General features: G+C 43.9%; 2 protein-coding genes across 2 annotated transcripts; both read left to right on the top strand.

Moving 5' to 3' along the window:
- Positions 1-16,845: 16,845 nt before the first annotated feature.
- Positions 16,846-53,051, top strand: LOC141273155 (uncharacterized). The gene is made up of 7 exons (XM_073684644.1): positions 16,846-16,914; positions 49,053-49,202; positions 49,460-49,639; positions 49,723-49,846; positions 49,928-49,992; positions 50,207-50,309; positions 52,972-53,051. Exons 2-7 carry the CDS (start codon positions 49,125-49,127, stop codon positions 53,049-53,051), a joined length of 630 nt encoding a protein of 209 aa, XP_073540745.1. The 5' UTR covers positions 16,846-16,914; positions 49,053-49,124.
- Positions 50,209-70,573, top strand: LOC141272098 (uncharacterized). Its single transcript, XM_073682414.1, has 2 exons — positions 50,209-50,309; positions 65,463-70,573. The coding sequence occupies exon 2, from the start codon at positions 65,744-65,746 to the stop codon at positions 67,907-67,909; it is 2,166 nt and encodes a 721-aa protein (XP_073538515.1). The 5' UTR covers positions 50,209-50,309; positions 65,463-65,743; the 3' UTR covers positions 67,910-70,573.
- The last annotated feature ends 1,516 nt before the right edge of the window (positions 70,574-72,089 follow it).

Here is a 72,089-nt window from a genome sequence, read left to right as displayed (position 1 = left end):
TGGCGCAGCCTGGGGGTGGAGGGCCAACCCCCAGGAAAAAGATCACCAGGCCCATCGAACTGGCGCGACAAATATGTCGGAGGACGTCCAGTCTTGCCTGTGGTACTGGATGGCATCCCTATGAGTGCCCTACTGGACACCGGGTCACAGGTCACCACCATCCCGTACGTGCTCTTCAAGCAGTACTGGAATGACTCGGATATAACCCGCTACCCTGACGATGACTTGAGTATCATCGCCAGCAATGGTCAGCCCGTGCCACAGATCGGATTTAAAGAGGCGACCATTAAAATTGGTAGAGTCGAACTAGCAGCACAGGGACTGATTATTGTAGACATTGACAAACACGAGAGTCACCCAAAGATAACGCTAGGAACTAATGTAATTGAAAATTGTCTTGCAGAGGTGATTTTCCTTTTACAACAGGTTGCCAAGAACGCCAGCTCCAGCGAGCAGCGGGTGCTCCAGAAAGAGATCCGGGCACTGATGCGACGGCAACAGGTGGAACTCTCCGGCGGTGAGATTGGTAGCGTAAGAATGTGTGACCCTTTTCCTATTGCCATGCCCCCAAAAAGTGAAATGATGATTTGGTGCCGGGCAGCTATTGGTCTGAGAGGTAGAGATTACCAGGCAATGGTAGAACCAGTTTACTCAGACAGTAGGCCCACCATCTTGACAGCACGGGGGGTGGTTAATGTACGCCATGGGAGGGTGCCCGTTCGCATAATCAATATCGGGAAGAGGGAAGTGTACCTGCCCCGGTATGCTACGCTAGCCAAATTATATACCATTAACCAAAATGCTATACAATCTGTAGAACCCTTGCCTCCATCTCACCCGGAGGAAGGTAATGGCTGTAAGAAAACAATGGAGGACTGGTGTCAGCAACTACATTTGGGTACTGACTCCACTCCCTCACATCAGAAACAGGGAGTCTATCGGGTGGTTCAAGAGTACGAGAGAGTGTTTAGTAAACACCCGTTAGACTTCGGGCGAGTCAAGGGGGTAGAACACCACATCCCCACGGGAGACCATCCTCCCATAAAAGAGAGGTATCGACCCGTACCCCCTGCACACTACCAACACGCCAAGGGGATGCTTAGAGACATGAAGGAGGCTGGGGTGATCAGGGATAGCTGTAGCCCCTGGGCAGCTCCACTAGTCTTAGTCAGAAAAAAAGACAACACCATGAGGATGTGTGTAGATTACCGGAAAATCAACCGTATCACACACAAGGATGCGTACCCCTTACCAAGGATAGAGGAGTCATTGGCTGCTTTAAGATCTGCTAACTTCTTCTCTACCTTGGATCTCACTAGCGGGTACTGGCAGGTTCCTGTAGCAGAGGCGGACCGGGAGAAGACCGCATTCACCACCCCGATGGGACTTAGCGAGTTCACCTGCATGCCGTTCGGACTCTGCAACGCACCAGGAACCTTCCAACGACTAATGGAGTGTTGTCTGGGCCACAGAAACTTCGAGACGGTCCTGTTGTACCTGGACGATGTCATCGTATATTCCAAGACGTATGAGGACCACCTGAAACACCTGGCGGAAGTGTTCGAAGCTCTGGCGAGTTACGGCCTAAAGGTGAAACCCTCCAAGTGTCACCTCCTGAAACCAAAGGTGCAGTACCTGGGACACGTGGTGAGCGCTGACGGAGTGGCTCCCGACCCTGATAAGATCACCGCAATTAAGGAATGGCCAAGCCCCTCCAGCGTAAAAGAAGTGCGGCAGTTCCTCGGGTTGGTAGGCTACTACCGAAGGTTTATTCCCGGTTTCACCAAAAAGGCAGCACCTATGCAGGACCTCCTGATAGGCCAGTCCAGGAAGGCCAAGAACCAGAAGCCGCCCTTCAAATGGGAGGAGCTGGAAGAAGAGTCCTTCCGCCAGCTGAAGATGGCCCTCACGGGGGACGAAATCCTGGCGTACCCGGATTATAGCCAGCCCTTTATCCTCTACACCGACGCCAGTAACATCGGGCTAGGAGCCGTACTGTCCCAGATCCAGCAGGGGAAGGAACGAGTAATCGCCTACGCCAGCCGAAAGCTGCGACCCACCGAAAGGAACCCCGAGAATTACAGCTCATTTAAGCTAGAGTTCCTGGCCGTAGTATGGGCAGTCACCGAGCGCTTTAAGCATTACCTCGCTTCTTCCCGGTTCACCGTGTACACGGATAACAACCCGTTGACACACCTGGACACGGCAAGACTCGGTGCCCTGGAGCAGAGGTGGATGGCCCGTCTGTCCAACTACGAGTTCACAATCAAATACCGGGCCGGACGCTCCAATACCAACGCGGACGCCCTGTCCAGGATGCCCAACCTGCCGGACGAAGGAGAAGATCCGGAGGGACTGGAAGAAGTTGAACTCCCTGCGTTCCACCGTCATGGGACTATCCAGTATTCCCACCGGGTAAGGAGTAAGCAGGCTGCTATGTTGAACCCCTTACCTCACTACAACTGGGCGGAAACGCAAGACAGCGACCCTGCCGTCCGACTGGTGAAGGAGATGCTGACTCGCCCGGAGGCTTGCCTTGAACCAGACGCTCCGGAGGAAGCCAAACAACTATGGGCAGAGAGGAGTCGACTGTTCCTTTACAAGGGGAAGTTGTGCCGCAGAATGGTTAACTCCCGGACGCATGAACTACTCTGGCAAGTAGTGGTGCCACGAAGAGACGCAGCCATGGTGATGGAGGCATACCACGACGGAGCTGGACACTTCGGGTGGAAGAAGCTGGAGTTCCTGCTGCGCGAGCGATTCCACTGGGTAGGCATGAGGGGAACCATTGAGAAGTGGTGCAGAGACTGTGGCCCGTGCAACCTAAGAAGGAAGGACCGTGCCAGCCAGAAGACTCCCCTGCAGTCCATCGTCACCAAGCAGCCGTTGGAACTGGTAGCCTTGGATCATGTTAAACTGACCCCAAGCAGAAGTGGCTACGTCTACGCACTAACCATCGTGGATCACTACTCCCGGTTCTTGGTTGTCGTCCCCGTCAAGGACTTAACAGCTCGGACAGCAGCGAGAGCCTTCCAGCAGCATTTCTGCCGTCCACACGGGTACCCGGACCAAGTGTTGACAGACCAGGGACCTGCCTTTGAAGCGGAGGTCTTCCAAGAATTCTGCACTCTGTATGGCTGCCGGAAGATAAGGACGACACCCTATCATCCGCAAACTAATGGACTTTGTGAGAAAATGAACCAGGTGGTAATGGATCTTCTGAAAACGTTGCCCCTGGAAGAACGCAGTCTGTGGCCTGAGAAGCTGCCCGATCTGGTGGACCTATACAACCACATCCCGGTAGGTTCCACCAACTGTACCCCGGCTTACCTAATGAGGGCAAGACCTGGTAAGTTACCTGTTGACCTGGAAATGGGAGTCCTGACACCCGAGGACACTTCACCAGAAGCAGACTGGGACACAGAGAGGCAGCAGCAGTACCGGAGAGTACAGGAGAGCGTGGAGCGAAGTCTCTGTCAGGCTAGGGAAAGACAAGAGAAAACTTACAACCAGTATGCTCCCGCTGTTCCCCTGGTACCCGGAGAGCAGGTCTTGAAGAGGAAGAGACGGCTCCACAAGTTGGACGACCAGTGGGAGAAGGACCCATACACCGTACTGCCCTCAAGCCACGAGAACCCGAAGGTTTGTACCATCAGTAAAGACGGAGGGGAAACCACAGCCATTGTATCCCGGGACCACCTGAAGAAGTGTCCCGAACAACTGAGGAACCCTGAAGAGGAACCAGAAGACCATCGACCCGTAGAGGAAAGGGAAGATATGGTTAGTACTGTGCTCGGGGACTTCCCTCGGTCTTGGACTCAAGTCAATGGTGCAGTTGTGGTACCCGTACTCACCTTCCTCCAACCAGCATCCCAAGCACCTACGGAGCAACAGGTAGAGCTGGAAGAACAGCCGGTCCAGGAGGCAGAAGACCCCACACCCGCAGACCAGGAGGATCAACCCTCTGCTTGCAGTGAGCCTGCCATATCCCTAGTGAGCCAAAGAGCCGGTAGACAGCTGCCCAGTTTACCCTTGACAGCTCCTACACCCTGTAGTTCAGGGCTAGACAGTCAGCTCCGTAGGTCCACTAGGGCCTCTAGAGGCCAGTTACCCGCACGTTGGAGGATTTGAAGTGTATAAATTGTTTTATTTATGTTTACCTGTGTATTGTTGCTTGTGTATAATTTTGTGTTTCTAGTTATTTGTAGGAGTCCTTGGTGGATTTACCGGGAATCCCTTGTACACAGTTGGAGCGTAACCCAGGATGGACTAAAGACTGTTAAGGACTCGGGGCAGGACAAACCCCTACCTGGTTACGTCTCCCTGTTTTGGTGAAATGGACACCTTGCTTTTCTTCAAAGACTGCACCCGGTTACGGACATGCCGTGACCACCTTTATGTGTTTCTTCTTATTGTACTATTATTGTTGTTATATCTTGTTATGTTTTTCTAAAATATGTTTAGTCCCGGAGTACTAAATTTCACTAGGGGGGAATGTGGCACCCCAGGGGTCTGGTTTCCCACAGTAATGTAATGTTATGTCTGAGAGCAGGTGGGAGGTCCTTTGGTCAGGGATCCTGTGCATGCCACACCTCCTGCCCAGTCTTGGGAGGGGAAGAACTTCCCCTATATAAACCCGGGGCTGAGGCAGGGTGAGGAGTCAAGGAGAGTAGAGACAAGAAACAGTCATAGGAAGAAACAGCAGAAGCTCAGTGGGAGCAATACTACTACGAGTCAGGGGCTGGCAGCTGCAGAGCTCGCCCTGACTGAGAAGCTTTCTTACCGGACCCGGCGTCCGAGGCTGTGGGGACTAACTCTTACCCAGCAGCAGAAGCCGACCGGCAGGGGATTTCAGGTCCTCAGGCCCAGAAACCCGAAGGCAAGGTCACACGCGTGGGACCAGCACCGCCATCGTGGAGCGGAAGCCATTAGAAGGCCCCGAGTCACCGGCCATACGGGTGAGCACCACACGGCACACTCAGGGACGTGGGCTACTTATATCCGCTTCTAGCAAGGTAGCCAGAAGAGTACAGTCAGTTTGGGAGGCCTACAACTCCGCCTGGCCATGGGAGATCCCATCTGCTCAAAGACTGACCAGGCCCCGTTCGCTAGCAAGTACTCCGGGAGGGTCTGTCGTTGTTACCAGTAAAGACCCTGAATTACACCGCACCGTCTCTGAGTGGTTCCTGCTACCCCCATCTTCCACGTCGGCTGCCCTGAGGCCATACCCCTCCCGTTGGGGGTTATACTATCACGCTGCACAATTCTACACCGGCCTCAGCGGTCTGCCCTGCAGCGGCAGCTCCATAGCTGCAAATCAACGGGTGGCGTAGTCGACACTCAAATAACACCTATCAAGACTGCCACACACTGAGTTTGACACCCTGGGCACGGACCGGGTCACCGCCACAAGGACTACTACCCCTATCCAAATCCGGCTCCGGGTTTTCCCTCAACACGGCCCAGGGGGCGCGTCATTTGTATCACTGGAGCAAACAATCTTAGTGTTACACATCTTCTCTCCAGTACTTTTCCAGTGACCTTGTCACAATAGATAAGCAATATAATACTGATACATTTTTGAACAAATATTTAAAGGGTTATATACCACCAAAATGTTCCCAAGAAAACGTTATACTGTATGGATGAGCAACATAATACCGATACATTTTTGATCAATTTTTTTGAGGGTTATATATCAACAAAATGTACCCAAGAACACATAATACTCTATGGGTGAGCAATATAATACTGATAAATTTTTGAACAATTTTTTAGAGGGTTATATACCACCGAAATGTACCCCAGAACACGTTATACTGTATGAATGAGCAATATAATACCAATAAATTTAGGATTCATTTTTTTGAGGGTTATACACCAACAAAATGTACCCAAGAACACGTAATACAATACTGATAAATTTTTGATACATTTTTTTAAGGGTTATATACCAACGAAAAGTACCCAAGAACACGTTGCACTGTATGGATGAGCAATATAATACCGGTACATTTTTTATACATTTTTTTGAGGGTTATATACTAACAAAATGTACCCAAGAACATGTAATACTCTATAGGGGAGCAATATAATAACGACAAATTTTTGAACAATTTTTTATAGGGTTATATACCACCGTAATATACCCAAGAACACGTTATACTGTATGGATGAGCAATATAATAACGATACATTTTTGATCAATTTTTTTGAGGGTTATATATCAACGACATGTACCCAAGAACATGTTATACTGTATAGATAAGTAATATAATACCGATAAATTTTTTAATAATTTTTTAGAGGTTTATATACTATCGAAATGTACCCAAGAACACATTATACTATATGGATGAGCAACATAATACTGATACATTTTTGATCAACTTTTTGGAGTGTTATATACCAAGGAAATGTACCCAAGAACACGTTATACTCTATGGATGAGCAATATTATACAGATACATTTTTTAACAATTTATTAAAGGGTAATATACCACCATAATGTACCCAAGAACACGTTATACTGTATGAATGAGCAATATAATAACGGTACATTTTTTATCAATTTTTTTGAGGGTTATATATCAACGACATGTACCCAAGAACATGTTATACTGCATAGATGAGCAATATAATACCGATACATTTTTGAACAATTTTTTAGAGGTTTATATACTATCGAAATGTACCCAAGAACACATTATACTGTATGGATGAGCAACATAATACTGATACATTTTTGATCAACTTTTTGGAGTGTTATATACCAAGGAAATGTACCCAAGAACACGTTATACTCTATGGATGAGCAATATTATACAGATACATTTTTGAACAATTTATTAAAGGGTTATATACCACCGAAATGTACCCAAGAACACGTTATACTGTATGGATTAGCAATATAATACCGATAAATTTATGAACAATTTTTTATAGGGTTATATACCACCGAAATGTACCCAAGAACACGTTATACTGTATGTATGAGCAATATAATACCAATCAATTTTGGATTCATTTTTTTGAGGGTTATATAACACTGATATAGTTTTGATAATTTTATTTGGCAGTTATATACTAACAAAATGTACCCAAGAACATGTAACACTCTGTGGGTGAGCAATATAATACCTATACATTTTTGAACAATTTTTTAGAGTTTTATATACCACCGAAATGTACCCACAAACACATTATACTCTATAGTTTAGCAGTGTAATACCGATAAATTTTTCATCAATTTTCTGGAGGGTTATAGACAAACAAAATGCACCCAAGAACATGTAATACTCTATGGGTGAGCAATATGACACCGATAAAATTTTGAACAATTTTTTAGAGGGTTACATACCACCGAAATGTACCCAAGAAAACGTTATACTGTATGGATGAGCAATATAATACCGATACATTTTTTATAAAAATTTTTATGGTTATATACCAACGAAATGTACTCCAGACCATGGAATAGTGTATGGGTGAGAAATTCAACTCATCAAAAAATTGTAATGCTTTTTTGTGGAATGTTAGATATCAGATAAATGTACCCCAGACCACGGAATACTATATAGATGAGTAATTTAATCCATAAACAAATTTCAACTCTTTTTGGAAGTGTTACTTTATGTGGCATAGAAATGTACCCTAGAGCACGGACTACTGTATGGATGAGTAATTTAATCCAGCTCAAAGTTTTCAACACTCTTTTGGAGTGTTTTATAACAAAAAATGTACCACAAAGCGCGTAAGGCTATGTGCACACGATGCAGAAATGAAGCAGAAAATTTCTGCATCATTTCTGCATCTCCCTGGCAGAAAAAACGCATGCAGATTGTGCATGCGTTTTTCCTGCAGAATACATGCGGATCCACATGCAGATTCACATGCGTTTCCGCATGCAGATTGACAAGCGCTTTCCAGGCGATTTTAGCATCACTTGGAAAGTGCTTGACAACTAGGTCACACTATATAAATCCATGCAAACAGCAAACAGCATGGATTTATATAGTGTGACCCGAGAGAGTGTATATACTTACCTCCGATGGCCCGCGCTGTCCTTACACTCCGTTCTCCCGGCTGCCGGTAACTTTGAATTGAAAGACCTGCCGACGTCAGCGTCACGTGACCCGTCACATGACTCTGACGTCACCGCAGGTCCTACAACTCACTGCAAGTGCCGGGAAGCAAGCAGGAGCGCTGCGCGGGCCGACAGATGGTAAGTATATATATATTTTTTATTTTATTCTTGTTTTACAGCTTTTTTAATGGTACCTAGGTGTGGAGGAGACTCTCCTCTCCTGCACACCCGGGTACCATCCGCACATTAGAACGCACCAATTACGCAAGTACAGATGCAGTCTTGCGGTATTGGCGCGTTCTAATGCAAGTCAATGGCGGCGAAAACGCCGCGTTTACGCAAGATTAAATGACATGCTGCGGATTTTTGAGCGCAGCGTTTACGCTGCGGAAAAATCCGCATCATGGGCACAGCACATGCGGATTTCCATTGGGGAACATTGCTTCCCTTCTACCATGCGTTTTTCATGCGTTTCCGCGGCGTTTACGCAACTGCAAAAACGCCGCGGAAACGCATGAAATACGCATCGTGTGAACTCAGCCTAATACTGTAAATTTAACCCAGGACATTTGCTAACACTTTTTTGAGTGTTAAATATCACCATAATGTACCAATAACTGCGCTAAACTGTATAGATAACTAATTGAATCCAGAAAATTTTTGAATGTAAATATTATAAAAGTGTAGTCTATGTACTTCTACACTCATAAAGGCATTGAAGGAAGTGCAAAGCCAAGAAAAAACTATAAGGAGGGTCAGTCATAGACCCCTGAAAGGCAACAACTAGCGGGCCTCATTTAAATATTTTTAAAGTGTAGTTGCTGTACTCGTACACTCATAATGGCTTTGCACAAAGTACAAAGCCAGTAAAAAATTATAAGGAGGTGTCAGGTGTCTGCTTCTTCTTCTCTTGCCTCGGATCTCTGGAGAGACTGCCTCCACCAGCTTCCTGGAACCCAATTCCCAGTAACCTGGCCTGTAAGTGACGCGGCTTTTGGTAGTGCCAGAGCCCTTGACATATAGAAATGGGCAAAAGTCCCCTGTATCACCTGAACCATCGGCTGCTCTCGCATAGGAGGTGGGGAACCCCAAGCACAGTACGCTTTCTCGGAGGTGGTAGTAGCTCTGTCTTGCGCCGCCTCAAGGAGCCTCTCCCAGGCGCAGTCATTCTTCAAGAAGGGTTCATCCTGCTTTCTTCCTTCTGGGATCACACCCACCACATACCAGCGATGTTGCCACTCCATTTTGAGGAACGTGACCTTGGTCCAGCCGTCAGCTCTTGCGGCCTTTGAGGCAAGTGTTCCATCACTACTGCCCAATGGTTGAATCAGATGCGATGACAAGTCCCAAACTCTTCAATGGACCCCTTCTCCGCTGATGTGCATACGTAACAACCACCCCCTGGGATGCCAACTCTCAGTACCTTGCAGCTAGCGGGGCCGATAACATTTCTCCAAACCTCGCCTTGGCTCACCTCCTTGTCTCTTCTGACCAGCCTAGACCCCCCAGTCTGCTTATCAGTTTCTGGATCCTGGCTCTCCTTTCCACAGTCCGCAAGAACCCCAATGGTAAAGGATGCGGCCTGGGTTCGGTCTTCTTGATTCCGGACCACAGGCTCCTGTCACCTCTGTTGTTGTGCCAGCTTCCTCTGACTACATTATTTCTCAGGTCACTCCCTCGCGTGGTTCTGCCACCTTTGTCACCCTGTCAGGGAAATATTGAGGAATATTGAAAATATTCTTTCTTTCTTCCTCTGAAGCCCCTCTCACCCCTCCCTTCTCCACCTTTTGTCACAAGACAAAAGCTATCAATTGACCACTTGTGAGTAGAAGAGCTGTCTCCATGTAAATCTCAGCACAAAAACCCAATTAACACACTCATGAGTAAGGTCCTGTAAACAAATGCTGGCAAGATAGGTGCCACCAACCTACTTAACCCCTTAAGCCCCGAAGCATTTTCCGTTTTTGCATTTTCGTTTTTGCTCCCCTTGTTCCCAGAGCCATAGCGTTTTTATTTTTTGGTCAATATGGCCATGTGAGGGCTTATTTTTTGCGGGACGAGTTGTACTTTTCAACGCCATTACTAGTTTTACCATATCCTGTACGGTAAAACGGGAAAAAAATTCCAAGTGCGGTAAAATTGCAAAAAAAGTGCAATACCACAGTTGTTTTTTATTTATTTTTTTTACCACGTTCACTGAATGCTAAAACTGACCTGCCCTTCTTATTCTACAGGTCATTACGAGTTCATAGACACCAAACATGTATAGGTTCTTTTATATTTAAGTGGTGAAAAAAAATTCCAAAATTTGTTAAAAAAAAAATTAAAAAATAGCGCCATTTTCTAAGACCCGTAGCGTCTCCATTTTTCGTGATCTGGGGCTGGTTGATGGCTTATTTTTTGCGCACCGGGCAAACGTTTTTATTGATAACATTTGGGGTAGATCCGATGTTTTGATCGCCCGTTATTGCATTTTATTGCAATTTTGCGGCGACCAAAATACGTAATTCTGGCGTTTAGAATTTTTTTCTCGTTACGCCGTTTACCGATCGGATTAATTCTTTTTTTATATTGATAGATCGGGCGATTCTGAACGCGGCGATACCAAATATGTGTATGTGGGTTTTTTTTTTATATATATTTTATTTTGAATGGGGCGAAAGGGGGGTGATTTAAACTTTTAGATTTTTTTTATATTTTTAAAAACTTTTTTTTTTTACTTTTTGCATGCTTCTATAGTCTCCATAGGAGACTAAAAGCAGCAACTATCCGATCGCCTCTGCTACATACAGGGGACGAGCAGGTCCCCTGCATGCAGCAGAAATGGTCCTGTGCTATGAGCGCCGACCACTAGGTGGCGCTCATAGCGACAAGATCATGACAACCACAGGCGTCTGCTGCAGACCCTGGGTTGTCATGCACGCCCATCGGCGACCCGCGATCACGTGACGGGGTCGCCGGTGGGCGGGGCTTGTGACGCGCTACCCGGAAGCGCGCGTTAAATGCTGCTGTCAGAGATTGACAGCGGCATTTAACATGTTAACAGCCGCGGGTGGATCGCGATTCCACCCGCGGCTGTTGCGGGCACATGTCAGCTGTAAGAATCAGCTGACATGTGCTCCGTTCAGTGAGGGCTCAGCGCAGCAGCCCTCACTGAACCCGGGGCACGCAAATATGCGTACTAATACGTCCCCGGTAAGTAAGGGGGTAAGATACAAGTAGATTTCCCCTGGCAAAGGCAGAGGACAATTAGACGCAGGCTTGCGATAAATCTACAGATACCTGTTGAAATCTCCTTCTCAGGACTTCAAAGAGAGTTTAACAAAAGTCTCCAGGCCCTTCGGAGCCAAAACGAAATATGGAATAACTAAAGTTCCATACATCCGATAATGATGGGACCCATATTTTTCGTGACAGGGTCAGCTAGGGAATGATTGGGATATTTTCCTGTCACTGTAAACCCCTCCGTGGAGATGTAGCGCAAAAGCACCAGAATAACGGATTGCAGGTACGCCATGCGTGGTTTCTAAATAAAGGTAAAATCATAAAGGAAAAAATGGCATCGTTTGCAAGCTTCTGCGATCAACGAGCGATGAGTTATCCCATAAGTTAGTTATTTTAATAAAAACATGAAGGGTGGAGCCCGAGCCCACATGATGCCACCACAGAGGTGTGTGGGCAAATCACCCCTTAGGCATAAAAGAGCCAACTGAAGATTGATCTATACTCATTGGGGGTATAGATAATATAAGCAACGGGTCACATTTGATAACGTTCTAATCAAATCGGGGAGCCCCTCCACCTATGCTGATTCGTCCTTGCGAACTGTATAGAGTAAGTTTCTTCTTTAATCCTTATTATTTTGTGTAACTGCTTATGTATTGTATTGTATCCTTTTGTAAAATCTTTTGTATATTTTTCCTAAACACTGCCTCCCTTTTGCATTAAATATAAAATTTAATAGTTCTGTTTCTTTTGCTCTGTAATCATTCCCTTCCCTGAAGCCAACGCTATCAGAACGCAGGCGTCCGGTCAGGCCTGTATTATATTTCAAACTCGGCCGGTGATGGCAGAGAATAATATTAATAATTGGGCTTTCGTGAAGCTGACAGTGACTGTACGGAGGGCGTAAACACGTATTCCATGCATTGGAATCCAGAGGTGTGATGCTATACGCTAACGGGTTGTTTGCCGATACCTACGTAGAGAGTAGTGGGGACTGTGTGCTCCCGAATCCCTGACAAAATCTGTGACAGCAATGGTGAGATATTGTGTGGTCTCCCCGGTGTCATCACTGTGGAATCCCTGACACACCCACTAAGAACCTTGCACTGTATGGATGACTAATTGAATACAGCAAAAAATTGTAACACTTTTTGGAGTTGTAAATATCACAAAAATGTGCCAAAAAAAATGTAATACTGTATGAGTGAGAAATTTAGCCCAGCAAAAATTTTTAACGGTTTTTGGAGTGCTACAACCCCTGGCAAAAATTATGGAATCACTGGGCTCGGAGGATCTTCATTCAGTTGTTTAATGTTGTTGAAAAAAAGCAGATCACAGACATGGCACAAAACTAAAGTAATTTCAAATGGCAACTTTAGGGCTTTAAGAAACACTAAAAGAAATCAAGATTAAAAATGTGGTACTCAGTAAGGGTAATTTTTTTCAGACCAAGCAGAGGGAAAAAATTATGGAATCACTCAATTCTGAGGAAAAAATTATGGAATCACCCTATAAATTTTATTTGCAAAGCTAACACCTGCATAAAATTAGATCTGTTTGTTAGTCTGCATCTAAAAAGGAGTGATCACACCTTGGAGAGCTGTTGCACCAAGTGGACTGACATGAATCATGGCTCCAACACGAGAGATGTCAATTGAAACAAAGGAGAGGATTATCAAACTCTTAAAAGAAGGTAAATCATCACGCAATGTTGCAAAAGATGTTGGTTGTTCACAATCAGCTGTGTCTAAAATCTGGACCAAATGCAAACAACATGGGAAGGTTGTTAAAGGCAAACATACTGGTAGACCAAGGAAGACATCAAAGCATCAAGACCGGAAACTTAAAGCAATATGTCTGCAAAACAGGAAATGCACAACAAAACAAATGAGGAACGAATGGGAGGAAACTGGAGTCAATGTCTGTGACCGAACTGTAAGAAACCGCCTAAAGGAAATGGGATTTACATACAGAAAAACTAAACATAAGCCATCATTAACACCTAAACAGAAAAAAACAAGGTTACAATGGGCTAAGGAAAAGCAATCGTGGACTGTGGATGACTGGATAAAAGTCATATTCAGTGATGAATCGAGAATCTGCATTGGGCAAGGAGATGATGCTGGAACTTTTGTTTGGTGCCGTTCCAATGAGATTTATAAAGATGACTGCATGAAGAGAACATGCAAATTTCCACAGTCATTGATGATATGGGGCTGCATGTCAGGTAAAGGCACTGGGGAGATGGCTGTCATTACATCTTCAATAAATGCCCAAGTTTACATTGATATTTTGGACAGTTTTCTTATCCCATCAATTGAAAGGATGTTTGGGGATGATGACATCATTTTTCAAGATGATAATGCATCCTGCCATAGAGCAAAAACTGTGAAAACATTCCTTAAAAGAAGACACATAAGGTCAATGTCATGGGGTGCAAATAGTCCAGATCTCAATCCAATTGGAAATCTTTGATGGAAGTTGAAGAAAATTGTCCATGACAAGGCTCCAACCTGCAAAGCTGATCTGGCAGCAGCAATCAGAGAAAGTTGGAGCCAGATTGATGAAGAGTACTGTTTGTCACTCATTAAGTCCATGCCTCAGAGACTGCAAGCTGTTATTAAAGCCAGAGGTGGTGCAACAAAATACTAGCGATGTATTGGAGTGTTCTTTTGTGTGTTTGTTTTTCATGATTCCATATTTTTTTCCTCAGAATTGAGTGATTCCATATTTTTTTCCTCAGAATTGAGTGATTCCATAATTTTTTCCCTCTGCTTGGTCTGAAAAAAATTATCCTTACTGAATACCACATTTTTTATCTTGATTTCTTTTAGTGTTTCTTAAAGCCCTAAAGTTGCCATTTGAAATGACTTTAGTTTTGTGCCATGTCTGTGATCTGCTTTTTTTCAACAACATTAAACAACTGAATGAACATACTCCGAGCCCGGTGATTCCATAATTTTTGCCAGGGGTTGTATATATCACAAAAATGTATCCCAGACCACACAAGAGTGAATGGGTAAGAAATTTAACCTAATAACATTTTTAAACTCTTTTATTGAGTGTTCTATATCACAAAAATGTTCCAAAAAACATGTAATACTGTATGGCTGTGAAATTTAACCCACCAAAAAATGTTAATGCTTTTTTGAGTGTTGGAAATCACAAAAATGTACCCCACACCACAGAATACTCTGGGTGAGTAATTTAATCCAGCCAAATTTCAACACTTTTTTTGCAGTGTTATATAACACGAAAAAGTACCACAAAGCACGTAATACTCGATGGATCAAAATATATTACATTTTTAAACCCCCCTCCCCTCCAAAAAACGCAGCAGCTATATACACTGCTCAAAAAAATAAAGGAAACACTTAAACAACAGAATATAACTCCAAGTAAATCAAACTTCTGTGAAATCAAACTGTCCACTTAGGAAGCAACACTGATTGACAATCAATTTCACATGCTGTTGTGCAAATGGAATAGACAATATATGGAAATTATTGGCAATTATCAAGACACCCTCAATAAAGGAGTGGTTCTGCAGATGGGGACCACAGACCACATCTCAGTACCAATGCTTTCTGGCAGATGTTTTGGTCACTTTTGAATGTTGGTTGTGCTTTCACACTCATGGTAGCATGAGACGGACTCTACAACCCACAGAAGTTGCTCAGGTAGTGCAGCTCATCCAGGATGGCACATCAATGCGAGCTGTGGCAAGAAGGTTTGCTGTGTCTGTCAGCATAGTGTCCAGAGGCTGGAGGCGCTACAAGGAGACAGGCCAGTACACCAGGAGACGTGGAGGGGGCCGTAGGAGGGCAACAACCCAGCAGCAGGACCGCTACCTCCGCCTTTGTGCAAGGAGGAACAGGAGGAGCACTGCCAGAGCCCTGCAAAATGACCTCCAGCAGGCCACAAATGTGCATGTGTCTGCATAAACGGTTAGAAACCGAATCTATGAGGGTGGTATGAGGGCCCGACGTCCACAGATGGGGGTTGCGCTCACAGCCCGACACCGTGCAGGACGCTTGGCATTTGCCATAGAACACCAGGATTGGCAAAGTCGCCACTGGCGCCCTGTGCTCTTCACAGATGAAAGCAGGTTCACACTGAGCACATGTGACAGACGTGCAGAGTCTGGAGACACCGTGGAGAGCGATCTGCTGCCTGCAACATCCTTCAGCCTGACCGGTTTGGCAGTGGGCCAGTAATGGTGTTGGGTGGCATTTCTTTGGAGGGCCGCACAGCCCTCCATGTGCTCGCCAGAGGTAGCCTGACTGCCATTAGGTACCGAGATGAGATCCTCAGACCCCTTGTCAGACCATATGCTGGTTGGCCCTGGGTTCCTCCTAATGCAGGACAATGCCAGACCTCATGTGGCTGGAGTGTGTCAGCAGTTCCTGCAAGATGAAGGCATTGAAGCTATGGACTGGCCCGCCCGTTGCCCAGACCTGAATCCGATTGAGCACATCTGGGACATCATGTCTCGCTCCATCCACCAATGTCACGTCGCACCACAGACTGTCCAGGAGTTGGCAGATGCTTTAGTCCAGGTCTGGGAGGAGATCCGACAGGAGACCATCCTCAACCTCATCAGGAGCATGCCCAGGAGTTGTAGGGAGGTCATACAGGCACGTGGAGGCCACACAGAATACTCAGCCTCATCAGGAGCATGCCCAGGCGTTGTAGGGAGGTCATACAGGCACGTGGAGGCCACACACAATACTCAGCCTCATCAGGAGCATGCCCAGGCATTGTAGGGAGGTCATACAGGCACGTGGAGGCCACACACAATACTGAGACTCATTTTGACTTGTTTTAAGGACATTACATCAAAGTTGGATCAGCCTGTAGTGTGTTTTCACACTTTAATTTTGGGGGTGACTCCAAATCCAGGCCTCCATTGGTTAATAAATGTGATTTCCATTGATGATTTTTATGTGATTTTGTTGTCAGCACATTCAACTTTGTACAGAACAAAGTATTCAATGAGAAGATTTCATTCATTCAGATCTAGGATGTGTTATTTCAGTGTTCCTTTTATTTTTTTGAGCAGTGTATTTTGCAATGGGCTGCACTAATCCCTGTCTACAGACTGTGTTCTGTCAGTCTCCCTGCTCTTTCAAATCTCTCTCCCTCCCTACACTAAATGCAGAATGTATGTGGGATTTAGCCCTGACAAGGGCTGTCAGTTTGATGGCTCAACACTCCAGGACTCTGATACTCGCCGAGTAACGAGCACATCCGAGCACCGTGATACTCCGGTGATATCCGAGGATCACCGACCAAGTTCACTCATCTCTGTTCTTTAACTCTATCATTTGCAGAGCGCACAGCTTAAAGGGATCGGTGCTTCTGGGACCAAAAAGTTAGATAACTGACACGGGTGTCGGGAAGTTTTTCGATTTCGCCTTACGGCGCGGAGACTTCATGAATACGGCGTCACAGTCACAATAAGAGGCTGATGTAAAAAAAAAGAAAAATGAAAAAGTTCTGACCATGAGTGACATCACGTGACTCCTCCCCCCATGTGACTGATCACATGACTGTGACATCACACAGGTCCTGTCAGCACACAGCGTTGCCCTTCCCTGCAGGTAGGTGAAGTTATGTGTGTGTTCTCCTCACCTTCGGATTATTAACCTCTTCGGGGCCGGTTTTGGGCTGAAAGACGGTGAAAGTTTTCTGTGTGAAATGAGATGTAGCGTTTAACCCCTTCCTGACACTTTGTTTTTGCTCCTCTCATTCTTTCCTCCCCTTCTTCCATAACTTTCTTGCCCCCACCCAAAAATTCCACCATTGTTTTTTTTTGTTTGTTTTTTCCTCCCCTTCTTCCCAGAGCCAGAACTTTGTTATCTTTCCGTCCCTATAACCATACGGCGGATTGTTTTTTTGCGGGACGAGTTGTACTTTGAATGACACCATCCGTATTATCATGTGATGCGCTGGAAAGCGGGAAAAAATTCTAAGTAGCGAAGAGCGCAGTTCCACAATTTTTTTTTATTTTTTATTTACCATGTTCACTATATGGTAAAATTGACTCGGTAATATAATTCTCCAGGTCAGTACGAGTGCGCACATATAAAAAACTAGATGGTGGCCCGATTCTAACGCATCGGGTATTCTAGAATATGCATGCGGCCGACCGGGCGCGACTAATCAGCGAAGCAGTGTTTAAATGGGTTGTGCACTACTTTAAATTAACCCCCCAATGGTTCCCCCCGGGGCCCCTAATGAATTTTGTAATTGCGTCATGTTGTCAATCCTGCTTGTGACAACATCGCTGACCACGCACAGCCAGCACGTAATTCCCCCGGCTGCAGCTGGCTCTTACTTCTTCATACATCACGACTATTTGCGGCTGCAGCCAGGGGTCTCCTGTTCCGCCTACCACGGTGAATGACGGGCTGTGGGCTGGGTTATCCCCCATCGTGTCACACCCAGCATCCACCGCGCGCTCTGTCAATGAATGCGCGTGCGGTGGATGCCGGGTGTGACGGGATGGGGGATAACCTAGCACTCACCGGGGAACGCGAAACAGGAGACCTCTTGGCTGCAGCCGCAAATAGTCGTGACGTAAGCTGAAGCAAGAGCCAGCTGCAGCCGAGGGTCACATGCTGCCTGTGCGCGGTGACCCGAGTATAAGACGACACCCCTAATTTTACAACAAAAAACTGGGAAAATTTATTGACTTGAGTATAAGCCTAGAGTGGGAAATGCAGCAGCTACTGTTAAATTTCTATATCCTGGTATGTATGGCTCCCTCATCCCCTAATTGTGGTTTGTAAGGCTCCGTCATTCCCCTAATCCTGGTTTGTATGGCCCCCTTATCTTGGCTTGTACGGCCCCCTCATCCTGGCTTGTACGGCCCCCTCATCCTGGCTTGTATGGCCCCCTCATCCTGGTTTTGTACGGCAGTGTGTTGTGGTGTCTCCTGTTGCTGACGTTTTCTGTGAGATTCCGCATACTGGGCTTGTGTGGCAGCAGTTTGTTGTGGTGTCTGTTGCTCTCGACGTTGTCGTTTCCTTGCTGCTTTTCTGTCATCCTCAGTGGCGTATTTTCGCTTACGACCCATTGGAAGACAGGAAGCGTAAATCGTGATAACTTGCAGTAAAGAAGTATCTGTTCAGCGTGCTGTGACTGGCAGAACGTGTTCAGTAAACATGACAGGAGTACGTCACACTGTGACTGACAGAACGTGTTCAGTAAACGTGACAGAAGTACGTCACACTGTGACTGACAGAACGTGTTCACTGAACGTGACAGAAGTTCATCACACTCTGAATGACCGTGTTTAGTAAACGTGACTGAACTATGTCGCACTGTGACTGACAGAACATATTCATTAAACGTGACAGAAGTACATCACACACTGACAAAACATGTTCAGTACATCATGGGCAGTTGGTGAGTCACATGACCACATGGGCGGAGTCAGCCCTGATGACTGACTGGCTGCGGCTGGACCAATCAGCGACGCGGGATTTCCTGGACGGACAAACAGACGGGATAAGCCGATTATATAGTAGATGTATAGTTTTTACTTTATTTAAGTAGTAAAAATAATTCAGAAATTTGTAAGAAAGAAAAAAATAATGCTTGTGTCGCCATTTTCCAAGAACCGTAATGTTTTCGGCTTGCCTTTTGCACCTTGAGTCGATGTTTGGAAAACACCCATGGGGTCAAATCATCACTTCACTTGTAGATAAATTCCCAGAGGGGTGCAATTTTCCAAATGGGGTCACTTTAGAAGACATTGTCATGTATTGTGACATGGTCACTGGCGATGTGACCAAATTAAAGACTAAGATATTGGCACGCTCAGGAGTGGCTGTCTGTTAGAGCTCAACAGGTCCACCACTGGGCGTATGCTGGCGACAAACCTCCCCGCTCGCAGATGTTTGACTTATTACATCTAGTCCTAAAGTGGTTGCAGCCAGAGATGTCCACTCTTGCCCAGATCATAGAATCATAGAATCATAGAATGGTAGAGTTGGAAGGGACCTCCTGGGTCATCTGGTCCAACCCCCTGCTCAAAGCAGGATTCACTAAATCATCTCAGACAGATGTCTGTCCAGCCTCTGTTTGAAGACGTCCATTGAAGGGGAACTCACCACCTCTCGTGGCAGCCTGTTCCACTCATTAATCACCCTAACTGTCAAAAAGTTTTTTCTAATATCTAATCTGTGTCTCCTCCCATTTAGTTTCATCCCATTGCTTCTAGTCTTTCCTTGTGCAAATGAGAATAAAGATGATCCTTCTACAATGTGACAGCCCTTGACATATTTGTAGACAGCTATTAAGTCTCCTCTCAGTCTTCTTTTTTGCAAGCTAAACATTCCCAAATCCTGCAACCGTTCCTCATAGGACATGGTTTGCAGACCAGTCACCATTCTGGTCGCTCTTCTCTGAACTTGCTCCAGTTTGTCTATGTCTTTTTTAAAATGTGGTGCCCAAAACTGTACACAGTATTCCAGATGAGGTCTGACCAAAGAGGAGTAAAGACCAATAATGACTTCACGTGATCTAGACTGTATGCTTCTGTTAATACATCCCAGAATTGTATTTGCCTTTTTTGCTGCTGCATCACACTGTTGACTCATGTTCAGTCTATGATCTATTAGTATACCTAAGTCTTTTTCACATGTACTGTTGCTTAGCTCTATTCCTCCCATTCTGTATATGCTTTTTTCATTTTTATTGCCCAGATGTAGTACTTTGCATTTTTCCCTGTTAAAAACCATTCTGTTGGTTGCTGCCCACTGCTCCAGTTTATTTAGGTCTTTTTGAATCCTCTCTCTCTCTTCTCTAGTATTAGCTATCCCTCCTAGCTTTGTGTCATCAGCAAATTTAATCAGTTTACCCTCAATTCCTTCATCTAAATCATTGATGAAGATGTTGAACAATACAGGTCCCAGGACAGAGCCCTGTGGTATCCCACTTGAGACATTCATCCAGCTGGATGTGAAGCCATTTACAACCACCCTTTGAGTCCGATCACTAAGCCAGTTATGAATCCACCTAACAGTTGCCTGGTCCATTGCATACTTGGTCATTTTTTCAATAAGGATGGTGTGAGATACTTTGTCAAATGCTTTGCTGGAGTCAAGATATACTATATCTACAGCATTTCCCTGATCCACCCAGTCAGTGATTCTGTCATAGAAGGAAATTAAGTTAGTCTGACATGACTTGTTAGTTATAAACCCATGCTGACTCTGGTTAATCACTTCATTCTTATCCATGTACTTACATACATGTTGTTTAATAATTTGTTCAAAGATCTTTCCTGGTATAGAAGTCAGACTCACCGGCCTATAGTTCCCTGGGTCCACCTTCTTCCCCTTTTTGAAGATAGGAACAACATTTGCTCTTCTCCAGTCTTCTGGGACTTCTCCTGTTCTCCAAGAATTTTCAAAGATTATGGAGAGTGGTTCTAAAATTTCTTCTACGATCTCCTTCAGTACTCTGGGGTGTAATTCATCTGGACCTGGAGACTTGAACTCATTTATGTTAGCTAAATATTCCCTCACAATCTTTCTGTTTACAGATAACTTGGATTCTTCTATTCCTTTAAAAGGACAGTGAAGATCAGTTGATGTTACATTTTCTTTCTGAGAGAAAACAGATGCAAAATAGGAATTAAAAAGTTTGGCCTTCTCAACATCCTCTCTTACCATTTCTCCATTTTCATCCTGTAAAAATCCTATAGCATCTTTGACTTTTCTTTTACTTTTGACATATCCCCAAAATCCTTTTTTATTGCTTTTGACATCTCTTGCAAGCCTTAATTCATTGTCAGCTTTAGCTAACCTGATACATGCCCTGCAGGATCTGCAGACTGCATTATAATCTTCTTTAGATATGCCTCCCTCTTTCCATTTAATAAACATTTCTTTCTTTCTTTTTAGCATGTGTTTAAGTTCTGTGTTCATCCATCCTGGTTTCCTTAAATGCTTCCCATTCTTCCTACTTTTCGGGATTGTTAACGATTGTGCTTTGAGAATCTCATTTTTAAAAATTTCCCATCCTTCCTGGACATTTTTGTCCTTAAGGACATCCTGCCTTTCTAAAATCTAACCTTGAAGTTTGAGTCTTCACATGTCTTCCTCCTCTAGTTATCCAAAATTCTATAATAGCATGATCGCTGCCTCCTAGGGTCCCAGCCACTTTTACCTCCTCAACCATTTCCTCCTTGTTTATAAGGATTAGATCCAAAGTAGCAGATCCCCTTGTTTTCTCCCCTACCTTTTGGAAGATAAAGTTGTCAGCAAGAGAGGATAAGAATTTGCTTGACCTGTTAGTTTTACTTGAGAGAGATTCCCAACAAATGTCTGGATAGTTGAAATCTCCCATGACCACTACGTCATATTTTTTTGAGAACTTGGTCATTTGATACATAAAGAGTTCATCCATATCTTCAGCTTGCCCAGGTGGCCTGTAGTAAATGCCTACAATGGTGTCCTTTCCGTTGTTCTCTCCTTGTATTCTTACCCAAACAGTTTCCACAGAACTCCCAGTCTTTGAAGCTTCAATCTCTGTGCAGATATACGCTTTTCTAACATACAATGCGACACCTCCTCCTCGTTTATCAAGTCTGTTTCTTGCAAATAAGTTGTATCCTTTTAGCCTTTTATTCCAATCATGTGTATCGTCCCACCAAGTTTCAGTGATTCCAATGACATCATATTTCTTTTCCTGCGTTAGTAGTTCTAATTCTCCTTGTTTGTTGCCCATGCTTTGTGCATTTGTATAAAAACATTTTAGTTTGTGATTGGTTTCTCTTCCTCCCATATTTTTATTATTTAAATTGTTTTGTCTTTGTTCTTCCTTTCCACTTCCAGTAGCAGAGATCTCAATAGTATTTGTCAGCTGTATGGCTTTTTCTGGCCTTTTGCTTCCCTTCCCACATTGTTCTAGTTTAAAGCTCTTCTGATGAGTGTAGCAAGGCGACTTCCAAATACATGTTTAACAGTCTTCGTAAGGTGCACCCCATCTCTAGCAAGTAGTCCATCGTATAGGTAATTCATTCCGTGATCCAGAAATCCAAATCCTTGTTGACGGCACCATCGACGTAGCCAGTTGTTCACCTGTAGAATCTTATTCCACCTCATTGTTCCATGGCCATCCACTGGGAGGATGGATGAGAAGACCACCTGCGCTCCCAATTCTTTCACTTTCTTGCCCAAGTCTTCAAAGTCACTGCAGATGGTTTCCAGGTCCTTTCTTGCGGTGTCATTTGTCCCCACATGTATTAGCAGGAATGGGTAGTGATCTGTAGGTCTGAAGAGTCTTGATATCCTGTCAGACACATCTTTAATTTTTGCTCCTGGAAGACAGCACATTTCTCTTGAGGTTATGTCTGCAAAAAAGAAGCAAGACAAAAATATATCTCATACCCTACCATAATTATATATAAATGTAAAGCAAAGTTGCATAATAAATATAGGGTACTTAGTGAACTATTTTTGATCAAAAAAAGTATACAAGCCGTCCCACCAGCGGCAAGGTGACCCTAAATTGGGACGGTACCTATACTGCCTATATTAAAAACCTTACTGTATATCAAAGTTGAAGTAATGCATATAAAAGGGTAGACAAATAGGACCGGGTCCCAACTCCAGACCACCTAGGCCCGTGGTAAGCTACATATATACCAATCAGCTCAACAAAGGGCATGCCACACCCTTAAATTGCACAGAATGCAAACAAGTCAAAAAACCAGACAATGTGAACTGAGGTCTAAGATGGCAGACATACAAGAAACAGAGGCATGTTCACACTAGCAAAAAAGAAGCAAGACAAAAATATATCTCATACCCTACCATAATTATATATAAATGTAAAGCAAAGTTGCATAATAAATATAGGGTACTTAGTGAACTATTTTTGATCAAAAAAAGTATACAAGCCGTCCCACCAGCGGCAAGGTGACCCTAAATTGGGACGGTACCTATACTGCCTATATTAAAAACCTTACTGTATATCAAAGTTGAAGTAATGCATATAAAAGGGTAGACAAATAGGACCGGGTCCCAACTCCAGACCACCTAGGCCCGTGGTAAGCTACATATATACCAATCAGCTCAACAAAGGGCATGCCACACCCTTAAATTGCACAGAATGCAAACAAGTCAAAAAACCAGACAATGTGAACTGAGGTCTAAGATGGCAGACATACAAGAAACAGAGGCATGTTCACACTAGCAAAAAAGAAGCAAGACAAAAATATATCTCATACCCTACCATAATTATATATAAATGTAAAGCAAAGTTGCATAATAAATATAGGGTACTTAGTGAACTATTTTTGATCAAAAAAAGTATACAAGCCGTCCCACCAGCGGCAAGGTGACCCTAAATTGGGACGGTACCTATACTGCCTATATTAAAAACCTTACTGTATATCAAAGTTGAAGTAATGCATATAAAAGGGTAGACAAATAGGACCGGGTCCCAACTCCAGACCACCTAGGCCCGTGGTAAGCTACATATATACCAATCAGCTCAACAAAGGGCATGCCACACCCTTAAATTGCACAGAATGCAAACAAGTCAAAAAACCAGACAATGTGAACTGAGGTCTAAGATGGTAGACATACAAGAAACAGAGGCATGTTCACACTAGCAAAAAAGAAGCAAGACAAAAATATATCTCATACCCTACCATAATTATATATAAATGTAAAGCAAAGTTGCATAATAAATATAGGGTACTTAGTGAACTATTTTTGATCAAAAAAAGTATACAAGCCGTCCCACCAGCGGCAAGGTGACCCTAAATTGGGACGGTACCTATACTGCCTATATTAAAAACCTTACTGTATATCAAAGTTGAAGTAATGCATATAAAAGGGTAGACAAATAGGACCGGGTCCCAACTCCAGACCACCTAGGCCCGTGGTAAGCTACATATATACCAATCAGCTCAACAAAGGGCATGCCACACCCTTAAATGCACAGAATGCAAACAAGTCAAAAAACCAGACAATGTGAACTGAGGTCTAAGATGGCAGACATACAAGAAACAGAGGCATGTTCACACTAGCAAAAAAGAAGCAAGACAAAAATATATCTCATACCCTACCATAATTATATATAAATGTAAAGCAAAGTTGCATAATAAATATAGGGTACTTAGTGAACTATTTTTGATCAAAAAAAGTATACAAGCCGTCCCACCAGCGGCAAGGTGACCCTAAATTGGGACGGTACCTATACTGCCTATATTAAAAACCTTACTGTATATCAAAGTTGAAGTAATGCATATAAAAGGGTAGACAAATAGGACCGGGTCCCAACTCCAGACCACCTAGGCCCGTGGTAAGCTACATATATACCAATCAGCTCAACAAAGGGCATGCCACACCCTTAAATTGCACAGAATGCAAACAAGTCAAAAAACCAGACAATGTGAACTGAGGTCTAAGATGGCAGACATACAAGAAACAGAGGCATGTTCACACTAGCAAAAAAGAAGCAAGACAAAAATATATCTCATACCCTACCATAATTATATATAAATGTAAAGCAAAGTTGCATAATAAATATAGGGTACTTAGTGAACTATTTTTGATCAAAAAAAGTATACAAGCCGTCCCACCAGCGGCAAGGTGACCCTAAATTGGGACGGTACCTATACTGCCTATATTAAAAACCTTACTGTATATCAAAGTTGAAGTAATGCATATAAAAGGGTAGACAAATAGGACCGGGTCCCAACTCCAGACCACCTAGGCCCGTGGTAAGCTACATATATACCAATCAGCTCAACAAAGGGCATGCCACACCCTTAAATTGCACAGAATGCAAACAAGTCAAAAAACCAGACAATGTGAACTGAGGTCTAAGATGGCAGACATACAAGAAACAGAGGCATGTTCACACTAGCAAAAAAGAAGCAAGACAAAAATATATCTCATACCCTACCATAATTATATATAAATGTAAAGCAAAGTTGCATAATAAATATAGGGTACTTAGTGAACTATTTTTGATCAAAAAAAGTATACAAGCCGTCCCACCAGCGGCAAGGTGACCCTAAATTGGGACGGTACCTATACTGCCTATATTAAAAACCTTACTGTATATCAAAGTTGAAGTAATGCATATAAAAGGGTAGACAAATAGGACTGGGTCCCAACTCCAGACCACCTAGGCCCGTGGTAAGCTACATATATACCAATCAGCTCAACAAAGGGCATGCCACACCCTTAAATTGCACAGAATGCAAACAAGTCAAAAAACCAGACAATGTGAACTGAGGTCTAAGATGGCAGACATACAAGAAACAGAGGCATGTTCACACTAGCAAAAAAGAAGCAAGACAAAAATATATCTCATACCCTACCATAATTATATATAAATGTAAAGCAAAGTTGCATAATAAATATAGGGTACTTAGTGAACTATTTTTGATCAAAAAAAGTATACAAGCCGTCCCACCAGCGGCAAGGTGACCCTAAATTGGGACGGTACCTATACTGCCTATATTAAAAACCTTACTGTATATCAAAGTTGAAGTAATGCATATAAAAGGGTAGACAAATAGGACCGGGTCCCAACTCCAGACCACCTAGGCCCGTGGTAAGCTACATATATACCAATCAGCTCAACAAAGGGCATGCCACACCCTTAAATTGCACAGAATGCAAACAAGTCAAAAAACCAGACAATGTGAACTGAGGTCTAAGATGGCAGACATACAAGAAACAGAGGCATGTTCACACTAGCAAAAAAGAAGCAAGACAAAAATATATCTCATACCCTACCATAATTATATATAAATGTAAAGCAAAGTTGCATAATAAATATAGGGTACTTAGTGAACTATTTTTGATCAAAAAAAGTATACAAGCCGTCCCACCAGCGGCAAGGTGACCCTAAATTGGGACGGTACCTATACTGCCTATATTAAAAACCTTACTGTATATCAAAGTTGAAGTAATGCATATAAAAGGGTAGACAAATAGGACCGGGTCCCAACTCCAGACCACCTAGGCCCGTGGTAAGCTACATATATACCAATCAGCTCAACAAAGGGCATGCCACACCCTTAAATTGCACAGAATGCAAACAAGTCAAAAAACCAGACAATGTGAACTGAGGTCTAAGATGGCAGACATACAAGAAACAGAGGCATGTTCACACTAGCAAAAAAGAAGCAAGAGAAAAATATATCTCATACCCTACCATAATTATATATAAATGTAAAGCAAAGTTGCATAATAAATATAGGGTACTTAGTGAACTATTTTTGATCAAAAAAAGTATACAAGCCGTCCCACCAGCGGCAAGGTGACCCTAAATTGGGACGGTACCTATACTGCCTATATTAAAAACCTTACTGTATATCAAAGTTGAAGTAATGCATATAAAAGGGTAGACAAATAGGACCGGGTCCCAACTCCAGACCACCTAGGCCCGTGGTAAGCTACATATATACCAATCAGCTCAACAAAGGGCATGCCACACCCTTAAATTGCACAGAATGCAAACAAGTCAAAAAACCAGACAATGTGAACTGAGGTCTAAGATGGCAGACATACAAGAAACAGAGGCATGTTCACACTAGCAAAAAAGAAGCAAGACAAAAATATATCTCATACCCTACCATAATTATATATAAATGTAAAGCAAAGTTGCATAATAAATATAGGGTACTTAGTGAACTATTTTTGATCAAAAAAAGTATACAAGCCGTCCCACCAGCGGCAAGGTGACCCTAAATTGGGACGGTACCTATACTGCCTATATTAAAAACCTTACTGTATATCAAAGTTGAAGTAATGCATATAAAAGGGTAGACAAATAGGACCGGGTCCCAACTCCAGACCACCTAGGCCCGTGGTAAGCTACATATATACCAATCAGCTCAACAAAGGGCATACCACACCCTTAAATTGCACAGAATGCAAACAAGTCAAAAAACCAGACAATGTGAACTGAGGTCTAAGATGGCAGACATACAAGAAACAGAGGCATGTTCACACTAGCAAAAAAGAAGCAAGACAAAAATATATCTCATACCCTACCATAATTATATATAAATGTAAAGCAAAGTTGCATAATAAATATAGGGTACTTAGTGAACTATTTTTGATCAAAAAAAGTATACAAGCCGTCCCACCAGCGGCAAGGTGACCCTAAATTGGGACGGTACCTATACTGCCTATATTAAAAACCTTACTGTATATCAAAGTTGAAGTAATGCATATAAAAGGGTAGACAAATAGGACCGGGTCCCAACTCCAGACCACCTAGGCCCGTGGTAAGCTACATATATACCAATCAGCTCAACAAAGGGCATGCCACACCCTTAAATTGCACAGAATGCAAACAAGTCAAAAAACCAGACAATGTGAACTGAGGTCTAAGATGGCAGACATACAAGAAACAGAGGCATGTTCACACTAGCAAAAAAGAAGCAAGACAAAAATATATCTCATACCCTACCATAATTATATATAAATGTAAAGCAAAGTTGCATAATAAATATAGGGTACTTAGTGAACTATTTTTGATCAAAAAAAGTATACAAGCCGTCCCACCAGCGGCAAGGTGACCCTAAATTGGGACGGTACCTATACTGCCTATATTAAAAACCTTACTGTATATCAAAGTTGAAGTAATGCATATAAAAGGGTAGACAAATAGGACCGGGTCCCAACTCCAGACCACCTAGGCCCGTGGTAAGCTACATATATACCAATCAGCTCAACAAAGGGCATGCCACACCCTTAAATTGCACAGAATGCAAACAAGTCAAAAAACCAGACAATGTGAACTGAGGTCTAAGATGGCAGACATACAAGAAACAGAGGCATGTTCACACTAGCAAAAAAGAAGCAAGACAAAAATATATCTCATACCCTACCATAATTATATATAAATGTAAAGCAAAGTTGCATAATAAATATAGGGTACTTAGTGAACTATTTTTGATCAAAAAAAGTATACAAGCCGTCCCACCAGCGGCAAGGTGACCCTAAATTGGGACGGTACCTATACTGCCTATATTAAAAACCTTACTGTATATCAAAGTTGAAGTAATGCATATAAAAGGGTAGACAAATAGGACCGGGTCCCAACTCCAGACCACCTAGGCCCGTGGTAAGCTACATATATACCAATCAGCTCAACAAAGGGCATGCCACACCCTTAAATTGCACAGAATGCAAACAAGTCAAAAAACCAGACAATGTGAACTGAGGTCTAAGATGGCAGACATACAAGAAACAGAGGCATGTTCACACTAGCAAAAAAGAAGCAAGACAAAAATATATCTCATACCCTACCATAATTATATATAAATGTAAAGCAAAGTTGCATAATAAATATAGGGTACTTAGTGAACTATTTTTGATCAAAAAAAGTATACAAGCCGTCCCACCAGCGGCAAGGTGACCCTAAATTGGGACGGTACCTATACTGCCTATATTAAAAACCTTACTGTATATCAAAGTTGAAGTAATGCATATAAAAGGGTAGACAAATAGGACCGGGTCCCAACTCCAGACCACCTAGGCCCGTGGTAAGCTACATATATACCAATCAGCTCAACAAAGGGCATACCACACCCTTAAATTGCACAGAATGCAAACAAGTCAAAAAACCAGACAATGTGAACTGAGGTCTAAGATGGCAGACATACAAGAAACAGAGGCATGTTCACACTAGCAAAAAAGAAGCAAGACAAAAATATATCTCATACCCTACCATAATTATATATAAATGTAAAGCAAAGTTGCATAATAAATATAGGGTACTTAGTGAACTATTTTTGATCAAAAAAAGTATACAAGCCGTCCCACCAGCGGCAAGGTGACCCTAAATTGGGACGGTACCTATACTGCCTATATTAAAAACCTTACTGTATATCAAAGTTGAAGTAATGCATATAAAAGGGTAGACAAATAGGACCGGGTCCCAACTCCAGACCACCTAGGCCCGTGGTAAGCTACATATATACCAATCAGCTCAACAAAGGGCATGCCACACCCTTAAATTGCACAGAATGCAAACAAGTCAAAAAACCAGACAATGTGAACTGAGGTCTAAGATGGCAGACATACAAGAAACAGAGGCATGTTCACACTAGCAAAAAAGAAGCAAGACAAAAATATATCTCATACCCTACCATAATTATATATAAATGTAAAGCAAAGTTGCATAATAAATATAGGGTACTTAGTGAACTATTTTTGATCAAAAAAAGTATACAAGCCGTCCCACCAGCGGCAAGGTGACCCTAAATTGGGACGGTACCTATACTGCCTATATTAAAAACCTTACTGTATATCAAAGTTGAAGTAATGCATATAAATGGGTAGACAAATAGGACCGGGTCCCAACTCCAGACCACCTAGGCCCGTGGTAAGCTACATATATACCAATCAGCTCAACAAAGGGCATACCACACCCTTAAATTGCACAGAATGCAAACAAGTCAAAAAACCAGACAATGTGAACTGAGGTCTAAGATGGCAGACATACAAGAAACAGAGGCATGTTCACACTAGCAAAAAAGAAGCAAGACAAAAATATATCTCATACCCTACCATAATTATATATAAATGTAAAGCAAAGTTGCATAATAATAATTTGTTCAAAGATCTTTCCTGGTATAGAAGTCAGACTCACCGGCCTATAGTTCCCTGGGTCCACCTTCTTCCCCTTTTTGAAGATAGGAACAACATTTGCTCTTCTCCAGTCTTCTGGGACTTCTCCTGTTCTCCAAGAATTTTCAAAGATTATGGAGAGTGGTTCTAAAATTTCTTCTACGATCTCCTTCAGTACTCTGGGGTGTAATTCATCTGGACCTGGAGACTTGAACTCATTTATGTTAGCTAAATATTCCCTCACAATCTTTCTGTTTACAGATAACTTGGATTCTTCTATTCCTTTAAAAGGACAGTGAAGATCAGTTGATGTTACATTTTCTTTCTGAGAGAAAACAGATGCAAAATAGGAATTAAAAAGTTTGGCCTTCTCAACATCCTCTCTTACCATTTCTCCATTTTCATCCTGTAAAAATCCTATAGCATCTTTGACTTTTCTTTTACTTTTGACATATCCCCAAAATCCTTTTTTATTGCTTTTGACATCTCTTGCAAGCCTTAATTCATTGTCAGCTTTAGCTAACCTGATACATGCCCTGCAGGATCTGCAGACTGCATTATAATCTTCTTTAGATATGCCTCCCTCTTTCCATTTAATAAACATTTCTTTCTTTCTTTTTAGCATGTGTTTAAGTTCTGTGTTCATCCATCCTGGTTTCCTTAAATGCTTCCCATTCTTCCTACTTTTCGGGATTGTTAACGATTGTGCTTTGAGAATCTCATTTTTAAAAATTTCCCATCCTTCCTGGACATTTTTGTCCTTAAGGACATCCTGCCTTTCTAAAATCTAACCTTGAAGTTTGAGTCTTCACATGTCTTCCTCCTCTAGTTATCCAAAATTCTATAATAGCATGATCGCTGCCTCCTAGGGTCCCAGCCACTTTTACCTCCTCAACCATTTCCTCCTTGTTTATAAGGATTAGATCCAAAGTAGCAGATCCCCTTGTTTTCTCCCCTACCTTTTGGAAGATAAAGTTGTCAGCAAGAGAGGATAAGAATTTGCTTGACCTGTTAGTTTTACTTGAGAGAGATTCCCAACAAATGTCTGGATAGTTGAAATCTCCCATGACCACTACGTCATATTTTTTTGAGAACTTGGTCATTTGATACATAAAGAGTTCATCCATATCTTCAGCTTGCCCAGGTGGCCTGTAGTAAATGCCTATAATGGTGTCCTTTCCGTTGTTCTCTCCTTGTATTCTTACCCAAACAGTTTCCACAGAACTCCCAGTCTCTGAAGCTTCAATCTCTGTGCAGATATACGCTTTTCTAACATACAATGCGACACCTCCTCCTCGTTTATCAAGTCTGTTTCTTGCAAATAAGTTGTATCCTTTTAGCCTTTTATTCCAATCATGTGTATCGTCCCACCAAGTTTCAGTGATTCCAATGACATCATATTTCTTTTCCTGCGTTAGTAGTTCCAATTCTCCTTGTTTGTTGCCCATGCTTTGTGCATTTGTATAAAAACATTTTAGTTTGTGATTGGTTTCTCTTCCTCCCATATTTTTATTATTTAAATTGTTTTGTCTTTGTTCTTCCTTTCCACTTCCAGTAGCAGAGATCTCAATAGTATTTGTCAGCTGTATGGCTTTTTCTGGCCTTTTGCTTCCCTTCCCACATTGTTCTAGTTTAAAGCTCTCCTGATGAGTGTAGCAAGGCGACTTCCAAATACATGTTTAGGCTATGTGCCCACGTTGCATTTATGAAGCAGAAAATTTCTGCTGCATAAATGCAAGTCCTCTCCCGGAAAAACGCATGCGGAATTCCGCACGCGTTTATCGCGCTTTTTTTGCGCGTTTATCACGCGTTTTCCACATGCGGAATTGCCTTGCGTTTTTTATGCATTGGACAAAGGCAATTCCGCTTGCGGAAACGCAAAATTAAATGACATGCTGCGGATTTTTGAACGCGGCATAAACGCTGCGGAAAAATCCGCAGCATGTGCATAGAAGTTGCGGAAACCCATTGGGGATCATGGGGTGCGGGTTACCAAGCATTTTACAAGCGTTTCCGCTGCGGAAATTCCGCATCAAAAACGCTTGTAAAACGCTACGTGGGCACACAGCCTTAACAGTCTTCGTAAGGTGCACCCCATCTCTAGCAAGTAGTCCATCGTATAGGTAATTCATTCCGTGATCCAGAAATCCAAATCCTTGTTGACGGCACCATCGACGTAGCCAGTTGTTCACCTGTAGAATCTTATTCCACCTCATTGTTCCATGGCCATCCACTGGGAGGATGGATGAGAAGACCACCTGCGCTCCCAATTCTTTCACTTTCTTGCCCAAGTCTTCAAAGTCACTGCAGATGGTTTCCAGGTCCTTTCTTGCGGTGTCATTTGTCCCCACATGTATTAGCAGGAATGGGTAGTGATCTGTAGGTCTGAAGAGTCTTGATATCCTGTCAGACACATCTTTAATTTTTGCTCCTGGAAGACAGCACATTTCTCTTGAGGTTATGTCTGGTCTGCAGATAGCAGCCTCTGTTCCTCTTAACAGGGAATCCCCCATGACCACCACTCTCCGTTTTTTCTTCACAACATTCTTCTTTCTCCATCCAGGAGGATTCTGAGGGCTTACAAGTTTATTCATTGCTGGCAAAGTCTTATCTTGCTGTATTTCTTCATGGTTCTCCTGCGAGAGAGCCTGGTACTGGTTCCTGAGCAGTATAGGTGCTGACTGCCTCTCGATCCTCCTGCTTCTCTGGGTCACATGCTTCCATTCCTCTGTTTCCTCAGGTGCAGTTCGAATTTCTTCTCTTTCTGAATCATGAAGAGATAATTCTGCTCTGTCTAAGAACTCTTCACCTTCCTTAATGATTTTCAAGGTAGTTAACCTCTCTTCTAGATTTCGCAACTTTTCCTCCAACAGGGACACAAGCTGCATTTCTGGCATGTGAAGTTTGGCTTTTCCACTGGCAAGTCTGTGTACATGTAGCAGGATATGCAGCTCACCAAATGGCTCCTGGACTCTTCCATGTTCTTACTGTTAATGTTCTGAAAACAGTGAAAAAAGCTTAAAAAAAAAAGCTTCAAAATGTTTACCGATGTCCTCTTTTCAGCTCCAACAGCCAAAATCCAGTGTTCGTTGAGCTCACGGAGACTCTTCACTTACCCCAAAATGCAGTGGGAATATGCAAATTATCTCCTCAGGACTCCTCCCCTGGTTCAGATGGTCGAGTGTGTGGTGATGGATAGGTTCATCTACTCCCTTCCCAGGCCAGTACAGACCTGGGTTGCCCAGGGCGACCCACGAAACACGGACGACCTTATTGGCCTAGTAGAGAGGTACCAGGTGGTTGAGAAATCCCTTGGGAAACCAGACATAGTCACTTCCCCTTACTGAAATACCCAAAGGGGGCCGGGCTCACCATGTAGGGGGTCTAAAGTCACAAACGGGGGCGTCTCAATTCCACTGAGGGTCCCGCAAAGACTGGTGTAAAGGACGTGGTCCTTGGCATTGGCATTGTCACAATCCTGGACATGTAGCTGCCTGGTGTCATATGTCACCTGAACCAATGGACTGCAGCCTAGGCCAACATTGCTATTACGCCTATCCAGCCTGTAGTGTGGACTGTCAATCTGGCGAGGGGCAGCAGGCGTGTGCCGTGTCCATTAATGGGGTGATGGTGCCTGAACTGTTGGACTCGGGGAGTCTAGTGACCCTAATCACTGCTACTCTTCCCCACCAGTTGATCCCTGTCAAAACCGTAGGCATTCTGTCTATACATGGGAATTCCAAGAAGAACCATGTGGCCAGAGTAACTGTGGCAACATATTGTGGTGCCCAGTCCCATGAAGTTGGGGTAGTCAAGGACTTGATAAATCTTGGCATATTGGGGTGAGATTTTTCCTTATTTTGGGACTTGTGGAAAAAGGGGGCCACGTGTCTCGGGCAAACACCAGGTCCCTCGGGAAGAAACCCAGTTGAAATCAAAGTTGGATAAGTTCCTTCTGCGTGTCCTTGCCAGGGAAGAGGATGAGATGGTGACCGAGGAGGCCAACTTCCCTGAATTTTAAGTGTCCAGAGAGAACTTTGGGACTGCTCAAGTTCGGGACCTGACCTTACAGGGGACGTTTGACAATGTTACTGTCTGTAGTGGGGCTGCTCAAGAGCCAGGGGCAGACACCAGATTCCCACACTTTGCTGTTAATGGGGAGCTATTGTATAGGGTGACCAAAGTGAGGTTTTACATATGACCCATTCACATGTTTTGGGGGGTAGAGAAAACTCAGGAGAGGATAATGCGGAGGTTCTATTGGCCCGGATGTTACCGGGAGAACCTAAACTATCATAGGTTCTCCCTCACCTGCCAGATAACCGCTCCCTCTTCTCACTTCCGCAGTCCCCTAGTCCTGTTTCCTGTGATAGAGATCCCATATGAAAGGATTGCCATGGACCTAGTGGTCATGGACTACGCGACCTGGTACCCAGAAGCGGTACCACTAAGGAACTCGTCAGCCAGGAGTATAGCCCGGGAACTTTTTCATATTTTTGCTAGGACCAGCCTGCCAAAATAGATATTGACAGACCAGGGAATGAGGTCTTCAAGCAAGGTGATGAAGGAGCTGTGTAAGGTCCTCCAGATTGCCCAGCTGTGAACCTCAGTTTACCATCCGTAGTTTACCATCCTCAGACGGATGGCCTAGTGGAGCACTTTCATAAGACCTTAAAGGCGATCCTCAAGAAGGTCGTTGAGAAGGAAGGTTGAGATTGGAACTACCTGCTTCCGTTCCTCAAGCCTCTACGGGCTTCTCCCTGTTCGAGCCACTGTATGGTTGACATCCACGTGGGCTCCTGAATATCGCCAAGGAAACCTGAGAAGCTGAGGTTATGCCCAACCAGAGCATTTTAGAGCATATCACTCAGATGCAGGAAATAATGTCAAAAGTGATGCCTATTATGAATGCGCATCTCCTCCAGGCACAGGCAAGGGTGTATAACTGATCAGCGAGGCTAAGACAGTTCCACCCTTCATTCTGGTGCTTATCCTCACAGTCGAGAGCAAGTTCCTGGTCATGTGGCAAAGCCCCTATGAGGCAGTAGAGAAACTCAGGGAAGCGAATTACAAAGTCCACCAGCCAGGCCGAAGAAAGCCGCACCACATATATCACGTGAACTTGCTTAAGTCGTGGCGAGATTGGGAAATTCTGGGAGCTTCTTGCCTAGGAGCCAGTCCCAAAGCCAAAGCCAGCCCCGAAGGCGATCTCTCTCTTTCTCCTTGTCATGATAGCAGAGACTCTATAGCAGGCCCTGAATCAACAGTGTCAAGAACAGCTGCAGAGGAACTGTGACCTGTTCTCGGAGTTGCCAGGGTGTACGCAGGTGGTGGAGCATGACGTGCTGACAGAGCCGCACATAAGGGTGAACTTGAAGTCATATAGGATTCTAGAAGCACTCTGTGAGGTGATCTCAATGAAGGTGAAGAAAATGTTAAACCTTAGCGTGATAGAGAAGTCAAAGAGCGGATTGTCAAGCCCCATCGTTCTCGTGCCAAAGCCTGAAGGGGAGTGGAGATTTTGCAACGACTACTGCAGGCTGAATAAAGTATCCAAGTGTGATGCATACCTGATGCCTTGCGTTGAAGAACTCATTGAGAGGCTTGGACCTGCGAGGTACATTAGCACCCTCAACCTGATGAAGGGCTACTGGCAGATCCCCATGTCCCAGAGGGTCAAGGAGAAGACAGCTTTCTCGAAACCTGATGGGTGTTTTGAGTAAACTAGAATGCCTTTTCGGACTGCAGGGGGCCAGCCACCTTCCAGAGGGCCATGGATCAAATACTAGCTCCACATAAGAAGTATGCCGCAACCTACCTTGATGATATTGTGGTCTTCATCCCAGACTGGGATAGTCATCTACCAAAAGTACAGGTGATTCTGGATGCTCTGAGAAAGGTGGGGTTTACTATTAATCCGATAAAATGTGCTATTGGGAAGAAGAGGCCAAGTACTTAGGCTATATCGTTGGGAGAGGCTTCAAGTAAACAAGGTCGAGGCAATCCAGAAGTGGCCGCAACCACTCTCCAAGAAGCAGGTGAGAGCGTTTCTTGGAATTGTGGGATATTACCAGCGGTTTATCCCAAATTTTGCCGCACCACAGATTGATCTGAAAGGCATCAAATCAACGATAGCCAAATGGACTACTGAAACAAAGATGGCATTCCAAGACCTGGCACTATTTAAACAACCGGTCCTGGTCGCACTGGACTTTAGTAAAGAATTTGTGGTCCAGACAGATGCTTCAGATGTCAGCTTAGCAGCTGTGCTGTCTCAAGAGATAAATGGGGAGGAACATCCTATCCTTTGAGAAAAACTATGCTATTATTGAGAAAGAATGTTTAGCCATAAAATGGACCGTAGACACGCTGAAGATTTAAACTAGCGTCAGACCATGCACCCCTGAGATGGTTAAGGGAGAAAAAGGGTAAGAATGCCCCGGTGACTAGGTGGTTCTCAGGTCTCTAGGACTTTAGTTTTCACGTGGAGCATGGACCCGGAAAGTTACACGGTAACACGGGTGCCTCCTCTAGAAAACCCTGTTTGGTGTCTGAAGGTGCCAAAACCCCCGGCTTTTGGGCAGAGGGGGGGAATATGTGCAGGGGTGGGCTGGGCCAGGTGGCAGAGGGGTAATTGCCCCCCAGGCCGGTCCTCCAGCAGCGGTTTTGGGCCACCCGGCCGTCAGCCATCTCCTCGGCCGGGCGGCCCAAGGGCAGGGCAGAGTAGAGCAGAGCCGCAGGTGCGGAGGACAAGCAGAGCAGGGCAGAACCGCATGTGCGGAGTACAAGCGGAGCAGCAGAGCAGAGCCGCAGGTGCGGAGGACAAGTGGAGCAGGGCAGACAGAACAGGGCTCTGTTCACATGGAACAGACAGGGAAACACAGGAAGATAGATACGTAGGCAGGGAAACGGGACAAGCAGAACCAGATACACACAAGGTACTTGCTATGAAGTAGCGAGTGGACACAAAGCTCACAAACAGAAGTACAGAGACAACCAGTAGGAGTTATGTACTGGTTCAGACACGGCAGAAAAAGGGAAGGATCGGACATAGAGACAAACAGGTAACGGGCTAGGACACAGTTCAGACAAGAACTGACCAGGAACGAGATACAGGAATGAGCCTGGGTACTCAGCCCCCAGGGTGGCGGAAACAGACAAGGTTCAGGACAGGACCTGGCAACTCACAGTTGCACAGAACACATTGAAAGAAAGTGTTGCACAGGCGCCTTCTACTGGGTGGAGGAGGTTTAAGTATCCAGTGACTCACAGCAATAGGCTGGGGACGCATTAAGACTGCGCACACTGTAACTTTAAGAATCAGGAAGTGCCAGCGCCGCCGCCCTAAGCCAGCAGACAAGAGACATGCAGACAGCAGGTAGAGGAGCATGGTGTGCAGCCTGGACTGGTAGGTAAGTTGGTGGTCTAGCATGGAGGGAGATGGTAAGCCATGCCAGCATGCCGTCATGCCATCAGGGATGTTACAGTCTGTCCTATTCCTGATCTAAGGGTCTAGACTTTAGCTGAGATGAATCTGTGCTACAGTAAATTTATCACGTAAACATGAGCCATGTATGAGGGAGTCGGAGTTGGAGTCGGAGTCGGACGTTTGGCTTACCGACTCCACAACCCTGACAGTTGGGTCATCATACTGTGAGTGTGGAGGAATTCACTGTGGGGGTATCATACTGTGTTTGAGTGCACTTTTGTTTGTATCATACATTATTATCTTTTTCATTCAAGGATTTTTGTCCTCTGTTAAATTACATATAGAAATTAGGCCATTGGGCCATATGCTTTTTACTGCTTTTACATAACGTATTATAATATTCCTCTATAATTTTTAAATGAATTGTTATATTTGATAAAGAAAAACTTCCTCAATTGTAGACACTTTTTTAATAAATATCAAGGTTGATCCGCGACTTTGTCCAAGCTTTAAACTTTGGCCCTCTCTGTATTTGAATTTGACATCCCTGGCTTTAAAGGGAACCTGTCACGTCCTATCAACTATCTACACTGTCCCCATTGCTTTGTTAGTGATGCAATGAGCATCACCAATGAGCTTTTTTCATTAAAATCGGTGGTATTAGAATGATTTTATAACTTTATATACACTTTGTCCTACCTGCTCATTTTCAGTCATGTATGATTCTCTCATTCAGTCAGGGATGGCGCCGCATTGAGTCACTGCTGGCGCCACCCACATGTTTGAATACTGCTCCCGGCAAGCGCCATTATTGTGGGGCGCATGTGCATTTCTACATGTCCGGTGCTAGTCCCGCTCCTGCACAGTGAGGCTGTGCCGCTGCTCATGGGCCACTGCTGTATGGTTCCCCCCAAAATTTGCCAGGCAGCCCCTTAATATGTGACAGGATCACGATGTGTGCGAGGGGAGATATGTGTCACGAAGGTTTCTATCTTCCATGATGTGAAACCCAGAAGATTTCCTTCAGCATGTTATATGTTGAAGGGGTTAATCTGCCATGTTATGGGTTGAGTTTTTTGTGAGTAGGTGTGAGATGGGTGGGATGCCTCCTCACCATATCTCCACCTCAAGGGTGTGGCTGAGGGAAGTTAAATGTCCAGCCACTTAGTTTTTTATCTGGAGACCAGGTAGTCTCCTGTGTGGAACTTCAGTAGGAGCTGAAGTGCAATACAACCTGAGCATAGTGAATCCCACATGGACATGGACTGTGCTATCATTTATCTTTTGTTTTGCTGTTATGCCAGCAAGTCCATATTTATTTTATTGAACCTACCATGGTTTATGCCGCATTGAAATAAACCAGCAGAGGGAAACGTTCCTGTGTCTACCTCCGAGCCGAGTGAGTCAATACACCACTCTATAGAAAGACACATAGGCATGTTTTTTCTCAATATCTGACATGAAATCAGAATAAACCTTTCCCGTTTTAGGTCAATTAGGATTACAATAATTTTTAATATTTGCCAAATGCCTGAATAATGAGAGAGAAAGAATGTTTTAAGGCATTTTTATTACTTATTGCAAAGTCAAAAGTTTACATACACTAAGATTACTATGCCATAAACAATTCTGGACTGCCCATATGATGATGTCATGTGTTTGGAAGCTTCTGAGTTTTTGGCAACATCTGAGTTAGAGACACACATGCAGTAAGTAATAAAAATGCCTTAAAACATTCTCTCTCATTATTCAACGCATATCCCATGCCATGTGTCGATGACCTGATCGATAGACTTGGGCCAGCAAGCTACATAACCACATTGGATTTGACGAAGGGATATTGGCAGACCCCCATGTCACAGGGAGCCAAGGAGAAGACTGCGTTTTCTACACCAGGCGGATGCTTCCAATATGTCCAGATGCTGTTTGGCCTGCAGGGGGCCCCTGCCACCTTCCAGAGAGCCATGGATCGAATCCTTGCGCCCCATAAGAAATACGCCACGGTATACCTGGACGATATTGTGGTTTTCAACCCTGACTGGGAAAGTCATCTGGAAAAGGTCCAGGCGATGTTTGATGCTCTGAGGAAGGCTGGGTTTTCAATAAATTTGAAAAAATGTGCCATGGGGAAACAAGAAGCCAAATACCTGGGATATGTAGTGGGTAGAGGCGAGATCAAACCCCAAATCACTAAAGTGCAGGCAATCCAAACTTGGCTGAGACCGCTGTCGAAGAAGCAGGTTAGAGCCTTTTTGGGAATCGTGGGATACTACAGGAGGTTTTCCCCAAACTTCACCATCATGGCTGCACCCCTGTCTGAGCTCCTTAATGGGACAAAATCAGCCATGGCCAAGTGGACTGCAGAGGCGGAGACGGCCTTTCAAGAGATGAAAGTGGCTCTGTGTAGGCAACCGGTTCTGTTTGCCCCCTACTTCAAGAAAGAATTTATACTCCAATCAGACGCCTCATATGTCGTGTTAGGAGCAGTCCTTTCCCAGGAGATACATGAGGAGGAGCACCATGTTCTCTACATGAGTAGGAAGCTGTCCTCATGTGAGAAAAATTATGCTGTCATAGAGAAGGAGTGCTTGGCCATAAAGTGGGTGGTGGACACGTTACGGTACTATCTGTTAGGACGAAAGTTTCGATTGGTATCTGACCATGCCCCACTCAGATGGATGAGGGAAAAAAAGGGAAAAATGCTAGGGTCACCCGCTGGTTTTTAGCCCTACAGGATTTCAACTTCCATGTACAACATAGAGCAAGGAAGCTACATGGTAATGCCGATGCCCTTTCGAGAATCCCATCTAGTAGTAGAAGGTGCCAAGCCCTACGGCTTTAGGCAGAAGGGGGAGGCATGTAAGTTGGCTAACGGGTGCATAGTGGATGGGAGGTATGTATCACAGAGGTGGCTGTCCTCTGTGATGTAATCTAGAGTGTTACATCATAGAAGAGAGGACAGTGTGGTTCACCCTGGACTGGGTTACGGGTAGCCATGAGAGATGAGCGGGTCTGGCTACCCACATACCTCACCTCCTGGGAGTGGTTAAGATATAAAATGGAGGCCGTTGTTTGGAGGGAGAAGGAATCCTATGTGTTGTATCCAGGCTGAGCCAGTGAGCTGAATGCAATCCAGCCTGTGTGCCCACAGGACTGGCTAACCAGAGACTTTGCCTTAACTATTCTTTACTTTGTTTTGCCTGAACTAAAGGCTGTTTGTATTCCTTTTGCTTTTTCCGGGTTTATAATGTAATAAACCGACATGGACATTTAAAGGAAAACGCTTCCTCTTTGCCTCCCGACGCACCCAAGTGAGTAGAAACCCCACAATACACATATATGTCCGCCATCCTTGTGTGTGTATGTACAGTACAGACCAAAAGTTTGGACACACCTTCTCATTTAAAGATTTTTCTGTATTTTCATGACTATGAAAATTGTACATTCACACTGAAGGCATCAAAACTATGAATTAACACATGTGGAATTATATACTTAACAAAAAAGTGTGAAACAACTGAAAATATGTCTTATATTTTAGGTTCTTCAAAGTAGCCACCTTTTGCTTTGATGACTGCTTTGCACACTCTTGGCATTCTCTTGATGAGCTTCAAGAGGTAGTCACCGGAAATGGTTTTCACTTTGCAGGTGTCCCCTTTCAGGTTTAATAAGTGGGATTTCTTGCCTTATAAATGGGGTTGGGACCATCAGTTGTGTTGTGCAGAAGTTAGGTGGATACACAGCTGATAGTCCTACTGAATAGACTGTTAGAATTTGTATTATGGCAAGAAAAAAGCAGCTAAGTAAAGAAAAAAGAGTGGCCATCATTACTTTAAGAAATGAAGGTCAGTTAGTCTGAAAAATTGGGCAAACTTTGAAAGTGTCCCCAAGTGCAGTTGCAAAAACCATCAAGCGCTACACAGAAACTGGCTCACATGAGGACCACCCCAGGAAAGGAAGACCAAGAGTCACCTCTACTTCTGAGGATAAGTTTATCTGAGTCACCCGTCTCAGAAATCGCAGGTTAGCAGCATCTCAGATTAGAGACCAGGTCAATGCCACACAGAGTTCTAGCAGCAGACACATCTCTACAACAACTGTTAAGAGGAGACTTTGTGAAGCAGGCCTTCTTGCTAAAATAGCTGCTAGGAAACCACTGCTAAGGACATGCAACAAGCAGAAGAGACTTGTTTGCGCTAAAGAACACAAGGAATGGACATTAGACCAGTGGAAATCTGTGCTTTGGTCTGATGAGTCCAAATTTGAGATCTTTGGTTCCAACCACCGTGTCTTTGTGCGATGCAGAAAAGGTGAACGGATGGACTCTACATGCCTGGTTCCCACCGTGAAGCATGGAGGAGGAGGTGTGATGGTGTGGGGGTACTTTGCTGGTGACACTGTTGGGAATTTATTCAAAATTGAAGGCATACTGAACCAGCGTGGCTACCACAGCATCTTGCAGCGGCATGCTATTCCATCCGGTTTGCGTTTAGTTGGACCATCATTTATTTTTCAACAGGACAATGACCCCAAACACACCTCCAGGCTGTGTAAGTGCTATTTGACCAAGAAGGAGAGTAATGGGGTGCTACGCCAGATGACCTGGCCTCCACAGTCACCAGACCTGAACCCAATCGAAATGGTTTGGGGTGAGCTGGACTGCAGAGTGAAGGCAAAAGGACCAACAAGTGCTAAGCATCTCTGGGAACTCCTTCAAGATTGTTGGAAGACCATTTCCGGTGACTACCTCTTGAAGCTCATCAAGAGAATGCCAAGAGTGTGCAAAGCAGTCATCAAAGCAATAGGTGGCTACTTTGAAGAACCTAGAATATAAGACATATTTTCCGTTGTTTCACACTTTTTTGTTAAGTATATAATTCCACATGTGTTAATTCATAGTTTTGATGCCTTCAGTGTGAATGTACAATTTTCATAGTCATGAAAATACAGAAAAATCTTTAAATGAGAAGGTGTGTCCAAACTTTTGGTCTATACTGTATGTGTATATATGTCCCTCCTCATGGCCACATCCTGGTATATACCAGGATGGAGGACATATACAGCTCTGGCAAAAATTAAGAGACCACTGCAAAATTTTCATTTTCTCTGATTTTTCTCTTTATAGGTATATTTTTGAGTAAAATGTACATTGTTTTTTTTATTCTATAAACTACTGACAACATGTCTCCGAAATTCAAAGCTAAAAATTTTGTATTTATTTGCAGCAAATGAGAAATCGTCAAAATAATAAAAAAGAAACAGAGAAACCGTGCATTCAGACCTCAAATAATGCAAAGAAAACAAGTTCTTATTCATTTAGAAACAACAATCCTCATGTTTTAACTCAGGAAGAGTTCAGACATCAATATTTGGTGGAATAACCATGATTTTTAATCCCAGCTTTCATGCATCTTGGCTGCTTTCCACCAGTCTTTCACTCTGCTTTTGGGTGACCTTATGCCACTCCTGGCACAAAAATGTAAGCAGTTCTTCTTTGTTTGATGGCTTGTGACTATCCATCTTCCTCTTGATTACATTCCAGAGGTTTTCAATGGGGTTCAGGTCTGGAGATTGGGCTGGCCATGACAGGGTCTTGATGTGGTGCTTCTGCCACACATTGATTGACCTAGCTGTGTGGCATGGGGCATTGCCCTGCTGGAAAAACCAGTCCTCAGAGTTGGGGAACATTGTCTGAGCAGAAGGAAGCAAGTGGTTTTTCAAGGATAACCTTGTATGCGGCTTGATTAATTCGTCCTTTGCAAAGATTAACCTGCCCAATTCCAGCCTTGCTGAAGCATCCCCAGATCATTACCGATCCTCCACCAAATTTCACAGTGGGTGCAAGACACTGTGGCTTGTATGCCTCTCCAGGTGTCCCGTCTAACCATTAGACGACCAGGTGTTGGGCAAAGCTGAAAATTAGACTCATCAGAGAAGATTACCTTACTCCAGTCCTCTATGGTCCAATCCTTATGGTCTTTGGCAAACTTCAGCCTGGCTCTCCTTTGCTTCTCATTGATGAAAGGCTTTTTTCTAGCTTTACATGACTTGAGGCCTCTAGGAGCCTATTACGAACTGTTCTTGCCATGCACTTCACCCCAGCTGCCATTTGCCATTCCTTTTGTAGGTCACTTGATGTCATCCTGCGGATGCTGAGTGACATTCGAATAAGATGACGGTCATCCCGGTCAGTGGAGAGTCGCTTTCGCCCTCTGCCGGTCTGTAGCTTTGTTGTCCCCAATGTCTGCTGCTTGACCTTGTTGTAATGGACTGCCGTCTTTGATATTTTAAGGATGGAGGCAACATGACGCTCACTGTATCCCTCTGCTAGTCAAGCCAGAATTGACCGCTTGTTTTCCTCACTCAAGACTTTTCTTTTCAGCTCCTTTGGCGTGGTTAAAAGTTATTTTTTCATTCAAATTACTTTTGGGCTATTCCTAGCACTTGTTTTGCCATCCAGCTTGTCCTATTGCAAGAGGATTGTGAAGACCACAGCAGTGTTTTTTAGACTTTCCCTCATTACATAAGATTTGGTTCAGGTGATCACCTAATCAGAAGCACATTAAGTAGAATGAGGTGGACGGTGGTTGGAATTCAACTGACACTGGAACGGAATGGCCGTCAGACATGTAGAGATGGGGATTTTTAGAAAACTGTGCAGTAGTCTCTTAATTTTTGCCATAGCTGTATATATGTCCCTTATCCTAGTCCCCAACCTATTATATCCAACATCCTGGTATATATGTCATTTATCCTGCCCCTCATCCTGGTATATATGTCCTTTATCCTGCGCCCTATCCTGTTATATATATATCCCCCATTCTGGTATATGTCACTTATCCTGGGCCCCATCCTGATATATGTGTCCCTTTTCCTGGGCCCCTTCCTGATATGTGTCCCTTTTCCTGGGCCCCTTCCTGATATATGTGTCCCTTTTCCTGGGCCCCATCCTGACATATGTGTCCCTTTTCCTGGGCCCCATCCTGACATATGTGTCCCTTTTCCTGGGCCCCTTCCTGATATATGTGTCCCTTTTCCTGGGCCCCATCCTGACATATGTGTCCCTTTTCCTGGGGCCCTTCCTGATATATGTGTCCCCTTTCCTGGGCCCCATCCTGATATATGTGTCCCCTTTCCTGGGCCCCATCCTGATATATGTGTCCCCTTTCCTGGGCCCCATCCTGATATATGTGTCCCTTTTCCTGGGGCCCTTCCTGATATATGTGTCCCCTTTCCTGGGCCCCATCCTGATATATGTGTCCCCTTTCCTGGGCCCCATCCTGATATATGTGTCCCCTTTCCTGGGCCCCATCCTGATATATGTGTCCCTTTTCCTGGGCCCCTTCCTGATATATGTGTCCCCTTTCCTGGGCCCCATCCTGATATATGTGTCCCCTTTCCTGGGCCCCATCCTGATATATGTGTCCCCTTTCCTGGGCCCCATCCTGATATATGTGTCCCTTTTCCTGGGCCCCTTCCTGATATATGTGTCCGCTTTCCTGGGCCCCATCCTGATATATGTGTCCCTTTTCCTGGGCCCCATCCTAGTATATGTCCCCCATTCTGCCGCTGTTAATGCATAGATACAATAAACAATTCTACTCACCTCCCATCCACTCCCCTGTTGCGCAGGTTCCTCTTATGAAGCTGGCAGCTGACTTCAGCGTGCAAGCGACAGAAGTTCATGACGTCACTGCCATGCGCCCCCAGTCACTTGGACGTCAATGTCAGCGACTGGCTTCGGATTTGCCGGCAGCTTGCATTACCGCACACAGATCAAATGGGTCTCTGCCCCGCAATACACTTCAGTTGAATTTGCATTCGAGGATGCACATCCAGTTGAAGTTTTTGCTGCTGTCAGCCACACGGGCCCAGTCACGACCGTGGTCGTTACACCCCTGACTACTGTAGAGCTACATATGGGGTATTGCCATGTTCAGCAGAAATTGTGTGACAAATTTTGGTCCCATTTTAATGTGTGAAAATGTAAAATCTGGGTCTGGAACAACATTTTTGTGGTAAAAATGTAATTATTTTTTCTTCACTACTCAATGGTATAAAATTCTTTGACACACTCGTGGTGTCAATATGACCACTGAACCCTTAGATGAATTCATTGAGAATTGTAGTTTGTAAAATGGGGTCACTTATAGAGGGTTCTGCTGTTCTGGCACCCCAGGGGCTCTGCTAATGTGACATGGCACTGTAACGTGGCGCAGTGCGGTAGCCGGGGGCAAGGTACTTGTCTTCCGCGCCCCGGCATGCGACATAAAAACGGGGTCCTGACTGTGTGTGTGTGGTTATGTTGCTGCTGCAGACACCTTCAGGTTCAGCTCTGCCATGTTTTGTGCGGCACCGGACCTTTAACCATATGATGAGGAAACCACACCAGATTGTACAAGGGAAGTCCTTTATACTGACAATTAAACTTATATACAGAGGATAGCAGGAAATAAGCTTGCTGTTTCCTTCTGCACAATGCAGAGGCATATTCACGGTGGTTATGGATGGCGACACAATACTTGAAATGTACATTACTGTAGAACTGCAGGTTAAGTTGAGATCCTCCATCATTCCAGTATAGTGCCACCCAGGTCAATGTGTTTTACTGTGACCTCTACACTCCAACTACATTTCCTGAGAACAACGTAAGGGAGCTTCTCCGGCTGTTGCCTTACTAAACGGGTCCCAACCTAGCAGACGCTGTCCTACTGACGGCAGGTCAGGCCTACACTAAAGACGTTCCTAAAAGTCTCTTGCTGTAGGTACCCTGACTTACTTGCTTAAGGAAGAACACTGCTGCCACTGAAGATCCCTTGCTGAAACTTGTTTCCCTTTCCTTGTCTCAACTACACACACACCTGGTGATGATAACCTTCCTCTGAGGATGTCCTTTTTCATCTCTTTCTTACTAACAACTAACTACTAAAACAGGAACTGACACAGAGTTTTGCACTGTGCCTCAAAAGTAGTTTTTGACCACATATGGGGCATTGGCGTACTCAGGAGAATTTGTGTAACAAATTGTATGGTCCATTTTCTTCTAGTATCTCTTTTGAAAATTGAAAACTTGGGGCCAAAGCAACATTTTAGTGGAAAAAATTGTAATTTGTTATACAATTCTGTGAATCGCCTGAGGGCTAAATATGCTCAGTACACCCGTAGATGATATCCTCAAGAGATGTAGTTTCCAAAATGGGATCACTTGCTGGGGTTTCCGTTGTTCTGGCATGTCAGGGGTTTTTCAAATGTGACATGACATCCGCAATCTATTCCAGCCAAAATTATGCTCCAGAATTCAATTGGCAATCCTTCTTTTCCGAGACCTGCCATGCACTCAAACAGTAGTTTTACACCACTTATGGGGTATCAGTGCACCCAGGAGAAATTGTACAACAAATTGTATGGTCCATTTTCCATGTTACCCTAGTGAAAATGAAAAATTTGGGGCTGAAGCAACATTTTTTCATTTCCAATGTTATAAACTTCTGGGAAGCATCTGGGGGTTCAAGATGCTCACTACACCTCTAGATAAGTTCTTTGAGGGGCGTAGTTTTCAAAATGGGGTCACTTATGGGGGTTTCCACTATTTAGGCACATCAGGGGCTCTGCAAATGCGACATGGCATCCACTAGGTATTCCAGTTTTGCACTCCAAAAGTCAAATAGCGCTCCTTCCCTGCCCTGCCATGAGCCCAAACAGTAGTTTCCCACCACATATGGGGTATCAGCGTACTCAGGAGACACTGCACAATAAATTGTATGGTCCATTTCTCCTGTCACCCTTTTGAAAATACAAATTTTGGAGCTAAAGCAATTATGGGAGAAAGTAAAATTGTAATTTTTTCCTTCCACTTTGCTTTAATTCCTGTGCGGCACCTGAAAGATTAATAAACTTCTTGAGTGTGGTTTTGAGCACCTTGAGGAGTACAGCTTTTAAAATGGTGTCACTTTTGTTTTTTTTTCTGTCTCATAGGCCCCTTAAAGTCATTTCGAATGGATGTGACCTCTTAAAAAAAAAAAAAAAATTGGTTTGGTAAATTTTGTTGAAAAAAATCGAAAATTGCTGATCAAATTTTAACCCTTCAAACTTCCTAACAAAAAAAATGTTTCAAAAATTATGCTGATGTGAGACAGACATGTGATAAATGTTATTTATAAACTATTTTGTGTGGTATAACTAAAGGGCATAAAAATTCAGTTTGCAAATTGCTAAACTTTCAAATTTTTTTGGTCAAATTTTCAATATTTCCAGTAATAAACGCAAATCATATTGACCAAAATTTAACAGTAACATAAAGTACAACATGTCATGAAAAAAAGGATCATAGAATCAATGGGATCCGTTGAAACATTCCAGAGTTATTACCACATAAAGTGACAGTGATCAGAATAATAAAATTTGGCCCGGTCAGAAAGCTGAAAATAGACTGCGGAGTAAAGGAGTGAACAGCTGCAAGCGGAACTGTGCTCCACTCTCTGGTATTAAAGGCAGCTGATGGGTGAATAACACAGCCATTATCTGCCGGGAAAGATGTGGACTCAGCTTCTGAGCCTGCTTCAGAGATTGGGACAAAATGTATTCTGTAAAACTACGTCATATGTCGGGAAGGTATTAATGATGTGATTGTGGTTTAAATATAACTTAATGACGTGGTTATGTATGTCACATGACCATTGTTGCCGTTGACGGCATTCAGCAGTCTTGGGGCATACATACTGATATCAGCTGTAGCCATCTTGTGCAGATGTAACAATGGACATAACAAGTTATTCAACTCATAAATCCATACAGAAGAGAGAATATGACATCCACACTTTATATCTCTAATATATTGTGACATGCAGAGGTAGTGCTGTTGCTTTAAAAGCATCCAGCAACTATTAGAAGTAACACAAGTACATGAGACAGGAAGTGTTGTGTTCCAGAAGCATCCAGCAACTAGAGGGGTTAACACAGTCACAGGAGAAGGGGAGTGTTTTAGCAGAGCCCCAGGGGGATTGTGGGGAAGTTGTTTACTGTCTGGCTGGAGCCAAAGAGAAAGGGTGTGTGTGTGTTCTGTATCTCACAGCAGCGCCCCTACATGTAAAAAGGATTCAAGTCAGAAGTGAAGCTAAGCACAGGTCAAGTAGAGTTCCTGAACTAGCAGTGCAGAGTATTGTCAAGCAGAAAGATAAGGACTATAAGAAACGGTGTCACAGGGATCATCTCCCTCAGCAAACCCCCCCCCCCTCCATCTCACTGTGCTGTAAAGAATGCTGTGTTCAATAATGTGCCTTTGCATTAGAACTGTGCTGTCCTGTACTACTGGGAAGACTGTGAACTGCAGTGCTGCTAAGGAAACTGTACTGTTTGTCACTGGAGCCTGTTACTCATAAGACTTATCTTGCACTGGCTGTTATTAAATGCTACTATTCTACCGTTTATGAGGACTCTTGTCAAGTGTGTCTGGTCAGCAAGTGAAACAACCTACGTGTCTGTGCCTGAGGGTCAATACCCCTGTGTGCTTGAGAGAAGCTGCAGCACATGGTCTATGGTCACCCTGAGTAACGGTTCCTCCAGGATTCCAAAGAATTCATGTAACCTGTCTCGCCCCTATCTAAACCTAGCGGCGTGCGGGTAACACTATCTATTGTTTGCTATGGAGTTTGTCATCTTTATATCGTCTCATCTTCTTTCTATTCAGGTTCCTATAAAAAAAAGGATCCTCTGCCAATAAATTTTATATGAAATTATTTTCCCGATTGACTCATCAAGGATGAATAAGGACAGAGACAAGATGGCGGAGAGGATATTAAAACTCACCGTGGAGATAATCTTCCATCTTACCGGAGAGGTGAGAGGTTCTGATGTCATCACATGACATCATTATCTATGGGAATAACAGGTGATATGACCGGAGAGGTGAGAGGTTGTGATGTCATCACATGACATCATTATCTATGGGAATAACAGGTGATATGACCGGAGAGGTGAGAGGTTGTGATGTCATCACATGACATCATTATCTATGGGAATAACAGGTGATATGATCGGAGAGGTGATGGACTCTGGAAATGTCTGTAGTGATATTATTAATGTGTCCACACTCAGGATTACACAGTAGTGAAGAAGACCTCTAGTGATCGCTGTCAGGACCCTGTGTTTGAAAGACGGGGAGGAACCCTGAGCCCAATCCCGGAGCCTCCACCTCACCCCCAGATACATGAGGACATCAATAACCAGAAGATCCTAGAACTCACCAACAAGATGATTGAGCTGCTGACTGGAGAGGTGACGCTGCTGGGAATGCTGGGACATTATGCAGGACGGCACTGGAGGATTCTGGGTGATGACGGTATCATTGTGTGTGTCAGGTTCCTATAAGGTGTCAGGACGTCACCGTCCATTTCTCCATGGAGGAGTGGGAGTATCTAGAAGGACACAAGGATCGGTACAAGGAGGTGATGATGGAGGAGCACCGGCCGCGCACATCACCAGGTAATAGACAGGACTAAATCCACACGGCCTATAATTCTCTGTATGTAATAATGATGCCAGTCCTGTCTGTGTCTCCTGCAGGTCTCTCCAGTAAGAGGACAACCCCAGAGAGATGTCCCGCTCCTCCTCCTGCACAGGACCATCAGGTAGATGGAGATCTCCCCTATGATGTGTAGACGGCTGTGACCGCCTTGTGTTCAGTCTTGTCTTCTCCTCCAGTATTAGATGTTTTATACTTGTGTAATGAGAGCGGTGGAGACGGCAGGATCACAGCTGACCACAGACATGGCCGGATCTTCTCACCATTATTCCCGGGGACTTCTCCAATCATCGGGGACTTTTACAATATTTGTTTTGCAGCTTTTGGATCCGGATAAAGATCTGAACAATATTACTGCTCCAGAGAGAAATGTGAGGGGCGATCAGCGGTGTAAAGAGGAGACCCCTACAGATAACCGCCCAGGTGAGGAGCTTTAGATGAATATTCACTGTTCAGCCACAATCTGAATTGATAATAATGTGATCCTGTTATATGTGATGTCACAGGTCGTGCATTTATAATATGGAGGATAATATACAGCTGGAGATGAATTATACTTATGTGAGCGGCCGATTTCTTCATCATCTGATGTCAGTTCTGATGAAGGAAAGAATTTGTCCAGTTTGTGACTCAGAAACCATTAGCTCCTATTAATCTCATGTCAGTGTTTGGTGACAGAATACAGAACATGGAGACGTCCCCCCAAATAACTGCGACTGACAGCCGGGCTCCGGCCATAGTGATAGGGAGTGGAGATGACTCTGATCTTAGTCTTTACCCCCTAAGATGCTGCGTTTAGTAGAAGCCATGGGCTCTAGGTGGTTAGATAATGGAGGGGACTTTCTCTGTCACCCGTGAGACCCATGGCAGAGAATAATAACTAATGTTTTTCATTTAAAAAAAATAAATGTACACAGGGATAAAAAAAAATTAAACCTTTTATTTTTGCAAAACTTGGAATTACTCTGTGACACCTATATAGAGTAACCCAGATAAGAAAAATTAATAAATTATTTTGAAAGTTCCTTTTCCAAAAAATAAATAAGTTATGCATCTACAGCTGCCCTCAAAAGGGTTAAATCAGAAATTGTGAATCATCCGGAATAAGAATAATCAGACAACGCGGCTCTTGGAACTAAGTGTTTTCTTTATATAAAATTTGGAATTTTTTTGCAAAAGTTGTAAAGCCGATAACAAACTAATAGTATTTGTATATATATTAGTTATTATTATTAGGACCTGATGTTACTTGGATTCAATTGTGAAAAAAAAACACAATTCCGCCATTATTTTTTGAGTGCTGTTTTTATGTAAAATGTCCTGGCACCAGGATTCTCCTCTCAGTGTGAATACGGTGACGCCAAGCTTGCTGAGTCCAGTTACAGTCACACATCATTTAGTTACCTGGCACAGCTGCGGTCTCTCACCAGGTTGAGTTACTAAACTGCACGCGGGAAGTGCAAAATATGAGAAGTGTCGGCCTTCGAAGCAGTCCATCAGTTCTGAGACCAACGGACAATGGGCTGCTATATGACATCTCCAACAGACAATGGTACAAGATGTACCCCTTGAACCTGGCTCTAACCCCTCCTGGGTCTTTGGGCGCCCCTCATACATGGCCTTGGGCTCCTTCTTTTGTGTATCTCAGAAAGGTGACCTCGGGCTCCCTAGATTGCTCAGAGAGTTCTCCACATCCAAGTATGTTTCCACAAGGCTCACGAGGTCATCTGCATTATGGGGATCTCATTGGGCAACCCAGCTTTGCACGGATTTTTTTTAGTGAGTACATAAATCCATCCACTACATCTCTTTCCATCATCTCTGCCAGAGAGCAGGTCTCTGGCTGCAGCCAATTTTGCACCTGGTGTCAAAGGCCAAACATCTAGGACCAGGGAGGCTTGTCCCTTTCATAGCACCAGAGGTGCACCGGATGAGCCATAACTACCAGGGTTACACCCAAACGTGCCATAATCTTGTCCTTCAGCATGTTGTACTCCATAGCATCCTGCAGGGCAAGGTTGTAGTACACTTTTAGCGGGTTCCCAGTAAGGTATTGAGTTAGGACCTCTGCCCATTGCTCTGAGGGCAGTTTCTCCCTGTTTGCCACCCTCTCAAAAAAACAGTCTGGAAAACCTCAATGTCATCTTCCAGAGTCTTTTTCTGCAAGGTCTCCCTTACTGTTTGCCTCAAACGGATACCGTCCTTTTGGCTGGTGGCAAGTGCCGTCTCCTTGGCCCAGACAGTTTTTGCCAAGGTAGCCATCTGATTCTAATGCTGATGTTGCAACTGCCGGATCAGGACTTTTTTGTTTTGCTGTTGGGCCTATTGCTGCTGCTGGTCCTGTTCTCCTGCTGTTGTAACTGCAGATTGGCCTGGATCAGTTGCTGTCCGCAATGCTGTAGCTGCCTTTACCAAGGACATTCAGTCTTTAAACTGTAATCACCTTTGCTCTCTGGGATTTCATGGCCTACTATCAAACACCAACTGTAGGTGTTCACACTCTCTTTTAGCCGCTTGGAACACGAAGCCGCAGGGTTTTTATATATCAAAAACGAAATAATGTTTATTTCCTTTGGTTGCACAGTGCCAAAAACAAAACCGTAAATATAAAAGCCCTATCCTTGTGCAGATGCCAACTAAACAATACAGACCCTTACTCAGACATGGCTGTTTTTTTGTGAATGAACTGAGACTATCATCCATAGCAACAAGTTTGACAAAAAACATTGGATTACATTTGAAACACGTTGCTTTCTGTCACACCTTTCTGGATGATATTTTACCAGGGTCTGGAAAACCTTTTCACCTTTTTTCTCTTCCAATTTACACGAATGGTCGTATCGTGCTTTCCGTGCATGCTGAACTCCAACTATTGGTGAGCTGGCTTACTCCATTTTTACTAACAACCAGAGATACTTGCAGTTTGGTGCACACAAGCTGTGCAGACTCTTCTCAGAGAGATTCTGGCTTGTCTCGCTCCAGCTCCAACACAATCCACTCTGCTCAACTTTAGCTTAGTTTTGTTTGGTGTGTGCTTAGCTCTGTGTCTCATTGTGTATTTCTCTGTTCTTGTTGCCAAACCTAGGATTTGTTGTGACCATTCGTGTTGATTATCCCTTTACGCTTGACGATCTCTGCCTGCAGGTACCTGACCCCAGCCTCTGACTATCCGTTTTTGTTACTCCCTTGTCTTGACGTTCACTCCTGGTATTTGACCCCGGACTGTTACATGACCATACCTTTGTCTTGCCCTTCTGTACCACGAGCCCTCATGGTATCTGATTTTGGATCTCCTGACTACTATGTCTCATGGCTTGTTCGTGAGTAGTTTCTCAGTGTCACATTACAGATAACCGTTTAGTTTTTCTTTTCGCCAGCATGTATCTCACTCACACGCTTGGTGATCATGTGGCAAACTTCTTTCTTGTGATTCAAGATCTGTCTGAAAAATACCAGATTCTTGAATCTTCTCAGTCCCTGTTGCAGGGCCAGGTGACTAGCTTTAAGAAAACTTCCCATAGCACTTTGCTGCCAGTGGAGACTGCGATGGCTGCACCTAATGACGTTCAGTTGGTTTCCCCTGAACCAGTTGTGGCAATTCCTGATAAATTTTTGGCTGAGAAAAAAACAGTTTAGGGTGTTCAGAGAGAATTGTAGTCTATCCTTTATCTTACGACCTCAGTCCTCAGGGAATGAGTCCCAGTGGGTGGGAATAGTCATGTCCCTATTGCGTGGGGGTCCTCAGACTTGGGCTTTTTCTTTGTCCCCACAAGCATCAGAACGATCTTCAGTTAACCTCTAAGGCATAAAAAAGGTGTCATTTATGATGAACCTGACAGAACCCTCTTTGCTGAGGCTAGGATCCTGAGTCTGACACAGGGGAGCCGCACCACTGAGGACTACAATACTGAATTCTGACAGTGGTCCACTGAGGTTCTGTGGAATGATGCAGCCCTCAGGTGCCAATTTCATAGAGGTCTGTCTGAATCCCTTAAGGACACTCTGGTTCGGCATGATCCCCCTTGTTCTTTGGCAGAGGCCTTAACCCAGGCCGTACATATGGACCGCAGAATTTGTGAGAGGCATGGTGGATAGTGGGATGCCTTATATACTTCTCCAGAGCATGCCCGTTTTCCTTGCAGTAGAGCCAATGGAGGTTGGAGATGCCAGTTTTTGTGCTATGGAGAGGAAAAGGAGACAGAATATTGGACTCTGTTTCTACTGTGTTCTTGCGGGACATTTTTTAAGGACTGCTCTACTCGCCCTTAAGCAAGCAAGCAGTCAGGAGAACGTCTAAGTCTGAGTGATAGTCGAGGAGGTCATCCAGACTTCCAGGTACCTTTTTTCTCCTCCGGTAAAGTACTGCTTAAGACTGTTTTGTCTTTCAAGAACCAGGTCTTGCCAGCATTGGCTTTCATTGACTGGGGGTTTGCAGCTAACTTTAATGATTCTAGATTGGTTTGGAAATTAGAATTAGGGACATTTAGTCTGGAAGAACCCATTCAAATTTTTGCGATTGACAAAACTTCACTACTTCAAAACTTTGTCAAATTTTGACAACGGAATTCATTCTTCAAGTAGCCGCACTTCACACGGAATCTATTTCCTGTTTTGTCTTGGATAAGCTACCTGTTGGGATGGTATTGAGCTTTCCATGGTTGCTCATTCACAATCCTGTTATTGACTGGTGTTAGAAGAAGATTGTTAAGTGGGGCCCCAAATGTCATAAGAAATGTCTAAGTTCTATACAAGTATGCTGTGCAAGTCTGCAGGGCCTGGAGGGTACCTGAAAGACTTCGGAGATGTGTTTTCGGAAAAAGAGGTGGACGCGTTACCCCCCCCCCAATCGTCCTTATGACTGGGCTATTGATCTTGTCCATGGTGCCAAATTACCTAAAGCTCTACTGTATAATTTATCTGGGCCTGAACGTACCGCCTTGAAAAGTTACGTTTTCGGAAGGGTCATATCCATCCTTCCTCCTCCCCTGTGGCTGCTGGATTCTTCTTTGAAAAAAAGAAAGATGGGGGTCTCCATCCTTGCCTCGATTTCCAAGAATTAAACAAAATCACTGTTAAGAATACTTACCCACTTCCACTCATCCCCGACCTTTATAATCAGCTTACTTTGGCTAAATGGTTTTCTAAACCTGACTTTAGAGGGGCTTCCAATTTGATACGCATCCGGAAGGATGATGCGTGGAAAACTGCTTTTTTAATGTCGGAGGGTTTATTCGAAAATCTTCAGAGGTTTCATTTATGGGATACATTTTATCGGCGGATGGGCTTAAGCTATCATAGATTATGTTCAACCTAGTGACCTTAAAGTGTTGCAGTGTTCTTTAGAATTCACAAACTATTATAGGAAATTCATTAAGGGGTTTTCTCAGATTGTTAAACCTCTCATTGACCTCACACGCTAGGGGGCAGACACCAAGGTTTGGTCGCCAGATGCTATTGGGGCTTTTGAAAAATGTAAAAAATATTTTGTCTGCTCCTGGTCTAATTCAATCAAATCTTCAGGAACCATTCATTGTGGAGGTGGATGCTTTAGAGGTCGGCGTAGGGCTGTTTTATCCCAGGGGCCGAAAACTCTTGACTAATTTGCGGCCTTGTGCTTTTTTCTCAAATAAATTTTCATTTCATCTGCTGAAAGAATTATGTCAGGAATCGTGAGTTACTCGCTGTTAAATTAGCTTTTGAGGAATGGAGGCATTTTTTTGGAGGGGGCAGTTCATCGAGTCACTGTGGTCACTGACCATAAAAATATAGCTTACATTGAATCAGCTAAACAGTTAACTCCTAGACAGGCGAGATGGTCCTTATTTTTCTCTAGATTCAAGTTCTCTATCACATTCAGGCTGGGGTCTAAGAATGTGAAGACTGACACTTTGTCATGCATTCTTGATTCAGTTTAACCTCCAGAACCTCCATCTTCCATTCTTCCTAAGAGCTTTGTGGTTTCTGTGGTATCCTCAAGTTTAAAAGCGTACATCTGTAAAACTCAGTTATTAGCCCCGTCTGCCACTCCAGCATCCAAGTTATTTGTACCTGTGTACTTAAGATTGCGCCTGTTACAGGAGTTTCATGATGCTGTCTTGAGTGGTCATCCTTGGGTCACAGCTACGCAGAAAGCTATTTCCAGACTCTTTTGGGGGCCATCTATGAGTAATGATGTATCCAACTGTGAAGTCTGCACACACGCTAAAGTTGGTCATATCCGACCGGCTGGGGAATTGGTTCTATTGCCAATTCCAGAAAGACGAAGGACTCGTTTGTCCAAGGATTTTATCATAAATTTGCATCTGTCTGATGAGAAAACTGATATTTGAGTGGTGGTTGACAGATTCAGTAAACAGTTTATATGTCATGTGGTGAGGTTGCATAGAATTCCTCTTAACATTGTGTCTGATAGGGGAGTACAATTTGTCTCCAAGTTCTGGAAAGCTTTTTGTAAGAAATTGACTTGTCTTTTTCCTTTGCCTACCACCCTAAAACCAACGGTGAGACAGGGAGGACAAATCAATCCTTGTAGCAAATTTTGAGGTGTTTTGTTGCGGCTGAGCTGGAGAACTGGTCCTCATTCCTACCTACCGCAGAGTTCGCCTTTAACAGTCGGGTCAATCAATCCACTGGAATTTCGTCATTTTTCTGTAATTATTGTTATCATCCTCATTTTGGGGAGGTTTCCAGGATAAGTTCTGAGTGTTGTGGGGTGGAGGTTGCCAGGGTACTTGGGGACGTTTGGAAAGAGGTTCAAAAGAATATTGGGCAGGCTTAAGTTCACCAAAAACGTAAGGCTGACAGAAGACATTCAGCGGTTCCTGTTTTTAAAGTGGGCCATAGGGTTTGGCTGTCATCCAGAAACATTAAACCTAAGGTACCGTCGGTGAAGTTGGGTCCAAAGTTCATCAGTCCCTATGAAGTTTTGGAAGTGGTCAATTCGGTGGCCTTTAGGTTGAAGCTTCCTACATCTCTCCACATCCCTAATGTCTTCCATAGATTCTTGTTGAAGGAGTATGTCCCCTCAGTGGTGTCGCCTTCGTCCCTGCCTCCTGCTTCTGTTAATGACCGTCTTGAGTATGAGGTAAAGAGAGTTGTGGATTTCCAGAAGGTCTGTAATTCCCTCCAGCAGCTCATGCATTGGAATGGATATGGACCGGAGGAGAGATCCTGGGTTCGAGCCCGATCCGTTAGGGCCTATCAACTGGTCATGGCCTTTCATTCTAGGTTTCCTGGGAAGCCTGGGGGTCTGATGGGCCACCTCCCCCTAAAAGAGGGTGTACTATCACGGCTTCATCGTTACTGTGGCCTAGAGGTGCTGTGAGTGATGACTCAGCTGCCCTATGGGATCTGGAGTGGGCTGAACTGTCAGTGTTGTGAGTGACAGTCCAGTCATCCAGTCTGTTGCTGGGGCGTGCTGCGCTATCAGCATTTTGATTGACTGCACTGTTGCTCAATCTGCCCTAGCCTATGGGCGTTTCCCCTGGTGCCTCCCATCGATGGTGATTTGCTAGCTATTTAACTGGCTAGCTGTGAGCAGTTCAGTGTCAGCTGCAGCTTAGCTTTGTTTTGTGTGTGCTTAGCTCTGTGTCTGATCTGATCTTGTTGCCGCACCTAGATTTTATCGTGACTATTCGTGTTGATTATCCCTTCTGCTCTTGACGATCTCTGACTGCAGGTACCTGACCCTCAGACTTGGCATCTGACTATCTGTTTTTGTTACTCCCTTCATTTGACGTACCTCCTGGTCTTTGACCCCCGGAACTGTTACCTGACCACACCGTTGTCTTGCCCCTCTGCACCACGAGCCCTCCTGGTATCTGACCTCGGACCTCCTGACTACCCTGTCTCACAGCTTGTCCGTGAGTAGTGACTCAGCGACACATCGAAGTAATTTTCATTCTAAATCCCTATCTATTTAGTGCCATAATGTAAACTATTTTCTAATATACTTGCATTAAAAATTCCATATCCTTACTTAACTACATAATCTAACTGCTTCTCTATTTTTTTTCCTACTTCCTTTTTGATGACGCTTTATTTGAGAATTCTAGTGCATGCTGGGATACCCAAACTGGTTGTTATTAGGGGGTCACTGCCACTAGTGATGCTCATTTCAGGGGCCGGGCTAGTCCCTGCTCTGTCCCTTTGCAATGTGCACAATGACAGCGCTCTCTCTGTTGTCGGCTCAGATCAGCAGTAGCAGTCGGCAAAAGAGTGATGTTAGAATACCCGGCATGCAGAGACCAGCGATTCTTATTTCTTTGCCACTTAATCTGTCTTTTTTTTCTCAACACGTTTTTTTGCGACCCTGATGACTACAAAACTTTTGCTGTTCTGTGATTGAGCTCCAATATTTCTGTATGTCTTGCAACATTTTGTGACTTTTCAGAGTCTGGTAAATCTTTTTGTTGGCCCATTTTACATAAAACGAGCTGCATAGACGGTGTTGATATCTTTCGTCCAGATCCGACAGTACCTTATTTCACAAAAATGCATGTATTTATATACAATGGGTATGGAAAGTATTCAGACCCCTTTACATTTTTCACTCTTTGTTTCATTGCAGCCATTTAGTAAATTCTAAAAAGTTCTTTTTTTTCTCATTAAAGTACACTCTGCACCCCATCTTGACTGAAAAAAAAACAGAAATGTAGAAATTTTTGCAAATTTATTAAAAAAGAAAAACTGAACTATCACATGGCCATAGGTATTCAGACCCTTTGCTCAGACATTCATATTTAAGTCACATGCTGTCCATTTCCTTGTGATCCTCCTTGAGATGGTTCTACTCCTTCTTTGGAGTCCAGCTGTGTTTAATTAAACTGATAGGACTTGATTTGGAAAGGCACACACCTGTCTATATAAGACCTCACAGCTCACAGTGCATGTCAGACCAAATGAGAATCATGAGCTCAAAGGAACTGCCCAAGGAGCTCAGAGACAGAATTGTGGCAAGGTACAGATCTGGCCAAGGTTACAAAAGAATTTCTGCATTACTCAAGGTTCCTAAGAGCACAGTGGCCTCCATAATCCTTAAATGGAAGAAGTTTGGAACCACCAGAAGCCTTCCTAGACCTGGCAGTCCAGCCAAACTGAGCAATCGTGGGATAATAGCCTTGGTGAGAGAGGTAAAGAAGAACCCCAAGATCACTGTGGCTGAGCTCCAGAGATGCAGTAGGGAGATGGGAGACAGTTCCACAAAGTCAACTATCACTGCAGTCCTCCACCTTTCGGGCCTTTATGGAAGAGTGGCCCGACGGAAGCCTCTCCTCAGTGCAAGACATATGAAAGCCCGCATAGAGTTTGCTCAAAAAACACATGAAGGACTCCCAGACTATGAGAAATAAGATTCTCTGGTCTGATGAGACGAAGATAGAACTTTTTGGTGATAATTCTAAGCGGTATGTGTGGAGAAAACCAGGCACTGCTCATCACCTGCCCAATACAATCCCAACAGTGAAACATGGTGGTGGCAACATCATGCTATGGAAGTGTTATTCAGCTGCGGGACAGGATGACTGGTTGCAATTGAAGGAAACATGAATGCGGCCAAGTACAGTGATATCCTGGATGAAAACCTCTTCCAGAGTGCTCTGGACCTCAGACTTGGCCGAAGGTTCACCTTCCAACAAGACAATGACCTTAAGCACAACTAAAATAACAAAGGAATGGCTTCAGAACAACTCTGGACCATTCTTGACTGGCCCAACCAGAGCTGTGACCTAAACCCAATTGAGCATTACTGGAGAGACCTGAAAATGGCTGTCCACCAACATTCACCATCCATCCTGACGGAACTGGAGAGGAACTGCAAGAAAGAATGGCAGAGGATCCCCAAATCCAGGTGTGAAAAACTTGTTGCATCATTCCCAAGAAGACTCATGGCTGTACTAGCTCAAAAGGGGGCTTCTACTCAATACTGAGCAAAGGGTCTGAATACTTATGACCATGTGATATTTCAGTTTTTCTTTTTTAATAAATTTGCAAAAATTTCTACATTTCTTGTTTTTTTCAGTCAAGATGGGGTGCAGAGTGTACTTTAATGATAAAAAAATGAACTTTTTAGAAGTTACCAAATGGCTGAAATGAAACAAAGAGTGAAAAATGTAAAGGGGTCTGAATACTTTCCGTACCCACAGTATATGACCGTGTTATCAGTCACATGACTATTTGTCAGGAATATTATAAAATATTAATATCAGGGAAATGTTCATCCATATCTACCTGACATAGATGTTCACCCCCCTCCCTTATTCCCCTTCTGCTCAGCATAAAAGCCCCTATTAATCCACGCCTGGGAAATAGTTTATGCAAACAAGGCCAGCCAAGGAGTGTTATAACTTCGTTAGGAAGCCAGCATCTTGTCTCTTAAAGACGCAGGAGGTAATTAAAACGCAGACTTGCACTAATTTGCGTGTACCTGTTGAAGCTGCTTCTCGAGCCTCAAAGGGAAATTTCTAGACGCACTGACTCCGATATGAAATCTTGTGAGTTCCATAGGTCTGACAGTAACGGGACCCATATGTGTAGTGACCAAATCAGCCCAGGAATGTATAGGTAGTTTTCCAGGGCTGTAACCAAAATCAGGGAGCTGCAGCGCAAAAACACCAGAATAGCAGACTGCAGCTATGTTATGTGTGATATCTAAATAAAGATAAAATCATAAGGGGAAAAAATGGCGTAGTTTGCAAGCTTCTGCGATCAACGAGCGATGAGTTATCGCAGGAGTCAGCATTTTTAATAAAAATGTACAGGCTGGAGACCGGCCCACATGATGTCACCACAGGGAGCATGTGGCCAGATCTCCCCTTAGGTATAAGAGAACCCATGGAGAAGACAGGAGCACTCATTGCCAGGGTGGAATAAGAATAATAAGCAACGGGTCCTGTTCAATAACAGCATATTCCAACCGGGGAGCCCCTCCTCCACCTATATTGAGTTGTCTCCGCGATCTTATAGTGTAAGTAAAGTTATCTTCTTTCCTCCTGTTTATTTTATGTAACTGCTTATGTATTTTAATGTCCCCTTTGTAACATCCTTATGTATATATTTTTCCTAAGCACTGCCTCCCTTTTGGATTAAATATAAAATTTAATAGTTATATTTCTTTTGTTCTGTAATCGTTCCCTTCCCCGAAGCCATATACGCTACCAAAACGCAGGCGTCCGGCCAGGCCTGTATTATATTTCAAACTCGGCCGGTGGTGGCAGAGAGTATTAATAATTGGGCTATCGTGAAGTTGACAATGACCGTACGGAGGGCGTTAAACATGGTTTCCAGGCTGTGGAACCCAGGGTATTGAGCCATACGCTCACTGGTCGCTTACCGATGCCTACGTAGAGAGTAGTCTGGATCGCGTGCTCGCGACTCTGGACGAAATACTGACAGCGTGACGGTACGGTGAGATATTGTGTGATCTCCCCGGTGTCGTCCTGACAGTGTGTGGGTGGAATCCATGATAAATTGTTGGCAGCAGTGGGATATTACAGAACATCAGTGGCTGGATTGAGCAATCATTTCTGTCACTGAAAACTTGCACGGTTCTTGCGAGAATTCTGTGCAGAGTTTTAAGAAATCAGACTCAGTGTTTTAATATTTTTTTTATCTGGGACATTACTATACGTGTAGCAGTTGCATCCCCTCCCTTCTCTTGTTTTTCTATCCTATCTTTTATTTGGAAATAATGGCTACACGTGGAGAGCCCTCGTATCACCAGCAGACGAAGATCACTATCACTGCCCTCTGTGAGCTGAGGCAGATTGACCCCATGGGCAAAAACAAGTTGCAAGGTGATGCAGAGCCTGTATGACAGCAGAGCCCTGATGATGGGGCGGCCAGCCAAGGCCCGGATGGCGCTGCTGCAGGGGTCCCACCTGTGATTGCCAGCCATACCCGCAACCAGGGTAGTGTGGACCCCCACCTGCAGATGGCCTTGGAGCAGCTCGCCGCAGATGATCGTGATGGACGACTGCAGCTGATCCTTAAATTCTAGGAGCGAGCAGAGCAGCGGGCCCAAGCTGACCGAGAGGCTGCTGAGCGCCAGGCACAAGCTGACCGGGAGGAGCGCCAGGCCCAAGCTGACCGACAACACCAGCTGGAGCTAGCCCGGATTCAGAAGGAGTCACCCTCTATGCAGACCCGTGAGTCCAGCAGTGCCAGCTGCTTTAAACCTCCATCCTGAGCACTTCCCTGTGATGGAAAAGGATGGGGACTTGGACACATTTCTGCGAGGCTTTGAAAAGGCCTGCAGACAGTATCAGCTGCCCACAGACCATTGGGCAAGGTACTTAACTCCAGGGCTCCGAAGAAAAGCCTTGGAGGTGTTTGTTTCCCTCCCTCGAGAACAAGATGGAGACTATGAGGCCATCAAGCAGGCCATGATAAAAAAGTACCAGCTGACTCCAGAGGTTTATCAGAAAAAGTTCAGAGCCCTCCAACGTGGACCACATGACACTTACGGTGATGTGGTAGACGGGCTCAGAACCAACTTTGAGCAGTGGATCCGAGGACTGTCAGTCACCACCTTCGAGGACCTGAAGGATCTGATGGTGAAGGACCAGTTTTTTCATCTTTGCCCAGTGGAAGTGAGACAGTTTGTGCTTGACCGGGAGCCGAAGGAAGCCGCCAAAGAAGCCCAGATTGCGGATACCTATGAGGCCAACCGCACACCAGAGGTGCGGAAGTCAGCCACCGCCAGCTGGAAAGGGGGTAAGCCGACGACCACCCCCAGTGTTCCAGCCAGCCGGCCCTCAGCAAGGCCTGCCCCATCTTCCAGCACCTGGACTGCATTTGACTCCCGTAGGTGTTATACTTGTGACCAAACGGGTCACATCAGCCTTGTCTGCCCGGAGAGGCAGAAGATGAACCCTGCACCTGAGGCCCCAGGGCCTACTGCAGCCATTCTTTTTGTGGGTGGGACGGTTGGCCGGGCCCGGGAGAACTTACAACCCGTTACCGTGGGAAACACAGTCCCTGTCGGCCTTAAGGACACTGGCGCAGAACTCACCCTGATCCGCCCTGAGTTTGTGTTACCAGAGGAACTCATTCCTGGGAAGACCCTGACTGTCACTGGGTTTGGGGGTGTCCGCCGTCCCATACCGATGGCCCGAGTTTTCCTGGACTGGGATGCGGGGAGGGGATTAAGGTAAGTGGGGGTGTCAGAGAATCTCCCCACTAATGTGCTATTGGAATTGATCTGGGACGGTTGGTTGCCCGATACATCCCTGACAACCCTCCCAGATCTGATGTCATGTAATGCCGCTGTCAAAAATGTCAATGTGATGTCTAATAAAAGTGTGTGTTGTGATAAAGGGGAACTCAGCCACCTCACCCCGCGGGGTGATGCTGCTGAGGATCCCCTAAAGCGAGCCAGCATAAGTGCTAGGGGCAAGGGGAGCAGGCACGGACACCAGGAAGAAGGTCGTCCCGTGCAGGTGACCAGTGTCACACCAGATGGTGACGTGGTCGGTGGTAGCTGCCCAGTGACTAGCACGGCTCCAGAGGTAATGTGGAAGGATGGGGAGAAACACGGGGATCATAGGAAAAGTGGTCCCGTGCCGACGACCAGTGTCACGACGGACTGTGACATGGCCGATCATAGCCCCCCCCCTAGAGAGCGCAGCTCCCAAGGTAAAAGAGATGGCAGGTAAAAAGGTAGGCCCCACAGTCAGGCAAGGTGACAGGAAAGTGTGTCCCCCTGTCTGTCAGGAGTATGGGAGGAAGGTCCCCATAGCCTGTCAGAGGTGTGGGGAAAATATATCCCAAACCGGTTAGGGTGATCGGAAAGTTGGGCCCTCAGATTGGTGGGCAAGTGGATCTGCGGCTTGTCGGATCAGCAGGAAGAGTGGGTCAGGAGGTGGGCTCAAGGGGCGATCTGTAAATCACCCCTCATGCCACCTCAAAGAGGGGAAGATGTCAGGAATATTATAAAATATTAATATCATGGAAATGTTCGTCCATATCTGCCTGACATAGATGTTCACCCCCCTCCCTTATTCCCCTTCTGCTCAGCACAAAAGCCCCAATTAACCCACGCCTGGGAAATAGTTTATGCAAACAAGGCCAGCAAAGGAGTGTTATAACTTCGTTAGGAAGCAAGCATCTTGTCTCTGAAAGACGCAGGAGGTAATTAAAACGCAGGCTTGCACTAATTTGCGTGTAACTGTTGAAGCTGCTTCCCGAGCCTCAAAGGGAAATTTCTAGACGCACTGACTCCGATATAAAATATGAAATCTTGTGAGTTCCATAGCTCCGACAGTAACGGGACCCATATGTGTAGTGACCAAATCAGCCCAGGAATGTACAGGTAGTTTTCCAGGGCTGTAACCAAAATCAGGGAGCTGCAGCGCAAAAACACCAGAATAGCAGACTGCAGTTATGTGATGTGTGATATCTAAATAAAGATAAAATCATAAGGGGAAAAATGGCGTAGTTTGCAACCTTCTGCGACCAACGAGCGATGAGTTATCGCAGAAGTCAGCATTTTTAATAAGGATGTACAGGCTGGAGACCGGCCCACATGATGTCACCACAGGGAGCGTGTGACCAGATCTCCCCTTAGGTATAAGAGAACCCATGGAGAAGACAAAAGCACTCATTGCCAGGGGGGTATAAGGATTATAAGCAACAAGTCCTGTTCAATAACAGCATATTCCAACCGGGGAGCCCCTCCTCAACCTATATTGAATCGTATCAGCGATCGTATAGTGTAAGTAAAGTTATCTTCTTTCCTCCTGTTTATTTTATGTAACTGCTTATGTATTTTAATGTCCCCTTTGTAACATCCTTATGTATATATTTTTCCTAAACACTGCCTCCCTTTTGGATTAAATATAAAATTTAATAGTTCTGTTTCTTTTCTTCTGTAATCGTTCCCTTCCCCGAAGCCATATACGCTACCAAAACGCAGGCGTCCGGCCAGGCCTGTATTATATTTCAAACTCGGCCGGTGGTGGCAGAGAGTATTAATAATTGGGCTATCATGAAGCTGACAGTGACCGTACGGAGGGCGTTAAACACGGTTTCCAGGCTGTGGAACCCAGGGTGTTGAGCCATACGCTCACTCGTCGCTTACCGATACCTATATAGAGAGTAGTCTGGATCGCGTGCTTGCGACTCCGGATGAAATACGGACAGCGTGACGGCACGGTGAGATATTGTGTGATCTCCCCGGTGTCGTCCTGACTGTGTGTGGGTGGAATCCCTGACACTATTAATTTCATTATATACACTTTATTCAGGTGTGTACATCACAGGGCTCCTCAGTGAGATCCTTTGATCGGTTTTCTTTGACCATGACCATACTTCTCCTCCCCTTTGCTATGCTCTCTGCTAAAGTAAATGTAGCAGACATGACAGGGATTGTGTGAGATGGACGCCCCCAGCAGCCAGGTATTGTAACATCGTGAACTAGTGGTCCCTGCTCTGAAATTGTGATCCGTTTTGCAATTAAATATTTTAGTCAGTTAATAAATGATTTTTTTGGTATAAACCTCTCCTTTATAATGTCATAAAACTATAATATAATTATTGATGTTATATTGCTAAAAGATAATATTTGTTTTATTTTTGTAGATGACTGTACCAGGAACCCAGAGGAACATCCGGTATCTTCACATTTTTATGCAGATGATTGTAATATCATTCAATATGCCTATGAGGAGAATGCCAATAATGAAGATATACCCTCCACCCCTCATATCCAAAATGTATCATCTGATCCTTTTACACAGATCCTATCTCCTGATTCATCACAGACAGTAAAGGAAAATAGAAGTGACAGACTGGGTGTTGAACATCAAAAAGTTCCCATAGGAGAAAAGCCATTTTCATGTTTAGAATGTGGCAAATGTTTTATGCAGAAATCAGACTTAGTTAGACATCATAGAATTCACACAGGAGAGAAGCCATTTTTATGTTTAGAATATGGAAAGTGTTTTAACCAGAAACTTACTCTTAAAAAACATCACAGGATTCACACAGGAGAGAAGCCATTTTCATGTTCACAATGTGAGAAGTCTTTTACCCAAAAAACAATTCTTATTAGACATCAAAGAATTCACACAGGGGAGAAGCCATTTTCATGTTTAGAATGTGGGAAATGTTTTAACCAAAAGACAACTCTTATTGAACATCAAAAAATTCATACAGGGGACAAGCCATTTTCATGTTTAGAATGTGGAAAATGTTTTACCACAAAACAATATCTTGCTACACATCAGAGAATTCACACAGGGGAGAAGCCATTTTCATGTTTAGAATGTGGGAAATGTTTTAACCAAAAAATAACTCTTACTGGACATCAAAAAATTCACACAGGGGACAAGCCATTTTCATGTTTAGAATGTGGGAAATGTTTTGCCCGGAAAAAAAATCTTGTTACACATCAGAGAATTCACACAGGGGAGAAGCCATTTTCATGTTCACATTGTGGGAAATGTTTTAACCAGAAACAACATCTTATTGGACATCAAAGAATTCACACAGGGGAGAAGCCATTTTCATGTTCACATTGTGGGAAATGTTTTAACCAGAAACTTACTCTTAAAAAACATCAAAGAATTCACACAGGAGAGAAGCCATTTTCATGTTCACATTGTGGGAAATGTTTTAACCAGAAACAACATCTTATTGGACATCAAAGAATTCACACAGGGGAGAAGCCATTTTCATGTTTAGAATGTGGAAAATGTTTTACCACGAAACATGCTCTTCTAAATCATCAGAGAATTCACACAGGGGAGAAGCCATTTTTATGTTCACAGTGTGGAAAATGTTTTACCACGAAACAAGATCTTGTTAAACATCAGAGAATTCACACAGGGGAGAAGCCATTTTCATGTTTACAATGTGGCAAATGTTTTAACCAGAAACACATTCTTACAAAACATCAAAGAATTCACACAGGGGAGAAGCCGTTTTCATGCTCAGAATGTGAAATGTGTTTTACTGTGAAATCAGATCTTGTTAAACATCATGGATTTCACACAGGGGAGAAGCCATTTTCATGTTCACAATGTGGAAAATGTTTTAAACAGAAACATAGACTTATAACACATCAAAGAATTCACACAGGGGAGAAGCCATTTCCATGTTTAGAATGTGGGAAATGTTTTAATCAGAAACATGTTCTTATTAAACATCAAAGATTTCATGCAGAAGAAAAGCCATTTTCATGCCCAAAATGTGGAAAATGCTTTACCCAGAAATCAGAACTTGTTAGTCATGAAGAAGTTCACACAGGGAAAAAAAACTTTTCATGTTCACAATGTGGAAAATGTTTTACCCAGAAACACAATCTAATAACACACCAGATGATTCACACAGGAGAGAAGCCATTTTCATGTTCAGAATGTGGGAAATGTTTTACCTCGAAATCCGTTTTTGCTAAACATCAGAGAATTCACACAGGAGAGAAACCATTTTCATGTTCACAATGTGGGAAATGTTTTCGCCAGAAATCTAATCTTATTGAACATCAAAGAATTCACACAGGAGAGAAACCATTTTCATGTTTAGAATGTGGAAAATGTTTTGCCGTGAAACAATATCTTCTTAATCATCAGAGAATTCACACAGGGGAGAAGCCATTTTCATGTTCACAATGTGGAAAATGTTTTAATCAGAAACCTATTCTTATAAAACATCAAAGAATTCACACAAGGGAGAAGTCCTTTGCATGCTCAGAATGTGAAATGTGTTTTACTGTGAAATCAGATCTTGTTAAACATAAGACATTTCACACAGGGGAAAAAACATTTTCATGTTCACAATGTGGAAAATGTTTTAATCAGAAACATAGACTTATAACACATCAGAGAATTCACACTGGGGAGAAACCATTTTCATGTGAGGAATGTGGAAAATGCTTTACCCAGAAATCATATCTGGTAAAACATGAAAGAATTCACAAAAAAGGAAAGCAGTATTCATGTTCAGAATGTGGGAAATGTTTTGAACAGAAATCTCATCTGGTTAGACATCAAAGAATTCACACAGGGGAGAAACAATTTTCATGTTGAGAATGTGGGAAATGTTTTACCTTGAAACCATATCTTGTTAAACATCAGAGAATACACACAAGGGAGAAATCATTTTCATGTTCACAATGTGGAAAATATTTCAACCAAAAAAATAACCTTGCCCAAAATGTGGAAAATGCTTTATCCATAAATCAGCTCTTGTTAGACATCAAAGATCTCACACAGAGGGAAGCCAGCTTCATGTTTAGAATGTGGGAAATGTTTTACCCGGAAACATCATCTCATAACACATCAAATATTTCACACAAGGGAGAAACCATTTTCATGCCCACAATGTAGAAAATGTTTTACCCAGAAATCAGATCTTGTTAGACATGAAAGATCTCACACAGAGGGAAGCCAGCTTCATGTTTAGAATGTGGAAAATGTTTCACTGTTAGATCAGATCTTGCTAAACATCAGAGAATTTACAGAGGAAAAGACACTTTCCAGTTCAAAATGTAGAAACATTATAGCTATAAATCAAGTATGATTGAACATCAAAGGACTTCCACAGAGTTAAAGCCATTTTTATGTTTTACTCAAGAGATTATACAGAGTATATAGACAAGACAGCATGAGTCACTACTCATGGACAAGCCGTGAGACTGGTTAGTCTAAAGGTTCAATGTCCAATACATTGAGAGCTCATCATAAACAGAGGGGTAAGACAAAGGTGTAGTCAGGTCACAGTTCAAGGTCAGAATTCCAGGAAGGTAGCTGATCAAGATAAAGGGGCTAGGTAAATGGAAGGACAAAGGCAATGTCCAAGGTTGGGCAGAAAACGATCAGGAACAGCACTGGAAAACAAGGCGCACACACACACCACCAAGCTAAAGCTATGACTGGCAATAATCAGACACTAACAGCCATCTAAATAGCCGATTAATCGCTCAGAATGGGAGACACCTAGCACGCCCCTGCCTTGGTTGGGCAGCTGGACTGTCACTCAGAATACTGACAGCTCAGCACACCCAAGCCTCAGAATAGATGGATGAGCTGTCATTCACAATACTGACAGTACGACCCTGATTCAACAGTGCGGCTGAGCTTTCATTCACTGTGTCCAGGACACAATGAGTGGTGCAATCATGACACATGGGATCCCAAGTGATTCTTTCTGTGAGGCAGGAAAATATTTTGCCTCACAGAAAGCAGCATCTGTGATCCCATTCTGTACTGTCTGTTTACTCTCTTTTGTTTCCTCCCCTGCCCAGGAGATGAGGTTTGTTCAGACCATGTTCCTACATGGTCAGACGCAGTCATTATACAGTAAATAGCAGGGGCACATTTATGAGATTATCTCGGCGCAGGAACATTTTTTTTTAACACATACAACTGTGGAACTTATTTTTATTCCAAGATCTATTGATTAATACATCCTTTGGTTCGTGGGACAACCTTTTTAAGATTTATTGTTTATAATATTTGTGTAATGTAATAAATAATAATTTCTCGCTCATTGATTATGCAATGGAGATGGAGGTTGTTTCCATAACAACACCTGTAAATGACGAAAGAATAAGCAATTATTTGTACACAATAATCGTTACATGTAAATTCTTGTTTTCCTTCAATGTTAGATCACTTCTGATGATCATATAGTAAATCACTATTACAATTATCTACTCTTCTCAATGGGCTTTAAGGCACAGAAAGGGTGATGAGCATCAAAGAACTCACACAGTGGAGGAGCCGTATGCATGCCCAGAATGCGGAAAATGTAGTAGAAATCACAGTTTGTTAAATATCTGAGAATTCACACTGGGGAGAAGCCATATTCATGTTCAGAATGAAGGAAGTTATAACAATTAACCACTTCCCGGCACTGCACTGTCCTTTCAAGTCCTTATAGACTTGCCACTTCCAGTGATTACTCACCCTGGGACCCTGATCCTTGGGTGATTATTGCTTTGCAGCTTTTAATCCCCCCTCCTAGCAGAGATGTAACAGGAATTTGAGTGCTGCCAGTGTTTGCTTAATTAACATTTTACTTGATGCAATTAAAGTGACCACAACAAGTATCAAGTGAGACAGAAGGAGATCGATTCCTCTTATCTCTCCATTGGCTTTCTGCAGAGCTAAGAAAGTCAATGATTGCTAGGACTACTGGAGACCTAAGGATGACTTCCAGGTCTGCCATAGATCAAAGCCTAATATACTATGCTGAGGCACGGTTTGTTAGGCAGCCTGTATAGTCTTGTGCACACAACCCATTTTCATCTCCATGGTTTTCACGAATAGCACTTGGTCCCATGATATTCTATGTCTGATTTTCTCCTCGGACCGAGTGGGCCATGGAAAAAATCAGACATGTCCGATTTGAACCGAATTTCTATGAGTCAGTGAATGAAAATTGAACCGCTCTCAGACGACATCCTAGTGCAGTCCGAATTTCACGGACTAACAGAATGGAGAAAGTTGTGAAACTTTTTTTTTCTCCACATGTCTGACAAAAACTGATTGATCAGAGTCTGATCAGAAAAATTGGAGCGTTTTTCTCAAATGTGGAGAAAACTGTCGTGTGAACCTACCCCAACACTGAGAGGATGGGTAATGCTCTGTACTGTCTATGTACTACAGTATATTACCAATGGGAACAGATCTTGTCTACAAGTCCCCTTGTGGCACCAATAAATATTGTAAAAAAATGTTTTTAAGTGTTAAAAAAAAAATCATGTATTCTAATAAAAGCATTGAAAAATCTAAATGAATTTGTTATTGTCATTCTCGTATCAACTGACAAAAAGTATCATATTAATCAGAGGTGTATTTTGTTTTTTCTTCACCCCGGGCAAGAATTCAATTTGTCTCCCACCCCCTCCCACGCTCAAGCGGTTTGAGTTGTCATGTGACCACTTATGTGATTTGCATACTTACAGTTATGGGACGATGAGCTTCTTTTCGTGACTCTCTCAATGTTCAGTGAAATACTACAGCCCCTGCTTCACTGAGAGAATTGGGAAGTATGGAAATCGCATATGAGTGATCATGTGATGACCGCTGGAACCGGCGAGAAGAGCCAAATCCTGACAGTGAGTATAATACACGCTGTTAAGATTAGGCATGCTACACTGCTTTATGTTAAAATTAGGGGTTTCTAGATTTGTGATGAAAATCTGCTGATTTCTGAACTCTCACAGCATTGCTCGCTGTCAGGATTCTGCCTTTCCGGCGGCAAGAGAGGACAGTCATGTTACTGCATGTATGCGATTTGCATTCTTCTGGCCACATTCCAGCTTCCACTTGTATTGAGTGAGGCCAGGCATGTCTTGTTGGCACATGACTGCTTTGATGCAAGTCGCAGGTTGCATGACCTCCCACTCTCACCGCAGACACCAGGGAATCCTGACAGCGTGCAGAACAGACAAGGGTTTAGTTAGGAGCATAGCAAGGTACGTGACCCTGACATTTCCACCTTTCGGGAAAATACAGGGGACAGGGATAGCCTAGGGCACCCCCCAGTTTAAGGGATCAGGTAGGTGCCCACAGTCCCTAGTCAACAACGTGACACCCCCGCTCCTCATACTGTGTCCTCAGCACCAATACTGTATCAGCTGCACCAATCCCCCCTGATCCTCATACTGTGTCCGCACCAATCTCACCCCCGCTCCTCATTCTGTGTCCATACCAATCCCCCCACTTCTCATACTGTGTCCGCAGCACCAATCTCCCCACTATTCATACTGCTGGCACTCTACACCTTCTCTAGTTGCCTCTTCTGGTTTCTTAGGCTATGTGCCCACGATGCAGAAATGCTGCAGATTTTTTTCTGCATCTCCCTGGCAGGAAAAACGCATGCGGATTGTACATGCGGATTGTACATGCGGATTGTACATGCGTTTTCCTGCCAGGGACAAGCGGATGTGAAGCGTTCTTCACTTGCATTTTCGCATGCGGGTTGTCAAGAGATTTTAGCATCACTTGGAAAGTGCTTGACAACTTGGTCACACTATATAAATCCATGCAAACAGCAACCGGCATGGATTTATATAGTGTGATCAAGTTAGTTAAAAAAAAGAATAAAAATCGTAAAAAAAAAGCCAATTATACTCACCTTCCGATGCATCCGGTCTTCCCGATGTCTCGCGTTTGTGTAAAAGGACCTTCCATGACGTCATTTAGTCATGTGACCGACATCAGCGGTCGCGTGACCTGTCACATGAGTAAACGATGTCAC

Source organism: Phyllobates terribilis, unplaced genomic scaffold (genome assembly GCF_046119375.1).
Source record: "Phyllobates terribilis strain yellow unplaced genomic scaffold, ASM4611937v1 Scaffold_1__5_contigs__length_1240528914, whole genome shotgun sequence".
In the NCBI taxonomy this organism is placed as follows: domain Eukaryota; kingdom Metazoa; phylum Chordata; class Amphibia; order Anura; family Dendrobatidae; genus Phyllobates; species Phyllobates terribilis.
Note: the sequence above shows the minus strand (reverse complement) of the source record. Positions and strands in the feature narration are given on the sequence as shown.

Excerpts from the sequence above, each read along its gene's own strand:
- LOC141272098 (XM_073682414.1), top strand. The coding sequence starts at position 65,744 with ATGCAGAAATCAGACTTAGTTAGACATCATAGAATTCACACAGGAGAG.
- LOC141273155 (XM_073684644.1), top strand. The coding sequence starts at position 49,125 with ATGAATAAGGACAGAGACAAGATGGCGGAGAGGATATTAAAACTCACC. Across the intron at positions 49,847-49,927 it reads CCGGCCGCGCACATCACCAG|GTCTCTCCAGTAAGAGGACA; the intron begins GTAATAGACAGG and ends TGTCTCCTGCAG. Across the intron at positions 49,993-50,206 it reads CTCCTGCACAGGACCATCAG|CTTTTGGATCCGGATAAAGA; the intron begins GTAGATGGAGAT and ends TTTGTTTTGCAG.